Consider the following 71,476-nt stretch of genomic DNA (forward strand, 5'->3'; position numbering starts at 1 on the left):
CTTTTTGGCCGACTTCGCTATTGGAGATTTTTAATACTCCTGTGGTTGAATGGGAGGAAATCCCTGCTGAGTGGGTTGTTACAGCAGCATGTTATAATGAAATACTCAACAATAATAAGTGGTTTTAATATTTGGCTGTCCACATACTTTTGGCCAGACAACAATGTTTTCATTTCAGCTTCAACCGCTTATGTACTGCACGTGGAAACACTGTAATCACAATATTGACACCACCCATGATGTGGATCATTAATCATCCGGCCTCACACAGTCCCCCTCCCACACACACACACAGACACAGACACACATACACATACATACAAGTTGTAAGCCCATATCCCGCTGCAGCAGTGGGCTGAGCATCAACGACGCAAATCTTAATTAAGGTCCCCGCCTTTGAATCCCTCTCTATCTCATTGTCATTCCTCCTCTCCACTGGCTCGTGACATTCTCCGTTCATCCTCATCAATATGTTAGGGACAGAAATGTAACCGGCCGACATGTCGGTTATATAACACATCATAGCGGCGGTGGAATAAATATTCACGGCCTTACCTGAACACTGCAGAACACTTCATTACGAGTAAAAGTTCTGCATTCAACACTTCACCTCATGTAACAAAATGGGCTCACACAGGGTGACACGATTTAACAAGGGCTTTTGCTGCAACAACCTTATTTGTTCTGGTATCATGATGATGCCAGATGTTCCCTGATGTTACTGTTATTGATGTGTTACTAATATTACTAAGTGAGTTTGGCAGCTTTATCAGTCTTTTCTACTTGTGCTACAGTTGCACTATATAGGAGCATTTACCATTAACATATTGCTACTTCCTCACAGAGGAAACTGATTTGTGCAAGTTATAAAATCTCTTAGTAGCTGCTTAGGTCTATAGTATTCTTGACACTTTTTTAATTAAAAACTTTTTTAAGGGGCTTGGCTGAAATCCTGGCTATTTGCCCTTATGCATGTCAGTGATGTAATTATCAAAGGACATGCACATATATTATTTTTTATTATCCTGCAACACTGCTACTTATATGTGCTACTGAACAATGTATCAGCTGAATAAAAGGTCATGCTGTCCTTGTAGTCTGTGTGTCAGCATAAATAACAACACGCCTCTGCACTGTCACCTAAAGACGCCCGTGTTCGACCTCATTCAAAGGGGAATGCGTTCCTTTTTAACTGTGTGAACTCTGCAGGCTGGAGCCTGCGGGACAGACTGGGTGCTCGGCTCGCAGGGTTGGGCTCGTCTGCCTCTGCTCCAGCCTGGTTTCTACTGCAGTGCCATTTGAAAACACTCCAACCCTTCTGCAGTGCACTGGAGCCCAGAGCTGATGTTGAATGCCCCCCCCCCCACCACCCTGTACTTGCCCATCCCTCACACACCCCGGTTCTGCCGTGCGTGTACATCACGCCACCGTAGGGCATCCGAAAGCACCTGCGGGTTCTGAGTGAGCAGCACAACGGTGAAATATATTCGTCTGACGTCCGCGAGGGGCCTGAACAGAGAGAGAGAGACATGGGGCAGCGGTCAAGGACGCTGTAACGTCAGCAAGCGAGGAGATTGTGGGTGCGGCTCCTGGTGTATTATCATTGACAATACATAGGGTATTAGTGCTTAAAATAGACAGACACGCACACATAGGAGGAGAAAGTAATTGTGACCATCTCCCCCTCCCCTCTCTCTCTCTCTCCCCCTCTGTCTGCCTTTCTGTCTCTGGAGCAATCTAAAATTGGCCATGCTTGATGCATTAGCTCTGCTTGACTAAAGCTTGCAATGGAAAGCCAATGAGGGGGGGGACAGGGAAATGCAGACAGGTGATTTATGGCAAACGGCAAATTCAGTGCTGAAAAGTTGACTTAAGTTTTCTGGCCACAATCTATGTAGATCCGCGATGTGCAGACTTTTAAACAGGTCATCAGTTCAAAGATACTGTACATCTCTATTGATTCATAGTTTTAAGGAATTCAGCTCCAAGTGCAAGATGATCACAAGGAATCAGGTTGCAGGTCTTAACAATATGGCCTCCCCTATAGATAAGTGCACTGATGATTTTTATATATTTAAACACATTAAGTGATGGAGCCTTAGAAAGAACTGAAGCAGCTGTTTTTTTTTTTTGGTGCATTCTCTCAAATGATTGGTAATCGTTTCGCATTGACCGGAATGACCCAAGATTAGAGTGAAGCATCAAGATTGATAGGAGATCAATAGCTGGTGGGTGAGGGCCGAGCCACCACACCGCCGGGCTGACACTGACGCTTCACTGTCCAGGGGAAATGTCTCAGCAAAAGGATTGATAACTCACAAATCCCACATAGCTTTGCACCACCATATTGGAGATCCTATATAGGCTATAGCTGCAGAGATACTGTCCCAGAAGGAAAGTGTGTGTCTGTGTGTTATGCAAATGTTAAATCTAGGAAAGCGTGCACAATGTTATTAAATATGCATACCAAACTGCAAACCTGTCCCCCATACAGGAGAATATATTTGAAACTGTCCCAGCACTACAATGCTTTGCATTCAGATTTCACTGAGGTCAACTACCACAATCCAAGATCCACTTACCAGGATTTTCCAATGGTCCTCATATGGTTACTTTAGGTGGGTTTTTATGCTTTGCCGACGTTGACTACACCACTTCAACAGTCAAAACCCAACAGATGCCATACTGTGGCCTTCCTGATACCAACACAACACCACCACCAACAACAACACAGCACCAAAGCTCTCCTGCTATTCTCCATATAAAATCAATGACAACATCCAGAGATATACACTTGTAACAAATGAATTCACTTCTCCTGCAAATCATACCAAACACACTGTGCCCTTTACCTTAATACCTCATTGTCAAAGGTGCATCAACAAATGTACGGTTGTTAAACCCAGAGTGCAACTCAAATGGGAACAAATGTCAGCAAATAAATTGTTTATTGTAAAGAAAATAAACTGTGTGAGTCAGTAACATCAATGCTGTAAAATTCTGTAAAGTGAAGAAACACGCCAAAGGCCAAAATAAATAGAAAGCAGGGCTAAGCCTTTTATATCCTAGGCGCAGTGGGGCAACACACACACGCACACACACATGCAGCTTGGGCGGAGGCTGTCACATATTCACTCTCATATTCTATTTTTTCCATCATGAATATTAGTGCACAAATGAGGAAACATGCCTAACAGTCATATAATAGGCTATATATGCACAGAAACACACCAAGAAGCTATGCTCTCTTGATTTTAAAAAGTTAGAGTGACAAGACAAGCAGGAAAAACTCTTTGTGTTCATTAGTCTGTCTGCAATATTCAACATGTAGTAGACTCTGTCATAGTGTGACTGCATTCACAGCTCACTTCAATAAGCAGTGAATACAAACAAGACTCATTTTATCAGAGATTTCAACTGAGTTCTGTTTCACTGGTTGCTGTCCATGGTGCTGAAACTACAACATCTATCTATCTATCTATCTATCTATCTATCTATCTATCTATCTATCTATCTATCTATCTATCTATCTATCTATCTATCTATGGGACACCCACACAGCTCCTCCAGCCCACGTGGTTCGGAGTGAATGGGACCCTGGACCATTAGCAGACGGCCTGAGGGGGATGCGCCCTCCCCTCCCTTCCATCAATGGACGAGACACGAGTGCTTGGACTTGGCTTGTTCACGACACAGCCTCAGATATAAAAGGAGCAGACAGAGGAGCTGTTAGTCGCTGTGAGAGCCATACACCCCTCACCTGCACACACACACACACCCACACACACATACACCCACATACACTTGCTATACACGCCTCCTGCACAGTCCCACCACTTCATCCCTGCGCACATCCCCTACGGTTGGTCTAACCGGATGAGTTACCCGGTGGACACGGTAGGGAGCCCCTTCCGGAGAGTTATGGATACTAGGACGACCGGCTACGGCTACAGCCGCTCCAGCGGCACCCCCTCCAGCGGCTTTCGCTCCCAGTCTTGGTCCCGGGCTAGCCCTGGCTCCACCATGACCACATCCTACAAGAGGAGCGTGAACGTGCCGGTAACTCGCGGCTACAGCTCCACGGTGCTCAGCTCCGCCGACAGCGTTGATTATAATCAAACCTCCATCCTGAACGGAGACTACAAGCGATCTAACGAGAAAGAGCAACTTCAAGGGCTCAACGACCGGTTTGTTGTTTACATTGACAAGGTGCACTACCTGGAGCAGCAGAACAAGCAGATCGAGGCGGAGATCCAGGCACTGCGGGAGAAGCAGGTGTCTCGCTCCCAGCTGGGAGACCTCTATGACCAGGAGCTGCAGGAGCTGCGCTCGATGCTGGAGCAGATCCACCATGACAAGGCGCAAATTCAGCTCGACACCGACCACATCGATGAGGACATCCAGCGGGTCAGGGACCGCTTCGACGAAGAAGCTCGCATCCGGGAGGAGACGGAAGCCATCATCCGCGTCCTGAAGAAGGACATGGGAGACTCGGAGTTGGTGAAGTCAGAGTTGGAGAAGAAAGTTCAGTCGCTGCAGGACGAGATCGCCTTCATCCGCAACAACCACGAGGAAGAAGTGAGCGACCTCATCGCCCAGATCCAGGCTTCTCAGGTGACCGTGGAGCGGAAAGACCTCCAGAAGGCGGACATCACCGAGGCTCTCCGGGAGATCCGCTGCGAGCTGGAGGGTCACTCCAACCAGAACCTGCAGCAGGTGGAGAACTGGTTCATGTGCCGCTACGCCAAGCTCACCGAGGCAGCCGAGCAGAACAAGGACGCCATAAAGTCCGCCCGTGATGAGATCTCCGACTACCGCCGCCAGCTGCAGTCCAAGACGGTGGAGTTGGAGTCGGTGCGCGGGACAAGAGACTCACTGGAGAGGCAGCTGAATGACATCGAGGACCGCCACAACAGCGACCTGGCCAGCCTGCAGGTGAGGAGACAGCTCCGGGTAAAGAGCTGGAGATAGGCTTGAATAGTTTGAAGGGACTTGAATTGATGTTTTCGATCAAACAAATGTTTTTTTATGTGTTTTTAAAACTTTATAACCGGTGTGGCGTGTTGGCTTAATTATAATGGAAAAGATCATACAGAAGTTATTATACGTAAAATTTCACATTTTTTATCACAGTGACGCAGTTTTTATTTGAGGCACTGAAAAAAAAAATCCAAGTTCCTTGATAACAGCATGATAGGCTATAATAGTATTTTCTGGATGGTAAAACAATCTCTGATCCTGCATTTCTCTTAAAAGCAGTGAGCTCACTTTCTTTTCAAGCTTGAGTGTAAGGAAATAGTTAAAGGGAGACACTGCAGCAGACTCTCTCTCTCCCTCCCCCTCTCTATGTCTCTCTCCCTCTGTCTTGCTGAGTCAGAGGCATGGGTCGATGCCTTTCATTGGCTCTGCATCACATCACTGAGACTTTGGGGTAAGGGTGGGGGTGTATTGGACAAGTGTGGAGGCTGCCCTTGAAAAAAACAAACAAGGCATTCAATCATCTCTAGAGTACTGTATTGCGTCAGAATATATTACAACAATAGCTCTCAGTGAATAGACTACACAGTTTACAATAAAAGAGGGATGGATTTCAAAAAGCCACGAGTTTAACTAAGGCAAGGTCAATTACAGAGAGAGGTTTTTAAAGTGGGGAATTGTTGCCATGAGTCTCCACGCAGTGACTTTGCAAACTGCAAAGCAAATATAGCTTTGTCCCGTGTGTTGTTTTGTTGTATTTAATCAACCTTGTGTTGTCTTTGCTTTGTGTTTCCTCAGGAGACGATTCACCAGCTGGATAATGAGCTCAAGAGCACCAAATGGGAGATGGCACGTCACCTGCGCGAGTACCAGGACCTCCTCAATGTCAAGATGGCCTTGGACATTGAGATTGCTGCATACAGGTACATAATAAGTAGTTTAGAATGGATATTTACACAAATTATACAGAATTACTTCACTTCTGTATATCAAATGCAAGTTTTAAAAGTGTCATGTATACATTTATCGTCCTGCCAGGAAACTCTTGGAGGGTGAGGAGACCCACTTTAGCACTTTCCCTTACCGCCAGACGGTCACAACCAAAATCTCTAAGCCTAAATCAGAAACTCACAAACTGAAGGTGCAGCACAAGTTTGTGGAGGAGATCATCGAGGAGACAAGGGTGGAGGATGAGAAGACTGACCTTGATGAGGCCTTGGCAGAGATAGCACAAGAGCTGTCCGCCACACTCGGAGAGGGAGGAGACGAGGAGGAGAAAGAGGGGGGAGAGGACGAGGAAGCAGAGGGTGAGGCTGACGAGGGAGAAGAAGAGGGAGGAGAGGGGGAGGAAGTTGTGAGCGCCGCTGAAGCCAAAGTGACCTCTAGTGCTAAGGAGGAAGAGGAGGGAGAAGAGGAGGAGGAAGAGGGAAAGGGAGGTGATGAGGAAGAAGAAGGAGAGGGAGAAGCTGGTGAGGAGGGAGAGAAAGAAGATGAAGGTGAGGCCGAGGGAGAAGATGAAGGAGAAAAGGGGGATGACGCAGAGGCAGCTGATGAAGGAGAAGAAGAGGGAGCAGAGGAAGAGGAGGAGGAGGAAGTAGTTGAGGAGACAGTACTTTGCTCCAAAGCTCCAGAATCTAAAGCCTCTCCTGACAAAGAGAAGGCTGGAGACAAAGAGGGCAGTGGAGGAGAGGAAGAGGCAGCAGAGGAAGCTGAGGCCGAGGAGGAGGGTGGCGATCAGGATGAGGATGCAGGCAGTGATAAAGCCTCCAAAACTGAAGATGAGAAAGAGGAGAAAGATGATGCAGACAAAGGCAAAAAGGAAGATGAGAAGGTAAAAGATGACAAATCAGAAGAGGTAGTCAAGGCAGAGGCTCCCAAAACAGAAGCTGCAAAGCCTGAGGCCAAGAAGGAAGAGCCTGCAAAAACAGAGGTAACAAAACCTGAAACCCTCAAGCCTGCCTCCCCTAAGTCTGAATCACCTAAACCTGGATCTCCTAAATCTGAATCTCCCAAGCCTGCATCCCCTAAATCTGAATCTCCCAAACCATCATCCCCTAAATCTGAATCTCCTAAACCATCATCCCCTAAATCTGAATCTCCTAAACCATCATCCCCTAAATCTGAATCCCCCAGGCCTGCATCTCCTAAATCTGAATCCCCCAGGCCTGCATCTCCTAAATCTGAATCTCCCAAGCCTGCATCTCCTAAGTCTGAATCACCCAGGCCTGCATCTCCTAAATCAGAATCACCCAGGCCTGCATCTCCTAAGTCTGAGACTCCCAAGGAAGACTCAAAGGCTGGATCTCCCAGGCCTAGCTCCCCAAAAGCAGAGTCCCCCAAGTCTGAATCCCCAAAACCCGAATCTCCAAAAGCCGAGTCCCCCAAGTCTGAATCCCCAAAACCTGAATCTCCAAAAGCTGAATCCCCAAAAGCTGAAGCCCCGAAAGCTGAAGCCCCAAAGGTTGAGGCCGCAAAGCCTGATGCTCCTAAAGCTGCTGAAGAGAAACCGGAGAAGAAGAGCGACTCAACAGAGGACAAGCCAGTGGAAAAGAAGGATGTTGCCATGAATGGCGATATAGACAAGAGCAGCCCAGAAGAGCCAGAGAAGAAGGATGAAGTCGACGTGCTCGCCAACGGCGTGGACGAGAGCCCCGTGAAGGAAGATGGCAGCCAGAAAGTTGTGATCACCAAGACCGTGGAGACGATCACCACCGGAGAGGACGGATCCAAGCACGTCACCAAATCTGTCACTGTGACCGAGACAGTGAAGGAGGTTGAGGAGACGATGCAGGAGAAGATGGTCTCCACCAAGAAGACCGAGAAGCACTCCACCCAGTCCATCAAGCAGGTGTCAGAGGGCGACTGAGCAGACTCCTTGACGGCTGATCCGACGGGCGAGTAGGAGACGGAGGCGGGGCCCAGTGGAGGGGACACGAAGACAAGCAATCACCCCAGAACTAACATAACAAAGAAAATCATACAGCTAGAGCGATGTAATAAAGATAACCACTCTCAAACATACAAAACAAATCATAGAGAGAAGCCAAATCTTAAATGCTACAAATTTCAAAAATGCATGTTGAGTGAAAGCTTTAAATGGGCTTCGCTGCAGCCGCGGTCAGGAGCAAGTGACTGAGACATTTTATTCTCTTAGTTTTTTTCTTTCTGCCGTTCATGGTTGAGCTCATGGGTGGGAGGGAGGGGGGTCTCTGCATGCTAGCTCAGGGGAGGGGAGTACTTTCCCCTCTTATCTGTATGTATGGTAGAAATACACTGTAAAAAGAGTAAATATATAAAAGGAATAAATGCGTTGTGGGTGGGAGAGTGAGAGAAATATTATTCAAGTTAAGAGGATTTTTGAGTTTAAGTAAAAGAGGGGGGACAGACAGGCGGGAGGGTCCTCGATGTAGACACGATGCTCTACTGAAGAAGCCTTACTTGACAAATGAAGATATCAACTGAGCCAAAAAAGAAATAAATACACAACATATAGCGAAGAAAGACACAGGCAGCGATATGATAAACACATGACCATATACAATACATCCAGTAACTGAAGCAAACTAAAGCTTAACAAACTGAAGAAACTCTTAGCCTTAAACATGCTTTTTATCAGTGTCTGTTATGTTTACCTGAGTGCAACTGAAAAAAAAACTGTAAATGCGCAGATACATGCATTCTTGTATGCATAGGATGGACTTGAATTTAAATACAGAAATAAATGAGGTGCTACTGTTTGCAATCCCATGACTTTACTCATCATGAACAATTTCCCAGCAGCATTTGCTCAATAAATGTCAATGAATTAAAAAAAAAGAAATCTTGTGTCTTCTTTTTATATTATTCTGCCAAATGATGACTGACAATTGTATCATGGACATGTATCTACATATGTTATACACACAAAGATGTTTACAACAAATCAGAAATGTACATAGTCACCTACTCAATTAAATAAGTCACTAAACATTACTAATACAATTCTGGAGACAGCAGCTAATTACTGAGCAGCAATACATAATACATATGACAATTTGGAGCTTTCCTGGCCTATCCCAAAGATGACCTTTATATCTGACTTTTGATTTCATAGTCAAAATGGAGGATGTTTTAGACGTTAGTAAATGTCTCCTCAGAGTTACCATTAATAGGCAGTCATTGCTGGTGACATCTCCCATCCCTCACACTGCCTCCTCAGCCTCCTGCCTTCAGGGAAAAGTTACCAGAGCCCCCCGGCCTGCTCCACAAGACTGTCAAACAGCTTCTTCCACCAGGCTGCTGAACTCTACCCACTACCTCCCTGCCCCTGGACTCTAACATTAGCTAGCATAGCACTTGTATAGGCTATTGATATATATCGGTGATATTATATATAATATATTACATTTTATTTTCTACAGCATTTAATTTATATCTATAATATTTATCTTAGGTGAGAGAGAAACAAATGCTGTATCTTATACATACAGAGAATTGACAATACAAATCTTGAATAGCCAGAAAATAATAGTATTAGTGTAAAATACTTTGACTGGTCCAAGTAAAATCTGACCAATAATCCAAAATCTTACTTGTGAATTTACCAACCAAGGTATCTAATACTGTCTAAACTACTTAAGAAAGTTTTTTTTTTTCATTTCCTTTAATTAAATGCCATCGATCACTTTTAATGAAATTGTTAGTGGATTTGTAATATTAGAAACCCCTAGTGATAGGATTTAACTTGTCATGCTGAAAGGATGGAAAAGATCTATTTCTTTTCTAATCTGATCATATCTTGCTTCAGCTTTATCTGTGTTTGATGTGTTCACTACTGAGTTTGACAAAGGCTTTAAAATATGTGGCTTTGTTTTTGTCACCATGCAGCAACATAAAGCTGTGAAATGATAAAGGTTGAGAGACAGGCTGTCAAGAAATACCACTACCACCACTTTGTATAAAGGTTTATAATATCAGGTTTTCAAAGCAATCACCAGGGCCGCATGATCCCTACTATAATAGCGACTCAAGAGAATAAACCATTAGAGCTGCAGCTGGGCGATACCAGGTGTCTGCGGATAATGTTTGTGAGAGGATGGCTTTTATCACATTAGGGAGGATTATAGATGTTGTACTGTTGCAACAGCAGGTAAAAGCACAGTTGAGGCAAGTGCAAAAACACAGGAAAATTAAATTTTGTAATCAAGATAACTAATTTCAGAGAGATCCAATCTTTACTTGAAATGAAATAATAAGCTATGATTAATGGGCTAATAATGAAAGGAACACACTTTCATATGTGATCATAATATTGATAAAATAATATTAATAGTCTAATAAAAATGCAAGTGAACTAAGGGTATACATTACTCGTACTCAAGCATGCATTTAAGAATGTGTGACAGTAGCCTTAACTTGATTGTCAGCTTTGCCGAGGGTTATGTAGTCTGTGACACAGTGGAGTGCGGTCAGGGCAAGGAAGGCAAGCAGTGCCTGACTAGTTAAAAAAATTAAAGAGAAAACAAATACTAAGTGATATCCCTCCTTACATCTGATTTAAACTGCAATCTCATACGGGATCTCATATTGCCACTTGTAAGTGCTGCCGGGCGCATGACGTCTGTCCGACTACCCATTTCTCCGACCATACATTTCTTTATTTTTGCGTCCATTAGTCTGACCTCCGATTTCTCCGACTTAAAGGTGATAGCTACAATTCCTCCTGGCCAGTAGGTGTAGAACTCACACTGCCTGCTCTCGCTCCAACCTTCCGTTTTACTGGTTGCCAGTTACAGCAGTTGCACATGACATCAACATTCTAATGCTGTTGCCACAGAGATCATTCCATGCCGACGTTGCCAACGTAACCAGATGTAAATATTTACATATTTCGGACCCGCCAAAATTTATTAAACAATTATTTATATACTATTTTTTTTAAATTCAGTAAAATTAATACTTTTATTCTGTACCCCTCTAGACATTCTGTGGATGCATTATTTTTGAAAAATGTATCCTTTTGATGAAAAAGTTGTAGCTATAACCTTTAAGTAACCCTAACCCTACACCTAACCTTAACACTTAGAATGGGTAGTTGGAGAAATGAGCTGTCTGACTTTTGGATGGTCGGACTGATGTATGCTCCCCAGTGCTGCCACCTGTGCGCTAATGTCTTCGGAAGCTAGCTTAGTACCAGCCCATGCTACTCATAGCTTTTGTCAATACGCATCTCATTAAAAAGACGAGGGAAAGGCAATCAGATTGAAGGACAGCTTATTTTAGAGCTTTGCGCATGCGCATTACGTACAGTCCTGGGATTTCAGACAGGTGACTAGATGGATATCACGTTCTTGTTGTGAGCGCCATCTTCTACCAACTGGGGGCACAGTTATGATCATTAGACTGCATGGGCTTTGATGAAGGATGTCTCCATAACAACAGACTAACTCTACATTATCCCACTTATTACATGGCTTATGAGTGAAAATTATTCATTTCAGATGTAATGTTGATCAAAATACAACTTTTTTTTTAAAGTATATTTTTTTTGGCTTTTTGCCTTTATTCGATAGTAGGACAGTAGAGATAGACAGGGAAGAGGGAGGCAGAGAAAGGGGGAATGACATGCAGGAAAGGGCCGCCCGATGCAGGATTCGAACCGAGGGGGCCACTTTACACTGCTCCACGCACCGCCCCCAAAATATAACTTTTATCGATTTATAAATTGCATCATTCAGTGAATCTGCAAGTCCGGTCACTTCTCTGCTGGTTTCCTCACCCTCCTCGGTCGTATAGCCTACATTTGTTTTCAATGAAGCCTTTAATAATCAATCATTGGATCGATGGATTATCATACACATCTTAGTGTGTGTATTTGTGTATCGTATCTCGGAGAGCTGTGTTTTCAGACACATCATAATTCATATTCTTATTATTTATTTATTGGTATTTGTTTTTTTGAACAACAAAACAAAACAAAACAAATAGATAGATAGATAGATAGATAGATAGATAGATAGATAGATAGATAGATAGATAGATAGATAGATAGATAGATAGATAGATAGATAGATAGATAGATAGATAGAAAAGAAATTGCATAGGCAAAAATTGTCGGAATGACGGGACATTTGATAGAAAATTAAGTATTGCCATTTAGACAATTAGAGGCCTATGATAGATAGATAGATAGATAGATAGATAGATAGATAGATAGATAGATAGATAGATAGATAGATAGATAGATAGAAGTTCAAGAAGTGCTGTGTGAATGTGTGTGAGTGGGTGAATTAAGTTCACTCACAATTTACCACATTTCACATTAACAGCAGAATAATTTCCTCACTCTGCCGAAGAAACGGCCAATTCTGTGCAGTACGGTCTTTCTGCGGACTTTAGCAGGGCGAGTCTGAATGTTTTCAAGAACTCCAATAGTAGCGTGGTTGCTAGTGTATGATTGACCACAACCACATTTCACTGGAGCACATTGTTCTTCATTGTTCTTCACATTTTTAAGTGCACTGGAGCTCTCAGTGTCTGTACTGGAACAGTCCGTTATTTGAATTTCTCCCAGCGAGAGTGAAAGGCTGGAAAGGTCGGTCAGGCTGGAAAGGTAGGACTCTTTACAACTGCGGCCATCTTTTGAATTATCTGCATGCTCTGGATCACGTTCTTCTTCATCCTCTGGCCTAGTGTAAGACTGACCACAACCGCCTTTTACTGGAGCACATTCTGTCTTTTCTGTCAGTTTGCCATCTTCATCAAGGGTAGCTCTAATTCCACTGGAGCTCTCAGTGTCTGTACTGGAACAGTCCATTATTGGAATTTCTCCAGATGAGAGTGAAAGGCTGGAAAGGTCAGACAGGCTGGAAAGGTAGGACTCCTTACAACTGCGGCCATCTTTTGAATTATCTGAATGCTCTGGATGATGCTTTTCTTCATCCCGTGGCCTAGTGTCTGTTTGACCACAACTGCGTTTTACTGGAGCACATTCTTTTTTCCCCAGCCCTTTGACATCTTCTTTAGAGATAGCAGCAATTCCACTGGAGCTGTCAGTGTCTGTACTGGAACAGCCAATTATTGGAATTTCTCTAGCTGAGAGTGAAAGATTGGACTCTTCACAACACCCCACATCATCTGATTCATCTGAATCCTGTGGCGAATCGAAGAACGTGTGTTCCATGGCTTCTTTGGGTGTAATTCTGTCATAATAATTTGGCTGTAGGCAAGACATCATGAGGTCGGCAAATGCCATCCTGTCTTTGGAGTCAAAGATATTCATTTCACTTGGATATGACCTGAGTATATCATCTAAAGTCTGGTTGCCTTTAAAATACCACTCATCAGTACTTGCTTTCACACCAGTTATTTCTTCATACTCCTCTGGTGTTTTTAGGGTCCATCTTGAGTTTTGAGCCTTGGTGAAATAATATTTGCTGTATAGTCCAATATCCAGCAAGTGATCAGCTGGCTCACCAAGTAGCTGCAACATAAGTCTCATACGGCGATATGCACAGTCTGCAGGGAAGAGGTTGAGACCAAAGTACAGGAATACCATGATACAGCCAACTCCCCACATATCAACTGACTCAGACAAAGGCAGCCCCAGTGATACCTCTGGAGCCCTGTAGGCACAGGCCTGCATTGTCATCCCAACCTCTGCTTTGTCCACTGGGACAGCCAGACCAAAATCAATCAGCTTGATCTTAAATGGCTGATTCTGGTGGTTGACAAGCATTACATTGTCTGGTTTTAAGTCAGTGTGCATAATTCCTTTCAGTTTCAGGGCTTGAAAGGCTACCAGTAACTGGTGGGTCACAAGCCGGATTTCGTTGAGACTAAACGCCTTCCACCGATTCTCCTTCATTAGGTCCCAAAGGCTTTTGTCAAGAATCTCAAAGGTCAGACAAGAGAGGTTGTTGAATCTGAAATGCTCCATGAATTTGACGATGTTATTTTTGTCAGGGTCAAGATTCTTGATTGTCTCTAGCATTTTCACTTCCTTTCGAATGTCGCGAGATCTGCTCTTCTTGTGAATTTTGACCGCAACTATTTTGTCCTCACAAAAGTCAAAACATCTAGCGACTTTACCAAAGTATCCCTCTCCAATAAAATTCATGATCAGATAGCGGGAGGTATTACTGTGAAGTGTATCCCCTTCTGTCACTTCATACAGATCTGATGATTTTTTGGAAGTCATTTTTCAGAGAAATGATTCCAGTTACTTTGCAAACGTAGTCACTTGTCTTACTGTGAAAACAATCAAATGCAACTGAGAGGAATTTACACAAAACACTCACACTTGATATAACATGATGTCACATGTTCCTTTGATCCTGCCATCTATGCTATGATGTCATGCCAGACGGAACACGCACATGTACTGTGAAGATTTATGTTGCTATGGCAATGTCATCAGTGATGTCATAACAGTTCCACTTCAGTCAAAAGCATTGTTCTAAATGAATTAATTAATCTATTATCTATCTATCTGTCAATTAGTACCGAAATTTGAGTACGATACAATACGTATTACTTTATTAATCCCCAACAATTCATTTGTCTGTCAGCTCATCTACCATTTGCATAAGAATTAAAAAGTTGGAAGTAGGTAGGCTACAAATACGAATACAAATAACTTTATTAAAGCAGAAGTAAGCGGAATATTTGTGTTAATATAAGTCTTAAATAGTTATATCTTCCGACAGCAATCACTTACATAGAGTGTTTGGTCTGAAACACGGGTCTCTCAGTCCCTCTGCTCTGCTCTGAGCCGAAGAGAAAACATTTATCGTATCCTACAGTTTTTATCCAATGAGGAGAGAGAACGGCATGCAGGGCTGTGTGTGCAGCCAAGGAACGCCGTGAATGTGGCGACGTAGGGACGAGGACTGTTATGGTGCGTTCAAGGAAACTCGTATTTTTCCGACCGTGAAGTGGTACCAGTTCGATCTGGTACGAGTTCACCGGTCGGAAGTTACGAGTGGCCGTTATAGTGACTTTCACCGGTAAAACAGGTCGGAAAAACACGAGTGGGTGCCTGAAACGCTACAAAGTCGTAAGTTGTGACTTGAAGCTGTAATTTACGATTTCAAAAGCCTGCCTGGAACGCAGCATTAGCGAAAACGACCGGACCACTTACTTCTGCTTTAAAGCAGAAGTAAGCGGAATATTTGTGTTAATATAAGTCTTAAATAGTTCTATCTTCCGACAGCAATCACTTATATAGAGTGTTTGGTCTGAAACACGGGTCAGTCAGTCACTCTGCTCTGCTGTAAGCCGAGGAGAAAACTTTCCTTGTATCCTACAACCTTTATCCAATGAGGAGAGAGAACGGCATGAAGGGGCGGTCCTCTCTGTGTGTGCAGCCAAGGGATGCGCCTGAATGTGGTGACGTAGGGACGAGGGTGGGGACTGCTAACTCCATCGGTAAGCCAAAACGACCAGATCGCTTACTTCTGCTTTACTCCCCAAAGGGAAATTCATTTGTCTGTCAGCTCATCGACCATTTGCAGAAGAAAGAAAAAAAACCTAATGGCTGTAGGTACAAAGGATCTTCTCAGGAACTTATAGGTAGGAACTGAATCAAAAATGGCAGGTACTGGGTACCCATGAAAATAAATAAATAAATAAATTAATTAATTACACTTGCCCACACGGAAAGAACCTATAGGTTTTAATATAGGTTTGAATATATGTGACAAACATAAAATTGGCCGTTTTCATATACGCATATATGCTAATATATATGGTGCATATATATGCTGCATATATGCACAGATAAACTGCATATAGGTTTCATATATGCGCATATATATCCTATATATCATCATGAGGAAATATGCACATATATGAAACCTATATGCAGTTTATCTGTGCTATATGGTGCATATATGCAGCATATATGCACCATATACTATATTAGCTATATACATACATGCGTATATATGAAAACGGCCAATTTTATGTATGTCATATTCAAACCTATATTAAAACCTATAGGTTCTTTCCGTGTGGGTGCCCACTATCTGGAAGGAGGCGCGACAAACAGGACAAACGGCCATTTCTTTTTACTGTAGGAATGGCTTACCTAACAAGGTTTGATCAGACTTATTCTTCAATATTAAAAAACAACCTTAATGGTGTCTGCATGTAATTTAACAATAGCACAGCTAGATAAGTGTCTTTCCTACATAACAATAGGCCTATCTAGAGTTTGCTTTGGCATTGGTTTGCATCTTAATCTATTAGCAAGACAATTAATGCTGCCGTACAACAGCGCTCTATTATATTTTATTGCTCCTGAATTGAATTGTTCCATTTTAGGTGGGATATTCTATTAGTCTTCTTTTTCAAAGATGCACACAGTCTCATAAAATGTTCAATCAAATCTTGAATGAATTTTGTAATAAGTAGTGGTATAGCAGTATATCTGGTTATGTTGGCCATAAAAACTGTGACCCCTCACATCAAAACTTTTCTACGCCTCACCACCATACTTGAAATTAAAAGGACACATGGCTTTAAGACGTGTTTATTCAACCATCAGAAACTCACACACTCACTTGTGCCTTCAGCAGTTGCACACAATAAATTACACACTCACATTAGGAAGTATGCAAGCAGACCTTTATGGACTACTTGGGATATTGGCAAGCAGTTAACCTTGATTTGTTGCTGTAAATGGCTATTAGACTGTTTTTGTTGAGCACCATGTTAACAAGCAGATTTGAGAGGATAGCGCTGATGCCTCTACTGGATATCGAGCTGTGGTCTGTGTGCGGACGGTTGCCGGGGGCTGCAGGTTCACTTCTTGTCCTTTGTGCTCTTTTGCTCTGCAGCTTCGGGTTTGGCCACTTTCTCCTCGTCCTTCTCCTTTTTGGTGTCGGCTTTGTCGTCTGGCTTTGGAGCAGCCTTGTCGTCTTTGTCGTCAGCTTTGTCCTCTTTCTTGGCATCAGCTTTGTCTTCTTTCTCTTCGCTCTTTTTTGCTTCTTCCTTATCCTCTTTTGCCTCCTCTTCTTTGTCGGCAGCTCCCTCTGTCTTTTCCTCCTCTTGTGCTTCTTGTTTGACTTCAGTCTCCTCTTTCTCCCCTTTGTCCTCTTCCTCCTCCTTCTCCTCAGCAGCCTCTGTCACCTCCTCCTTTTGCTCCTCCTCATCACCACCTGTATCAATAGATAAGTTTTATTAATTGTTATCAAAACCTTACCAATTCATATTTATTTATTTATTCTTATAGCAAATTATTTAAAAAATGCACCAACCCTCTTCCTCGGTCTTAGCCTCTTCCTCTCCCTCCTTTGCCTCCTCTTCGTCTTCTTTCTCTTTATCAACTTCCTCCTCTCCTCCTTCTTCCTCCTCCTTCTCCTCCTCCTTCTCCTCTTCCTCCTCTTTTTCCTCTGTCTCCTCTCCTCCCTCCTCTTCCTTCTCTGCCTCCTCCTCCTCCTTCACCTCTTCTGCCTCCTCCTCTCCTGCCTGCTCCTCCTCCTCCTCCTCTGGTGGGCTGGCCTCTGCCGGCTGGGCGTGACTGGCGGAGATGAGTCCCTCGGTGGTGCTGACGCTGGAGCTGAGCAGGCGCGATGTCATCAGGTAGGAGGTGCCAGAGCTCAGGCTGGAGAAGACGGGTCGGGCGAAGGAGGGCGCTGACAAACTGTGGCCGTACAAAGAGGACACTCCCCCGGCCACTCCCACGCTGAAGCGAGACTCCTCCCCTTCCAGCAGCTTTCTGTACAGGTTGGTGGAAAGACAGGTGAGGAGCGGTACAGCAGAAAAGATGTTAAGTTTTGGTGGCCATCTATGGATACTTAACACCGAATAGGGTTTTATCTTAGAATATTCACTAAAATAAAAGTGACATCAACATCAGACCATTATACATTTAAATTACCCAACCATCAGTTCTCATTAAAAGGTCAGCAAATACTAGTTACATTTGAATTTTAAAGCACCCCTTGACTTCACCTTAAATAACATCATGAATAACTTCAAACTCCTGTTTTATGATCAGGGGTTTATGCAACATTTCAACATGCGATTGAAACAAATATTACGTCTTTGATGCCTCTGATTCTTTGATTTTTTTTAGAAAGTGATCTTCTTTTTTACTGTTATATATTTATCTTTTGTCTTTTAATTAACAAACATTTCCTCCACACAGTGGAGTATTGAAAAAAAGGAAAAAATAAAACAAACAAACAAAAACAAACTGTATCTGATTTCTTTCTTTTTTTACTGTTATATATTTATTTTTTATTTTTCAATTAACAAACATAAAAATTTCCTCCACACTCAGCGGAGTATCAAAAAAAAGGGGGAAAAATAATACAAACAAACAAAAAGAAACTATATCTGATTTCTGATCAGATGGTTGTTTCTCACCTGTATGCAGCTATTTCAATGTCCAGCGCCATCTTGACGTTCAGGAGGTCCTGATACTCCTTCAGGTAACGGGCCATTTCCTGTTTGGTTCCCCTCAGCTCGCCCTCCAGCTCTCCAATGGTGTCCTGAAATAAAAGATGAAGTATAGAGTTTTCTAAGACACAGACATATAAATTCATATCACACACACATCATAGTATTATGCACTTTCAACAGCACTGCTGACCTGCATGGCTGCTATCTCAGCACTCTGTTTCTCCTCCATCTCATGCAGCTGTTTCTCCAGGGACTCGTTGAGGCCTCTGCACGCATCGATCTCCAGCAGACGGGTCTGGAGCTGACGTCGGTACTCTCCCGCCTCATCCTTGGAGCTTCTCACGGCGTCGCTGTGCTGGGCCACGGTTTCGGTCAGGGAGCCCACCTTCCCCCTGAACCACTCCTCAGCTGCCTGCATGTTCCTCGCCGCCAGCCTCTCATACTGGGACCGGATATCCCTGAGAGCCCCAGAGAGATCCGGAGTGGCGGCCTCAGACTCCACAGCCATCTGGACGCCTAGCTGGACTTGGGCCTGAAGCTCGGCCACCTCGCTTTCATGAATCCTCTTGAGGAAGGCCAGCTCCTCCAGCAGAGTTTCAACGCTCTTCTCCAGTTCAGCCTTAGCTAAGGCAGCCTGGTCGGCCTCACCACGGGTCTCCATCAGCCTGCCTTCAGCCTCCTCACGGGCCAGCACCTCCTCCTCGTATCGAGCCTGCAAGGCACTCAGGGTTTGCTCCAGTCGTTCTCTCTGGCCCAGGACAGCCTGTTGCTCTGCCCTGGCCTCCTCCATAGCTGCTCTCAGGGAGCGGGCCTCTTGCTCGTACAGCGCTCTCAGACGGGATGGCTCAGCGTGCCTCTGCCTCAGCAGCAGCAGCTCTGCTTCCAAAGCACGGTTCTGCTGTTCCAGCTCGCGCACTCTCTCAATGAAGCCAGCAAAGCGGTCGTTGAGCTCTTGCAGTTGGGAGCGCTCTTGGGTGCGTACGGCACGGAATTCAGAGCTGATCTGGGCCGCCTGGCTGAGCTCCAGTTCCAGGGAAGAGGCTGGTGAGGAGGAGGAGAGCAGCACTCGGCCGGGAGAAGAGTACTGCAGACGAGAGGAGGACATTGGGGAGGCATGGGAAGAGTAGACGGAGTGGGTTCTCCCTCTGGTAACCACACGAGGGGGAGCTTCGACATACCAGCGTCTATACGACGAGGTGGAATAGTAGGGGTCATATCCGATGCTACTCATGGCTGAGTTGTGGGAGGACTGGCTGCTCTCCCTCTCCTCAGTGTGTGTGTATGTGTGTGTGTGTGTGTGTGTGCGGAGGTGTATGGAGGGCTCAGGTTTAAGCCTCGACTGCTTGCTGCTGCAGCAGCCGGAGCTTTTATAGTAGGACAGGGAGCTCTGACGCAAGCGCTTTCCCCAAACTCTGACAATGCAGGCTCGATAGGCTTATACTGCAACAGCAAGAATTGAAACGGAGAAGAACCATGGGAATGAGTGTTGGAGGGAAATAAATGAGGATTAAAGATGGAAACAAGACAAATGACAGGAGGGAAGAGGAGACAAAATTACATGCATATTAAGTTATAACTCTATATGATCCTGTTTATGTTGTCCTGTCTTTGGCATTGACAAATAATACAGATTTATCACAGTTTGCTGAACAGGGCAACAGAAACATTGATGCATCTAAAACCATAGAAACAGCACATTGCCAGTTTTAACATCAAACCTGAACCCTGACCTTGATCTGACCTCAATCACTGCAGCACTACAAACAGATTCTGATGCATTTCTTTAGGAGTTCTAGTTTACATATTATGAAGAGTGAAAAACATGATTAAAACATACTTGTTGTGCTATTCTCACTGCAGGAGAGGGAGAGAGCAGAAAGAGAGGGAGAGAAAGGGGCTGTCCTGATTTTTTACAAGTGTGACACAGCATCTCTCCCTCTGGCGGAGAGCAGAACTACATTCATGACCTCAAAAGACCTGCAATGATAAAATCCCACCCAAACAGAAGGTGACATGCTATAGTGAACAGCAGGCAAACCAGTGTAACTGACACTGAACTCATTTTACAATAAGAAAGAGATCACAAATACATTGGATCAGTGTTGACCGTGTAGAAACTTAAAGGTATATTTATCTGAATTCATCAGTATATAAAAAGTCTCTTCACGCCTCTGTGCCAGTGTCATAAGACATTAATGAAAAGTATATATATAATGGAGTACTGATGATATGACATGGTGGAGATCCAACATTATAGTTACTTTTTCCAAAGCATAAACTGTTCATATTATAATTTTTTTCTTCATAAAAGAGATTATTTTTAGAAGAAGATATAGAAGAAGTTTCCACTTCATCTTTTTGTCAGGTTGTTCCTAGACGCAAACAGTCCCTCTCATCTGCAGCAGTTACCCCAGCAGGTCAGTTATACAGTTGCTGACATATTTTACTTTCTTGGGTGTGTGTGTGTGTGTGTGTGTGTGTGTGCGTGTGTGCGTGTATCTGTGCAGGTACAGTATGCAGAGACTCGGTGTAAGGCAAGTTTATGTTGGCATATTCATCTCACTTTTGAGCTCCATGCATAAATGAAGTGTATTGCAGTGCTTTGCAGCAATTTCTGTGTGTTATGTGTGTTATGTGTGTATGTGCGTGTGTGTGTGTGTGTACGTATGATCCGATCAAGTAATTTGCCTATGCAGCAAAGGCCCCCACTATATGTACAGATGATGCTGTGCCCGTACAGTATAGGAGTGAGGCAGGCAGTGGGAGGTGGGGATCTTCTGTAGGAGCTGCATGGACTCTGCTGCAGGCTGAGTCATCGTAACAGCGGTGATCACACAATCTCCCCTGTGTACACTTTTTCCCACCCTAACAGCAGTCTGACAATCTGCACCAGGGCAATTTTTGGCAGACAAGAAGCTTACAGGACCGGGGGAAATGCAGAAAGCAGACTATTAAGTTCTCCTGCCAAACAAATTAACTCACTTTTAAGTGCTAATTTCCATGTTGTTGCTTGTTCTCTGAAGTTAACAAAAAAAAGTATCACATTATTTTAACATTTCCAATAACTTCCACTAACAAGGCTAAACTGCAGACAGCGCCACAGACCCAAGAAAAACAGCAACTCTGTAATGTAAGACAATCATAGTCCAACCTCAAGAGGCAATTAACTATTTTCCTCTTGGTGGTGATAGTGGTGACATTTAATATGGAGCTTTTTTAATATGAATTATTAATGCATTATTTAAAGATGCATTGATTTATTTTTGGTCCTAGGAGGTAGAAAAAACACCTTGAGAGTTGCAGATACAACCACTAGCAGACATAGAGGAAAATTAGCACTTACTATAACTTATAGTGATTGCAAGTTTAAAGCAGAAGTAAGTGGTCCGGTCGTTTTCGCTAATGCTGCGTTCCAGGCAGGCTTTTGAAATCGTAAATTACAGCTTCAAGTCACAACTTACGACTTCTGTAGCGTTCCAGGCAACCCACTCGTGTTTTTCCGACCTGTTTTACCGGTGAAAGTCACTATAACGGCCACTCGTAACTTCCGACCGGTGAACTCGTACCAGATCGAACTGGTACGACTTCACGGTCGGAAAAATACGAGTTTCCTTGAACGCACCATAACAGTCCTTGTCGCTACGTCACCACATTCACGGCGTCCCTTGGCTGCACACACAGCCCTGCATGCCGTTCTCTCTCCTCATTGGATAAAAACTGTAGGATACGATAAATGTTTTCTCCTCGACTCAGAGCAGAGCAGAGTGACTGACAGACCCGTGTTTCAGACCAAACACTCTATGTAAGTGATTGCTGTCGGAAGATATAACTATTTAAGACTTATATTAACACAAATATATCACTTACTTCTGCTTTAATATTCATTTATCTAAACTTTGTTATGACCTCCACTGAGCCACGGCTCTAAAGCTGCCAGATGTCTAGTTGTATGTTCCCCTGCCACTGTATAAGCTTGGCTGTCTGTATGATGCTGCATGGGCATGTAGTACAAAGTGAAGTATAATAAAGCAAATGGCCACAATACCAAAACAATGATCTCAAACAGGCTAAATGGCTATATAAAGTGGAGGAGCTCAGAATTAATGTCACAAAATGTCAACATTAATACTGTTTATATTCATTTTATTAAGATCAACCCCAAAACCACAATGGGCCTGTCACATATAGGAAGCACTGTTGGTTCCTACTTTGCACAATACAATGGCATATCCCCTTTTTGTGATCATATGATGCAGGCTCACCTCCGGCCTGTAGTTTAGTAATTTCCTATTTGTGGGCTATATTGTATTTATTTCTATGAACCATAATTTGATTCAGAAGAGGCAATGTGTGTTGACTTTACTTGACAGCTCAGCTCAGCTTTGGCTCGTGGCTTACAGTTTCCAAGCTTTGTCAGCACTTTATCTCTGCCCTTTAAGTTTCAGTGCACTTCTGCATCCCCACATCACGTTTCATGAATGATATACTGCAGAATATTTGGCTTAAATGTCTTGTTGGGATATAATATTCCCAGCAGGATGGAACAGTGGACAGTTCTCAGAACAAGACTCAACAGAAACAATAACTTGAATAATGCTGTATGATAATCTAATAATATGATGTAGGGCCACTGAGACAGGACATTTTGATCCCTTGGGTTTGCAGTCTGCCATTTGCCTGTACCTTGTATAAAACTACTGAAACAAATACCATACTGTATGTGCTCTGCATTTAATATTTACTGACTAAAACCTCAGTCTTTATGTCATAAAATGACATGGCTTAATCAATATGACTGACAAGTATGGTGCATGAGAGAAAGTACTGTATTTGTGTAACTGGTACTAGAGCAACTCCTAGAGGTGATGGGCAGAAATAACACTTTAAAAATTCCTTTATGTCCCATTTCAAAGATTTCAATGGCTTTTTCTTAATGATTAAGAAATGATATTATTTTTTACTCCAGCACTTAATTTTTAATATGAATAATAATTATTTGTATTGGTAATAGCAGTAACAGAATAAGTAGCCTAGTGTAGAAGCAGCTGTGGTTTCAGTTGTTGGCAGTGGCAGCTCCATGTACAGTAAGAAAAGCACTTAGATAAGTGCGTACAATATGCAGCTGTTAAATCAGTTGTGCTTTGGCAACATGTTGCTCGTTGATTTTCTCCTCCCACAGTTGTGAAACTGAGTTGACCTATAGGAACAATGCCTTGTTATCGCACATAACAACTACCCTCTGAACAAGGGTAATATTTACTAAAAATATGACATCTTAACACTGTAGTGACCTGCAGCGTCTCTCTCAAGTACTGAAACTGCCTATGTGAGAGTGAGGTGCCTTTTTGCAGCCAACTCTGATCTTTACACTTTTGTTCCACAGATCTCAGTTTAAAAGTCATGTTGCTATTTTGGCTTAATATCTGACCTCTGGCCTTCCAAGCCACCACATGTCCCTGCAGCCCACCAGAGGTCCGGCTGTATTGGCTGTGTCTGTGTGTCCATCAGTGTATCAGTGCCTCTCAGAGGTGGAGAGTAAAGGAGGCCTGTCTGCTATGCACCGCCACTATCCAGGCTGCTATAAAAAGAGTGTGGTATGCCGGCCCCGGCCTCACTGTTGTCAGCCAGTGTGTGTGCACAGCTTAGAAGGGCTGAGGGTCCTGTGTTTGGTTTAAGGTAAAACCACAGAGAAACACTGTAAGCATGTCCAAGTATCGTTTGGTTATCGTGCGCCACGGCGAGAGCTCCTGGAACCAGGAGAACCGTTTCTGCGGCTGGTTCGATGCTGACCTCAGTGAGAAGGGTCTGGAGGAGGCTAAGCGTGGAGCCGTGGCCATCAAGGAGGCTGGCATGAAGTTCGACGTGTGCTACACCTCCGTGCTGAAGCGTGCCATCAAGACCCTGTGGACCATCATGGAGGGCACAGACCAGATGTGGGTGCCCGTGATCCGTACCTGGCGCCTGAATGAGCGCCACTACGGAGGCCTCACCGGTCTCAACAAGGCCGAGACAGCTGAAAAGCACGGTGAGGAGCAGGTGAAGATCTGGCGTCGTTCATTTGACATCCCACCCCCAGTCATGGACAAGGACCATGCTTACCACAAAATCATCAGTGAGGTGAGAGAACTCAAAATAAAGGAAAATAACATCTCTAAGAACTAAGATATAATGGGATTTTTTTCTTTATTATAATTTCCTAAAGAGCAGTTTCAACCAATTAAATGAATACCATGCAGCAACCAGTAGCACAAATTCATTTTGTTGAGCAAACTTTACTCAACTGTCTCATCCCTCAGTTGTGTAACTCCTGTGTTGTGGGTGTAAACTAACTTCTGCTATTCTTTCTACCTCCAGTCCCGGCGCTACAAGGGCCTGAAGGCCGGCGAGCTGCCCACATGTGAGTCACTGAAGGACACCATCGCCCGTGCCCTGCCTTTCTGGAACGATGTCATTGCTCCTGAAATCAAAGCCGGGAAGAACGTTATCATCGCTGCCCACGGCAACAGCCTCCGTGGCATCGTCAAGCACTTGGAGGGTGAGCTTTGCAATCAGCAGGCGGACGATTACAAACACAGTGGAGAAAGTGCTGCAGTGTTAGATTGACGTAAATACTGTCTGAAGCCAGAAAATTGCACTGAATTAACCAAAATGGTTTTGAATGCAGCTTTAATCACATTTGCATACTAGACCAAGACTTAGATAATCAGCCAGACACACACACACACAGTTGTGGATTACAGTGTGTAAAAATAGCTTGCTGGGACTCTCACCGCAGCTCAGGGACAGGGGAGAGGGTCATGAGCCTGGTTCCCATTACAGTCACGACCTTTATGTAGAAAGGTTGTACTTTTTCAAGGAGCGTTCAGACATGGATAAGGTAGTCATACAGCCAGAGTGCTTCAAGGTCAAAAGTAAATGTCAGACAGGAATGGTATACTGTAGGTGTCAGGGCGAAGGATGAGAGAGAGACAAGAAGTAGATCAAGTTTCTTATACTGTATGTTACAAATTGCTGTAACCGAAATAACTTAAAATACAATCAGACAGAAAGAGAACCTGCTGAAAGCTTTTATTATGCAAGACCAGTGTCCTTCCTGTATGCCGAGCTAGGCTCCAGACACTTTTATAATGTATCAATTACATTCCATCTGTTCTGTGTGCTGATCTGCATGTCTGCCCGTCTGCTTCATCCACCTGTCTCTGTACTGTAGGTATGTCTGATGCAGCCATCATGGAGCTGAACCTGCCCACAGGAATCCCAATTGTGTACGAGCTGGACGAGCACCTGAAGCCCACTAAGCCCATGGCTTTCCTCGGCGACGCAGAAACCGTGAAGAAGGCCATGGAGGCTGTTGCTGCCCAGGGCAAAGCCAAGAAGTAAACCCACTTTGGAGGTTCCACGAGGAGGCAAAATAAAAACAGACTGTTCCCCCAACTTCAGTGTCCTTCAACCTTTCGTCCTACCCATTTATCCATCCTTGTTGTCCATTCCAACCGGGGAAAACTTTAATGGTTCTTTTGGAGTCGGGCCATTGTCAGCACATTAACCTTGTTTGTTTAAATGACAGACAGAGGAATGACCTGTCAATTCAAACAGACAGCTCCGGCCTCACATTTTGAGGCAGCCACACATCACTCAGCCCTTTTAAATTGTGATCAAGCCCTATTTTGAGGGCTTCACCACCCTGGCACAACCAATAAAGAAACCATGTTTTTATGTGGGCCTCTGTGTAATTCTTCTCCTTATCTTCTCATCTCGCGTCTCCCCCTTTCCCCCTTTTCTTTGCTAAAATTACATTGTCATCCTTGTTTCTTATTCCTATTCTTCTTCTGCTTCCCGTTTGGAAATCAGTAGTTTCAGCAAAGCGCAAAGGTGCTGTGAAATCTTATCCAGGAGGTAGAGAGAGAGAGATACAGCAGGAAGAGGAGGGGAAAGTAGGGGAGGGAGAGACACATGCAGTCTGAGAGATAAGTCATTGGGTTCATCTGGCAGCATTCCCATGATGCAGGGGAAAGGCTTGTCTGAGTTTTAGCCTTTAGATGAGATAGAGAAACCGTTGTGCAAGATACAAAGCAAACAAACATTAATGTCCTTATATGACCCACAGACAGATGACAGATGAGAGGATAAACCTTACATAAGGGAGGGCAGGATAATAAAAACCACACCGTATTGTATGCTTCACTACAAATAGTATTGTCCCTAGCAGTGTTTGGCTCCATTTGTCCCCTTTGAGTAAGCATCACTGCAAATCAATACCAATTATTCTAAGCCATTAACTTTTTCTATGAAGAAGCACGTCTGTCCTGTCAGGAGTGAGGTCTATGCCCCTTTTGCAGGACATTAGGGGTCACTGAGTGGGTTGATGAGCAGCATTCAAATTCAATATTCAATACATTTCCAGGCTTTAAAAATCTGTCATTGAGAACAGAAGTTGTTCTGGTGGCTTAGTGATGTAACACCATATTTTTTGAGACATTTTGCACAGTTTTTTCCTTTAATTTGTCATTTGTATGTTAATGCAGTTAGCACTTCATTCCAATTACTTTAGGGAGGACGCATAAACGTTTCTTGAAGACATTTAGATAATTATTTTTAGCTATTAGCTATTAGACACACATTGAGACTGAACTCTGAAGCTGTACTTTGGCAAAGCAGTGCATTGAGTTGTATGCTAACAACTTAACAATGACAATATTGCAATGTATATTGTTTACAAATAATAATATCCATGTATCTTACAGACTTCTAAAGTCTTTGAGGACCAACTTTGTAGCATGCAGCCGTCACATCCTACCTTCCTTTGACTTGAAATGAAACACTAACAAATGGACAAATTCACATACAGCAGGTTTAATTCAGGATTGTTGTAGTGTTAGTTATTACCACATTATTGTTCTAAATATTTAACATGTTACATTACATTTAGTAACGTACACACAGTATCAAAAACAAGCAGGGCTGCAGAGAAAAACTCAAGGATAAAAACTGAGATTTGCATCTGATATTGTCATGCCATCTAATGGCCACTAAAAACAACACCAGCTAAGTGTGAGTCATTGTGTTAGGGTAGTTTTAAACCAGTTTCATTATTGAAATTGAAATGTCTGAGGGCACGGGTCTAAGGTTTTGGAGTGTAAACATTGACAAAATACAGTAATCACTACTGTATTGGAATTGTTTCACATTTGCATCATCTGCTGCAATAATTGTCCACTCAAGCAGTCCACAGGTAGAGATCCCGAACTGTCATGTGAGGCATTTTCCACAGCCTCAGTGCTTCCATTTGACAGGTCATTATTACAGCAGTTCAAATTTAAAGTCACGATTAAAGTTAAAAATAACAGCCTCCTCATTATCCCTTAAAAAGAAAGGCGTCTGAGGTGGCAAACTGGCACTGTACTGTAATCAGATGAAGTGTCTTCCGTCGTGTGCAAGCTTTGATGTTGAGCTGGATGCTTGTTGCAGTCAACGTTCAAACAGGTTTAGGAGCTCAGTTGTGGCTTCAGTCAGAGGTGTTTTGATCAGCAGCACTTTTAGCAGCAGTCTGCCTCTTGAAGTGTTTGAAGAAGCTCGGCATAGATGCTATCTTGTATGGATTTTTCTTGTACGTGACTGCTTTCTTGGTTTCTGCGTTTGACACAAAAACGTACTCTGCAGCGCTTGTCACATTCTTTTCTATGTTGTTGATCAGATCCCCCTGATAGAAGAAAAAAAACATCACAGATAAGCTCTTATTCATCCCTCGATGTTGATATCAGTTCTTTACATCCACAAATTAAGTATATTCCTTAATGTCCTTTGAGGCAGCATTTTTACCTGAATCTCTATCATCGTGGCAGTGTCAGAAATTATTTCATGCATCTCTTTGATGCTGGACTCGAGGCAGAGGATATCCAGATAACGAGATTCGATCTCACTCAGTGCATTACTTGAAATTTGAGCGTTACAGTTGATCTGTGAATGAAAAAAAATCCAAGATTCACATGTCATTATTATAATAATGATGGTAATAAGATCACATCATTACGTATAACACACAAGCAATGAATACAATAATATGTACGTGATTAACAACAAAAACAAAACAGTAGGTTTCATTTGTGGCCCAGAGTTTTATGGAATTTTACTGACATCAGATCTGAAGATGGCAGGATTGTCACTGTGCAGCATCACCTCCAACTCTTCATCAGTTATCACTTTACCCACTGAAATAGATTAAAAACATGGCATATGCATCTTAAAAGAAAAACATATCTGGTGATTCCATCAGTGACATTTCACGTACAAGTCAAGAGTACATAATGACTTGCACTTTCAAATATTGACCACATGATGGCGGAATTACTCCTCTACTCTTCTTTGTGGTTCTGCCAATTTCTGCAAAGCAAAATCGGTTAAGAATATTGTTGTAATATTGTTACTGGAGTAAACCAAAAACCTGTGTGTAATCAGAGGGTGAGATGTTGATCTTTATCTGTTTATGTGAATCAAATGACTGAAGAAAAACAGAGCTCGGCGAGATTATGCACAACATCTGAACCTGAAGTTCACTTACTGAAAAGACGGGGGGGTTAGACTACGTTCATGGATACTAGGGCTCAAACAAGGATCAAACTTTGCTATTCGAACAGAATTCAAATTATTTTCAAAATGAGAACATCGAAGGTGAAAACTGACGTTTGAATGTCGATGCAAATTAGCGTAGTGCATCATGACGTTCGGGGTAGTCAACATGTTGATAAAACTAACAATTTTGTTGTTGTTGTGCGCGATGTGGAGCTGCAGCTACAAATTTACAAGCAAGTTTTTTTAATAGCCTGTTTATTTGGCTGTAGCGGGTGCGCCCGATACGTGTTCCCACAAGTACACATTCTTTTTTTCTTTTTATCGATCGATCCGCGGACCACTTATGTGCCGATCACAGTTCAATTGTGATCCGCACCACTACTTATAATATTTCTATTTCCCTGCTTGAAGTTTTATATTGAGTTGGTAAAAATTAAGTGTGCTGCAAATGTTACATAACAGATTTGGTTGGAATGCCCTTTAGTGGACGCGGTACGTACTGTAATAATAAGCTAGGTGTATAATGAGCTAAAAAAAAAAAACATAAAAAATTTGAATATAATTTGAATAATTAACATAAGAAGCATTAGAAATTCAATTCTGATTTTGGGGGAAGATTGACAGCCCAAATGGATACAGACCCGTGCAAAATAGAGATGTTACACTCGAAGCAGACGGTTCAACACAGTAACAGTAACGATCTTTCAAAACAGGAGTATCGCGGCAAGATGTTTCAATGCCTCGCTTCACCATGCCAAAAATCACGTGACTCCCCAAATGAGGCTCCATTATGTCACACACATATCAATGCTGCGTTGTGGCGGATTAGAATTCAGGGCAGAGTTTTCAAACTCCGATAATGTGGGCACAATCTGAGTTTTTGCATGCGTTATTGCATTTTCACAAAGTGAGGTATAGGTAGGATTATTACATGATACTCCAAGACAATGTCAGAGGAATGTAGTCTAAATGGGTTTCAGAGCAGTACGCAGGACATCAGGCAATTTGAAGGTGGTGCCCGGGTTCATTGGTGTATATTAACTGGTTTTGATTATACACTCGCAATTTGCTTTGAGACTTATGTGGGAACCATCATAGTTAAACTCCTCCACTCTCTGAATTTTTTGTATTTCTATCAATGTTGCAAAAGCACATTTATTACATACAGCATATCATGATGGCACAATCAGAGATGCACGTAGAACCTTAATTATTAAACATAGACAACAGTGCTGAGTGTTGCATGACACCTGGCCCTATATTATTCTGTGCAATGTTGTAGGCTGACCAGCAGATGTTGCTATATTAAATTGTATCAAATGCTTCGAAACACTGAACCATTTCAACACAATTGCTTCATATTGATTCAGTGGTTGAGAAAGCTTCAGTTTCTCCATCGCTACCGTGCAACCGCTCTTTATCTTTTCTGAATTTGATTGATTGTTTTAAAATGACCTGAATTGTTTTAAATGGAGCAGGCTGAGACTATAGAATAAATATAAACACAAATTATAAACATAACCATTTTTTATACATTATAAATTAGCTTTAATTTCAAATTTGACAAGTGGGTGTAGTAACAGGCTATGAAAAACAAACTGATCCCTCTAAAAACTAGAAAAAGTGTTGACGTTGTAGTTATACTTTGTTTTTGGTAACTCACCGATCTTCAGTTGTCTTTGAAGTTGTGATTTGCTTTTCTCTCTGAATGACATCTGTGCTTCATGGTAACCCCGCATGACGTCAGCAAACCACTGAGACAGGTGTGAGTGCTGGTGAAAAAAAAGTCACATTACTGAGCCAGAGATGAAAAGAAACTAACTGAAATATCTTAGAGAAACCACTAGGATTTTATATTTCTGAAGGATGTGAATACATAAAATTAAGAGATAACCATCACTGTGCACCTGGCTCATTGCGCTTAACAGTCACAAACAAACCTGATTCTTCACTATACGCTTGATCACTGAGCGACTTTCACCATCTTTATCCGCAGGCAAATCTTTCTGCATTGCTGAAAAACAGAGCACGAGACAGAGCCATGATACATTCTCAATTAAAACTCAGACCCTCATCACCATGTAATGGCAAAAAAACATCTTGGCAAATCAGTTTGCTAATGAAATCCATTCACAGTATCAGGTGAAGTGTTTTGCTGCTCTGCAACACTGACGGCCAGCAGCAGAGTGGAGTGCAGCAGCCCTCTGTTTCTACCCATTTGCAAGTGAAATGTTGCGTTAAGAGCTACACCGACCCAGAAACAGAGTGTGCGGTTTAGTCCCTCTTCATTGTCACAAAACACTGATGGTCCAAAGCCACGTGCCTTTCAAAATAAAAGACCTACATGAAAAACTGTTGCATTCTCACTAATTGTGTTAGCCAGATATCCGAAAAACAAAAACAAACTCAAAGCAATGACTCAAAGAAAAAAAAGAAATATTTATCTCCACTTACAGTTTAACTTTGCTTGGACCAAGCTGGTGTTCCTCTTGATCTCATCGTTCAGCAGCTCCAGCTTGTCTTTATCTTCTATGACACAATAAGTTCACTTCAAACTGGAATAATTAAAATTATAGATGATACGATCTAAAGACTAGTTTTTGCATGAATTGTGCTTTTGTCTAATACGTAGATGGATTGAGTTCGGTAAAACACCACTGTAGGTTCTCGTTTTCTATACAGAACACATAAATAACCGTTTCCTATTAGCGTACAGAATACACAGTGCAGTCTACAAACAGACATAAGTTGTGTTTTATTTGTCAAAGGCTGCTGAGCCTACATGTTTCTGTTGTTCTGTTTGTTTTCTCAGTGTTATGTGCCCTGAAGGAGACAGATCTCTGATAGAAACATGGAGCAGTAGTTCAAGTATCAATTCTATTACTTTGAAAACTTTATTTATCATCATGCAGGTAACACTAATATCATCCATTGCTAGTCTGAATTAGTATTTCTGAGCTCTGTACTTACTCTTGTCATGGACTGGAGAGGAGAGGATGGCGACATGTTTACTCTGCACCTCTTTTGCTTGACAGGAGATGTTTTCAATAAGGCTTTTCACCTCCCCCACCTACACACACAAATACACTATCATTCACTATTTGGAAACAGGACCAGACCATAAAAAAGGACACACATGCAAGCTTTGAGAAGTTTACCGTTTTGAAAAAATCCTCCATGTTGATTTTGCTCTGTGATGTATTTGTCATATTATCCCGGTGCTGGAAAAAAAGAAGTTTATTACCTATAAACTCCAACAGTTGCTCCACAGAAACAGTCCTTTTTTAAAATTCCCTATAGTTATCTTTTAAAGCTAAAAATCGATACAAAGGCGCATATTTAATACGCAGATAGGGTAAGAAACATTAGCTGGATGTTATGGCCATTTTCCTCGTTCAGGTGACCGAGGGGAAGTCTGTAAACCAAACACCTGCTGCTGTTTAAACACTCTATAACAGTCACCTTCCACGTTTACTCATAACAACAAGTAGGCTAAAGATAAAAACAACCTCTAACGGACATTTCTGCTGCTTTCGATATCAGCGATAAGACTCGACCTCTACCTGCCGTGTTTCCTCTGATGGTTTGGCCTCAGCGCACCTCTATGATAAAGAGCGCGCACACGCAGGCGCGTTACCGAGATAGAAAAAAGAGGAAGAAAAAAAACACTCCAGCAAACAAAGAGCCTGCTCAACCACCTGTGTGTTGAAACGTTGAAACTACAGACAGGACAGGCTACAACCTACAACACGGAGCAAGGTGAGACGGTGACACCTGTTCATTGTGTCAGACATGCAGCCGGGGGGAGGTTTTCCTCGCGAGACAAACGTTTTTTTTTGTTTTTTTTTTACGAGACAAACGGTCGTCTGCGTTTACCGTGCTTCAAAACTTTATGTGACGTAGCCTACATGTGGTGTTACAGCGTACCAGAGGGCGGCGCTGTAAACAACAAATCACCGATTCTCCATGCACTATATACCCAAATGCATACATGTCTTAATTTTTTTTTTAAATTTACATTTATTTATAAAGGCAATCTCGCCGAGACAGGTCGTCTTATTCTCCAGAGAGACTTGTTAGGCTACTTTGTGTGTCTAAACAGCAATTAGTTACAGATAGACATTATGGCCTTGAAAGCACCAAGTGGAGTCAGATCACTATGAGAAACTAAAAACAAGAACACATTTTCAAAGATTATTATTTTTCCATTGTTCTTTGAATAAGTTTAGTTTAGTTTTAGTTTTTTTTTTCAGATGTTATAGTGCAAACCACTGAGATAACTGTGGCCTAATAATATATAATAATAACCAGACATAATAACGAAAGACAATTTATTCCTTAAGAGGAACCTAGTTTTAAGATTTCATCAATCGACATGCCCTATGGTGTTGATAATAGGCCACAGACTCAATGGGGGGTTAACTTGTGTGGATGTACTGTAATAAAGGGGAGGACTGCTGGCACCTTGTTTTTACTTCAGAAATATAATGCAGTACCACCATGTTTAATATCCACCCAAGTGAAACAGGTTTTTAACCTTGCAGGCAGGACACATTTGATCAGCTAGCCTTAAAGGTTGCTTTCACTTATCAGTACATCCTGTGAGGATTAACCTGGATCAACATGTGGGTAATAAAAGGAAAGATGGCCACCTTCCTTTGAGCTGTGCTGGTTTCAGGGCTTTTATGAATGCCGCCTTGCTAAGACACTTGAATAATCATCATTAGTGTTATCAGTGGCACTGGTGCTTCTTCTAATGTGTATGATTGGACAAAAAGGGCTTTTATTTTTGTGAGTAAAATCAGCCGTAATTCTGGACTATTCAGTGTTTGTTAGTCAGTGGGCAATGTCCCTGAAAAAGCAAACTAATTCAAAAACCTCATTAACCTCATTGTTGTGTTCTGTATTTCACAAGCTCCCTTGTGTATAGGATATGTTTTACAACTATATTCATTAGCACATTGAATTAAAAATATTTTTCTTGCTATAAACAGTTCTTGTTTGTCCTTTTTTTGTCCCGGCCCCCAAGATCACTAGTACTAAACAAAGCTGCAGGACCTGCAGGAACTACAAGTCCTCCATTTATTTCCACTTACAACTCTGCTGAAAACGTGAGGGTTACTGTAGTTCAGCATGGACTGTTGCAGTTTTATAGCACCACTGTATATATGCCTGTGCGTTTTGACTCATGATGTGTGGCCTATGAATTGATCGGCGTTTGTTCAGATTTTCTTATAAAGCACATACAGCTATATGCATTGCAAAGCATCTGAAATATCACAGTCTGTATTCTAATCTCCAATGTTGTACCACAGTTCTATGTATTTCCATGGACTTTCAAGATGAGCTCTGATGAAAAGCTCCAAATATATAATTATAAATGGTTACAGTCTCAAATGGATCCAAAGTGTATTTAAAAAATAAATTGTTCACAGAATGAGACATTTTCCAGGACCAATTCTAAGTCATTACTTTGCACTAAAAGCCCACCTGCATGTAAAATCAATTACTGTAAAAATGAAAGGAAGCAGCTTAATTTTCTATGCTAAAGCTAATGTCTCTATACTTCTGAGTCACAGCATATTTGACACACCCTTAATCACAGTAGGGTGGACACATCTGCATCAGGTAACATGAATAGCCTATTGAACAATAATAACAATATAAACAATAATAATACCATACCAACTTTATTTATAAAGCACTATAAAAACCCAATGGACCAAAGTGTTGTACAAAATTACACATGGAATTTACAATATATAATGATAATTATGATACCTACATACTGTATGCATCAGCTCTATGTGTTTTGGAATGAACAGATGTGAATGGATCTGTTTCCGTAACAGTATCCAATCAACTTGTATTGTGTCACAGGACATGGTGAGCTTTCCTCTGCCACTCCACAAATATGTAAATGAATCTGTGCGTGGAGACCTGCACCTGCCACCGCAGACAAAATCAATAACAGATCCTTCAGAGTCCTACGGCGTGGTCTTTTCACATGAGTGACATGCACAGCGAAAAGCACCCATGTCCAATCAGAGGTGCTGGTTTTCATAAATAATTCAGTGAGTCCTTGTGGTGGGCTAAAGGCCTTCTCTGTTTCTTGGCGCTCATAATGTTTTCCATTATTTTACCAAGGGCCACGAGTAAATTAGGATTACTTCTCTTACTTTTTATTTTGAATTTGGTATCATTTTTTGAAAATGCCACTGTCTCATTTTAACTAAATGACTACTGCACATTCTGGCTGTAATATCTCTGGCCGGTTATCAGGGTGGGGCAGGATGTTTGCTCAGACAGGCTGGCAGACAATAATCTTCCCCTCAAACACCTATTCATGCACTCTCTTTCTTTGTCTCTGTATCATTCCCAAAATACAAAATTGATGTAATTGACATATTTTGAATAAATGGTTATTTGTCTCAAAACTTGTAAATTCAAAACTTGTAGTTTTCAACTATATACATTACAACCATGCAAAATGTTTGGAATTCCTACATTAAAGCAGAAGTAAGCGATCCGGTCGTTTTGGCTAACTTTCTGTCAGCCGATGGAGTTAGCAGTCCCCGCCCGCATCCCTACGTCACCATATTCACGCGCATCCCTTGGCTGCACACACCCTATATGCTGTTCTCTCTCCTCATTGGATAAAGGTTGTAGGATACAAGGAAAGTTTTCTCCTCGGCTTACAGCAGAGCAGAGTGACTGACAGGCCCGTGTTTCAGACCAAACACACTGATTGTTGTCGGAAGATATAACTATTTAAGACTTATATTAACACAAATATTCCGCTTACTTATGCTTTAAAAGAAAATTTCATGTTCCAGCAAAATTTAGGCTGCTGCAGCATATGTGCAAAGTTAATATCTACTGTAGAAAATATAACAATTCTGACCATTAATTTTAATTCAGCTTTTGACTCACACCTGAGGACTCACATCTTTCTAAGAGGAGGTCAGAGCACAAATGGATTGTCTCTTTTGGAAACTTAACTGAGGTCAAGACTTGCCTTTACAGAGGCATGGACACAGGATTCAACATTAAAAGCAACCTTGAACTAACTGCACCTCTGTGCTTTCCTTCAGACTTTTTGATTTTACACATGCATTATTTATTAGGGAGAGACCCACAAACATGCCTCATGAGGCAATCTAACCTCTCTGGTATATATTTCTAGGCTTCAATGTACTTTGATATGAATTGCATTTCATCTTATTTGATTTTGATGTCATTTGATGTATCTCTGTCTTCCCACCACTAGAGGTAGCTTCAACATTAGAGTCTGATGTTGGAGAGGGAATTTTACCCTTTCTGTATGGCCTTTAAGTATGATAATCCATACCTGAATCAGCACTTCAGTGTAATTCAGGTGACTCACAGCCAAGTTTCCTGAGAGATTCACATTTAATAATGAATAAGCAATATCTACCTGATGATACATATATCTTCTGCACTTTCAGAAGATAAGAGGAAATAGGATTCACTGCATCCACAGGTAAAAAATCAGGAGGTGGTTTACTTCATGCTGTCTGACCATGCAGGAATCTTGTGGAGTAACATATTGCTATAATAATGTGATGGTCATGCTGTGGAACACAGAGTTCACAACAAACTTTGAGGACGGAAGAATATTACATAAACAAAGGAGTCTCAAATGGGTCTTGTATGTCTGACCACTATACACATTCTCCACGTCTCTTGTCAGGCTACACCTGCATTGCTTCGCATAGGTAATTCTGTTGTTCTTGGCCAGTGTCCTGTCCAGACAATAATGAGCTGCTAATTACTAATTAGCAGTCTGTCCAGTGCGCGCTAAAGCTAAAACAGATGTACCAGCCAGCTCCCTCTGCCAGCATTCTTGTCCCAGCCTCTACATCCAAGACAATATGGCTCTGTGGGATAACAGGGATGGAGCTTATGGATGTGGATGGAGTTGTAACATGCCATTGTATTGCAGCTGTTGGTGGGACTCCTTCGTATCGTAGAGACGATCCCCTGTAGCATTATCCAGAATTATCTCAGTCAGCGGGGAGATCGTCTACCATCTGAGCAAGCGGAGGAGGAAAGAAGGGTCAGACGAAGTTAAAAAATCAAAAGGTACCATACTTTTATTAACCGCTGCCAGCAGTGAGTCCAGAGGGAATTTAACACCTAAACCTTGTAGTGTTGATGCCATGATCTACCAATGGAGCAGTGCCGGCCCACACTTTTTCATGTTAACAGTTTTCAATGAAAATCAATAATGAATGCTTGCTGGCAGGCTCAGCAGTGCTTAGCAGTGATTTCGCGGACGGGTACACCCCAGAGTGGGCAGGCAGGCAGCTGGGAAGCAATTTCACTACATCGCTGATGATGAGTCCCCCAGCGAAGCAGCAGTAGGACACCAGCGGGGGAAAGTCCATCTGTAGCACTTGTCGCATGCATCTCTGTGTAATCTTGTCAGAGCAGAAATGACTAGAATCAAAATATATGGATAAGGTATTACTGACAGATGGCGTTAGAACATTATAAGTGTAATTGTGAATTATTCATGGGATCATACATACAGTACAGTACATACGCCAAGACGGTTGTGATGTATAGAATATTTCATGTAAAGGTGTTAGGGTTATCTTAACTTTGTCCTTCAAACAGGTCTCCAGAGGAGTTTGAATCACATGCACAGAGCCACACATTCTTATTTTGCTACATGTGGGGACCAATCATTGGTAATGGATTCCCTAACCCAAACTTTAACCATTGCAGTCAACCTTTAAACAGTCATTTAAACTTGTGGGGTCCAGGATTTTGGTCCCCATAAATCTGGTGGACCCACAGATGATGTGCGACCCTAAAATGTAGTACAACAAACACGTAACCACACACACACATTCTCATTTGTGGGACCCTATCATTGGTTTGATGTATTCCATTACCCAAACTTAAACCAACACATCTGGATGTCAACTCCAAACCCTCTTATCTGATAACTAAGTATGAATGAATGAATGAATGAATGTAATAAAAAATAAAAATAAAAATAGAGCCAAGGCCTAACAAAACACAGCACATTGTTCGAAAAAGGAGTAGGAAGAAGAAAAAAACTATTTAATTTCCCACCCCTTTTTAACTATTCTTCAGTTTGTAACTACTACATAATACATATAAATATATACCATATATACACACACATAATAATTATCTCAATCATAAATAATAGGCCTATAATGCACCTATATAAATATATACCCTAAATACACATCATAAATATCTGTATAAATATATAATTCCAAATATAAAAATATACTACATACATATCCTTATAAATATAAATATTAATATAAATATATATAGCGATGTAAACCCCATGAAGCTGTTTTTGGACCCTATCAATGCAGAAAGCCCACACACACTCACAAACACACATACGTGAGCAGCATATTTAATTAAATACATCCAAAACTCTGCTGCTCCTTCTCCTCTGTCATCAAAAGCCATACTGCATGTGGAGACTTTGTTCAAGGCAGGAGTTAACTGTGAGCTGAGTGTAAGCCCCTACGCATGAACCACCTAATTAACCAGGCAGGCAGGGGTAGAGGTTTACACACAGTGCAGTCCAGCTTAATTGTCTTTTCATTTTCATGATTAAAAGCTGAATCTAATGTAATCATGTAAGCAAGGCTCTGTGGATGGAGTAGCTAACAGTGCAAACACGACCAGGGTGATCTGCAGAGAACCAGTCAAACAGCACCACCTCCAGGAGGGTTTTACAGTAAATAGAAAAGACCAGCCATGTCTTCTACTGGTAAATATCATAAATCAGGGATGCCAAGGGTATTCAAGAGTTGTTTGTGATAATATGGTGTAATATGCTCATGTTTTATCCACTTTATCTTCTGTCTACTTCTGCCTCAGTTATTGACTTCCCATATTTCTCTTAATGACCTCTCGCATCTATCAAAGAAGTTGTCCTGTCAAGGGAGCAGTTCTCAGCCCTGATAAAGCACATCATGCACCTATAGACAAAACACAAGGTTTTACAGTTGCAATGGATTAAGGATGGAGAAATGGATATCTGCTTCTTTTATGAGAGAGTTCTCTCTATGTTATGTAGCTATGGGACAACATATCGGAAAAAAACATTTGGTTTGTAAATTGGTTTGATCTTCTTCACAGTAAATAATTTGCACAAATTGAAAGTGAAGGAAAATCAGGTAATTCTTTTCAGTTACGTTTAATAATAAATTAACAAATCTGGTATTCCTTAATTACAGGATAATTGCTGAGCAGCATCATGTTAATGAACTTTTCATGTCTGTTGTTCTGAGTCACTTATGTTAGTGTTATCTGTCACAAAATATGATCTTGTTAATTGACTATTAATATGGTTTGAAAACATGAATTAACGGTAATCAGTAATTAATCAGTACTAATGAATTACTTTAGGAATCATTACACAGTTTCATCTTGGCCTTGCCTACGAAGAAAATTTAGGAATTTAGGGTGAATGTGGGAGGGAAGGATGAGGGAGATGTGACTCCTGAATAGATTTCTTTAATTGCTTTAACCTATCTACACTTACACACTTGTGCAGTAGATTCTCTAATTAGCGGGGTCATGTGGAGTAAAGTGTCTTGAGCCAAGATTCACTCAGTGTTTAGAACGTTTAAAGGATTTTATTTACTTTCAGAAGTACCACTGTGTAGTTACCTGAATCTTGTGATTAGTTATACTCATACTACTCAATAAAAGAATCAATATCACTATGGAGTGCCTTTGGTGTCCTCATCAGAATCACTCAGTCATCATGAAAATATAGCAAAATAATGAAACTCTGAGGTCTTATTATAAATGGCCAAACATTTACTCACATATTGGTATAATTATAATTCACTTAAAATATGTTCCCTTTATTTTATACCGTTTTCTTGCATTGGATGTACGTGATTTTGGCATGTCCCACACAGTGCTCTGCTAACTACAGCGTGTGTAATAAGTGCTTAAATGATACTAAATTAAAACTTTTTTTACATGGTTTTATTGTCCACAACAGCCTATTTGAGAAAAACAGTAAGTTTGATCATGTATATTCTATTTTCATAATTATATTGAACATTTTGTGTGTGTCCCTGAAATCGCTGTCCACCCTGTCATTTTGGGGTAACTGCCCCTTTAAGAAACCCTATGATGTTTTCAGTGACATTACTACCATCATTTTGTCTTTCTTCAATGGAGCCTGACACAGTGGCTAGTTGCAAAGTAAGTATTTACACATATATTTTGTATTTGTTCTCGTATTATGTGTGCAGTTGGATGTTGTCAAGCTTAACATGTCCACTCTGTCATAGTGAAATATCAATTAATATAAATACCTTTCAAAAATTTGAAACATATTTGTTAAAAAGTACACAGTCAGCTTGCTAACTGAATCATGTTGCTAACTGAAGGTCCACCATGTGCTCATTTAATGCTAAAATTATCTTAAAATGTCCACCCTGTCATTGTCCACCCTGTCAGTACAGTAATGTAAACCTCCCATGACATGCAATAAATAATGCATGTGTAAAATCAAAAAGTCTGAAGGAAAGCACAGAGGTGGACATGGTTCATGACAGGAAGGACATGTGCATCATTTTGGCCTTATGCTGATAATGTTACACACTACTATACATTTTATAACAGTACATGCTGTACTGTACATAGTAAGAGTGGACAATATGGACTTTTTTGGTGATATTATTACAAATTGTGTTTCAGGCAAAGGTGTCAAGGGGAAAGCATTCGAAGGAGTTTGAAGAGGAAACTGAAAAAACAGCTTGCAAAAGAGAAAACTAAAACTGAGAAATACAAGAAGATTCAATTGTTCAACTGGTTTCCCCCTATATGGGAAAAAGACCTCTGACATTTTTTTTAACATAATTTCTTTTAGATTTATTGCATTTATGAATGTCCACCCTGTCATTGTCCACCCCGTCATTTTCATGTTTTATTAAAATAAACAAATTATTTTCACAAGTTATTGAAACCTTTTGTGTGATTCTGTTATAAACAAAAGAGGGCCAAATAGAATTGTTTGAAAGTTTGACCAGATATCTTTGTTGTTAGATTTTATTTAGAAAAGAAAGTGCAATTCTCGCAGATTTTATAGAGAAACAAAGAGTTTGCCATCATTTCATTAATATCCAAATACTTTTCCCATTAACTAAAATATGGTGTTGAGAAATGGACTAAAAAGCTTTCTAAAAATGTATATTTTATAATCACTATGTAATTACAATGTATTTATTCTACTTTGAATGTGTCCATGACAGGGTGGACATATTTCGCTGTTTGCATATACTTTGTTTGCTTTCAGTTAATTTCTAAAAAGTGTGGGAGCTTGACCATCATGCATTTCTAATAGCATAACATCTACTTAATACAATAAATATGAAGTTACATGGTAAATCTCAGCTTTTTTTTTTGGAAATGGGGAAGTCTCAAAGGCACTTTATAGTGATATTGACTCAAAAACTACTCACTTGTCACATTATACTTTTGTTGAAAGATGATTATCTTTAACAACTACATGAAGTTACTTATATCTCATATGTAGATAAGATATTATATCATCCTATGTATATGCATCAAGTAGCCAGTCAGTATTTTGGAGGACTTTGGTGATGCTTACCAGCGCTAAATAGACATGGAAACACGACCAAACTAATAGAGCAGTCAGTCAAAACGATACTAATCATTAAAGTTCTTAACACAGCCAGCAAACAGAGTGTTACTCAAGTAAGAAAGTAATACTGGAACCCTAAATACTCGATTCAAACTACATTACTGAAAAGGTAATAACTTCACTGATCCATTACTGCCCAAAACTCAGTTACTTTAAAGCAGAAGTAAGTGATATATTTGTGTTAATATAAGTCTTAAATAGTTATATCTTCCGACAGCAATCACTTACATAGAGTGTTTGGTCTGAAACACGGGTCTGTCAGTCACTCTGCTCTGCTCTGAGCCGAAGAGAAAACATTTATCGTATCCTACAGTTTTTATCCAATGAGGAGAGAGAACGGCATGCAGGGCTGTGTGTGCAGCCAAGGAACGCCGTGAATGTGGCGACGTAGCGACGAGGACTGTTATGGTGCGTTCAAGGAAACTCGTATTTTTCCGACCGTGAAGTGGTACCAGTTCGATCTGGTACGAGTTCACCGGTCGGAAGTTACGAGTGGCCGTTATAGTGACTTTCACCAGTAAAACAGGTCGGAAAAACACGAGTGGGTTGCCTGGAACGCTACAAAGTCGTAAGTTGTGACTTGAAGCTGTAATTTACGATTTCAAAAGCCTGCCTGGAACGCAGCATTAGCGAAAACGACCGGACCACTTACTTCTGCTTTAATGATCAATATCTACTTTTGGACTCTCTTTTACCTCTGTTTTTGGTCTTTACCAAAAACAGACCACTACCCAATATATTTACCAACTACTACTACTACTTTTTTTTGCAGCCTTTTAGCTGAAACAGCTTCCCATTGTACAACACTATGAGTGCAGCGAGGGTTGTCCATGGACAACTAAACAATGAGCTGAAAATTACAACTGCACAAAGTGATGTTAAATGACCCATTTCACATATGTCATATCGTTATTAAAAATGTTGATTGCAGCCAGAGGGGAGACTTTGATGTTCACTTAACTGGACAAAAGGCAAATCTGCATGTGAATCTTCACTGTCATCGCCCTATGTCTCACTGTCCAGTCATCAAACAGGATATTGCCCTGAAGTGAGGTGTTATGAGTTTGATAGATGCATTGATTGAAACCACAATCTCCACTTTATGCAGTGTTGGGCAGTAATGAGCACGCTACATTTCACCACACATCCATTATCACTTGATGGCATACATTAAACAAAACTATTTGATTGCTGTTAATGCTTAACAGATCTCCCCTTGGGAGTCCTTCACAGAAGCACAACACTGTTCATTAACTTCTCTGTCACTCCTGTAATTGTGTGTTTTGTGGATTAAATTGCATGCACGGCGGTGCACAAAATCACTGACACGCAGGAAATTGAGGTTGTATAGACACACATACAAGCATGAAGTTCTTGTTCATGGGCACCTAAAATAAACAAACAAATAAATAAAGTTGAAATAACAGTGCCTCGAGAACAGCTCCTTCTTTCCATCAGGCCAACTCCATCACTCTACAGACAGATTGTGAGCAACAACTGTGACACTCCACTCTGTCTATTCTAACCCCCAAATGTGATAATGAAGTTATTCTTGAAGTTTGTCTCAACTCAAATGGAGAACTCTTCAAGCTGAAAATAAAAGACTGCTGCTCATTCAGCCAAGATCGATTTTAGGATCAGTTTTATCCACAGAGTTGCAAAGCCCACTTTGCCTCTATTCTACATTTAGTTCTTTATGTATGATAACTTCCTGGACTAACCAGCTGTCCCTTTAAAAATGCACAATGAGGTGTCAGGTCTTGTCCTTACTCACTTCCTTCATGTTGAAGGAGAAACATACACAGTCTAGTTTACAAAAGCAAGGCCACTTCACAAGGTCTCTGCATTCACTCTATCAGGATGTGATGTGAATGTCAAGATAGTCTGAGTTATAGAATCATGCTGTGTACAGAAAAATAAATCAGTATAAAGTGTTTCATTGGTCCAAGTCTTCCAGCCACGCTGGAGGGCAAAGGCAGATGACAACAACCTTGATGTTAACCTCTCGGACAAATAAGGTTCTTTGTTTGTCTATTCCACTGATTGTGAGGATTTTCTCAATTTCCTGTATTCTAATATACCAAAGGAAATAACAGTTAATTTAAATACATGAACAGATTAATTTGTAATTAAAAATAATCATCAATTTCAGCCCTGCGTTTATATAGTCGGGCTTGTTTCCTATGTGTAAAACCATCCTCTATATTGAGACATACGGCCCTACTACTCCTGCTACCACTAATTTAATAAGAATGGTGAAGTGTTTTTGGCTGCTACTGTAGAAGGTACACACGTCGCAAGAGAAAGGTGAGTTGGCTCGCGTCAGCTTTGTTACTGAAAGCCACTTTTACATTCAGTGTTTTCTCTCAGGCAATCTGGCTTCCACAGTTTCATTACCTTTTATAACAAGCTGCCAGCACCATTTATGTAAATGGCTCATGATTTCATCTTTAGCAAAAAAAAAAGAAGGAAAAACCGCAGACATTTTTTTGCTTTCATTTTCGTTTCAGAAGGAAATTGAAGGGACACTCCAGAATAGCTTTTCTTCCTTCTCAGCTCAACATGAATAGATCCCATAATTTATCAGAATGTATAGCAATTGAAGGCTTCAAATGACAAACAGCAACGGAACAAACCAAGGGCTGTATGATTATGAAGAGGAATGACTCAACGTGAGTTATTTTACATCACAAGGTTATGAATGTCATCATGCGCCTCTCTACTTTGTTTTCTTCACACACAAAAAATGTGTACTTAGATTTTCACAGCAGCTAAAGAACAAACAGGAACATTACAGTAAGTAGAGAGTCAGAAAAGGAAAACATCATGAGGGAAATAATGAAATGAGGGTTGCTTTTTTAAAACTGACCTACAAACTGAAAAGATGCAGACTCCAAATTGAAACCTCTTTCAATTTTTTGTTGGAATATTTTGCTTCTTCATCAAATGTGAAATGAAAGACAGCTAACTTCCACTTATGACTCCAAATGTGTTCATTACAAATTTATAAAGATAACCAGTTTACCGTCATGGGGCTCACCACTAACCCCAACCCCCTAAACCACTGATCCTAACCCAAGCCACATGGACTTGGTCCTGGCTGTGGCACTCTTTCCAGCTGCCCTGTTCTTTCAGAATAAAATAACTTAAAAAACAAAACAAAAAACTATTTACAATCAGACTATGAAAACCATCACATAATATACAAGAACTACAGCCGAGCTGGTCTGATGATAATCTACTTTCTGTAGAGTTTGAAATAAAATCTACTTTCTGTTGCTTGAGTAATTCACATAGCTTTTCACGAGCTTAGTTATAGTAAATAAACTGCCTTCAGACAGCAAAATGCCCAGTCTTGTTCATCGGAGAATGGACACACACATTTTAAGGGCTACAAAAAATGCAGATGAACAGCTGTTGTTAAGCTTCTTTTGCAGAAAAAAAAAAATCAAACATACACAAATCAATTACAGTCTGAAACGCAAGGGAGCTTTAAACCTTCAGCTGATGAAACCTGAAAGAACATGCTGTTCTCAAATCTCATTATTAAAAGCTACCGTCTCTGATTAAGAATCTTACTGTTTAACAGACGACCTGAATCAGGTGCAGTTTGATGTCTACTGGACAGCCTCCTGTCTCCGTCTGCTTAGTCACAGAGCAAGATTGATCCCTCTTTTTTTTTCTTGCTTCTGAAGAAACTGCCAGCTTTAAGCACCATTTCCCATTTTCATCTGAGGCAAATGATTACAGTAAGCCATGAACTGTGGCTCAAGGCTCCTCTGATATTCAAGACTGACTGACACTGACAGGCTGAGTTCCCAGCAGATGAACCTCATCGACTCCTGGAAGCATCAGCGATCACGGCCGTGACAGCACTGAAAAGGCAGCAGAAAGGACTGGAAATGAGAAACGGTGCAGGGGTGGATAGAAGCCTAAAAATATACACGGGTCACTTTTTTTTTTTTTTTTTTAAGTCAATGAACATAAACAAAGATTTATTATTCATCAAGCATGAATGTCCTTATTTGATACTGTCGAGCGGTTCACAGGAATGAAAAGATTTGCAGAGGCAGATTTCCAGTCAGCGGCGTGGGAGGACGTGAACTCTAGATGGCAGTCTTTGTGTGAAGAGTTTGAAACCCCTCTGACGTGAAACAGTTCTATTTTCAGGTAAGCGCTGCTAAACTGAAGTTTAACCAACACTAATTACTGTAATTGCAATTGTTTACTTTTGTTATGTGATGCTGATTGAAACTGAGTTCGCCTCCCTCGGAAACTGCATCAGGCTCCAATTGTCGTCAGCTTCCAAATCACTAACACTGCTTCCTGTGGAATGTAAAACACTCCGGATCGGCTCAGTCTCACTGCAGCCTTGTGAGGTGGCTGGCTGCGCCTCGGATCAGTCACAGGTAACCTTGGCACTAAAGAATGCCTGAAGTGACACTCTGATTACCTGTGAGGGATGAGGAGCTAATTTTGCTTTCCACCCCTCTCTCTGCTCTCACCTCTTGGCGAGGATTACCCCTTCCAATGTTGCTTCATGATTCTAATCCATATCTAGCTCTCCCACCTTCTTTGGTTTGGCACCTCTTAGAGGGAAATAACGTCCAGTCACAGCATGACCTCCAATCACACTTTGTGCGTAGCAGTGTGCCTGTGCCTGTGGCAGCTGTGAGCCAGTCTCTGCAAAAGGATTTCCCCCCTCTTGGATTGTTTTATTTGAATAATTTAGTTTCACAAGAAGAAAGGAGGTGTTACACAAAGTTTGTGCAGCAAAGCCACTTTGCTGTTATGTTAATTGTCCTGCACTCCTACTCTAAACCCACAATGTAGAGTCACTGCATGACTGCATCAGCTCCAAAAATGCAGGTTAAATTTAAGAATAAAGATGAACTGATTCAGATTTTTTCTCAGACTTCAATATTGGTACATCTACTTGACAGATGAAAAATTATTTTAAAGATAGACTAGAATATTCTCTTCAGACCACCACACATACTCTATTGAAGTACATTTACTTTGGCATTGCACTATTTTTCTTTTCTTATTTTCTATCTATCTGTATACAGTATATGACTTTTACTGCATTCCGCCTAAGAAAATATTGACTCCACAACATTTCTTTTACTTTGAAGCAGCTTTTTATTCTATAGGTCCAGATCATTCAGTCTGTCGTTTCACAGTCATTAGGTTCTGTAAATACACTGTGGAACAATCCAACACTGCATTGAAAAATTCATTTTGAGTACTTAAGTAATTTTAAGAGCCAGAACTCAAGTGAAAACAACTTTCACTTGTGGTGGTATAATATCTGACCAGAAGTATCGATATTTTGATACGTTAGAGATAATAGAGTTGGGTATTTGTCCACCTCTGGGCTCTGTGCAGAGTCAGAGATGCATCATTCCTTATGAAGTTTCAAACAGATCAAAACCTGCCAAATAAATGACTATACCTGCAGTCAGCTAAAATCTTCTCATTTTTATTAGCGTTGAAAATAACTGCATCTGCAGTTATGCCCACGGCTCTACGAGGTTGCTGTTATAATGCTCACTATCCAAACAACATGTTTACAATGCAAACACTCTGATGTCAAGAAGCAATATGTTTACCATCCTCACTGCATTACTTTAGTGTACTAACGTTTGAAGAATTAGCTCCAAACATGCAGCTAAGGCCAAAAAATGCAATTTGCATTCCAGGTATTGGTCATAAACCAACAGGACAAATTAAAATGTTCACTTGATGTTTCTTGATGAAAAAGCCTGGTTACAATTCATCCTGACGGTGTCGTTAATGTTTCCTCCAAATATAACGGTAATCTGTCTCAAAGTTGCTGAGACATTTTACTCAGAGCCGCAAAATGTCAGCTAAACCTCACGGTGGCACTGGAGAAAAAGTCAGGGTGGACTCAGCGACAGAAAGATTAACACTGCCATCAAAAATATCCATGTGCTGCTTTTTTTTCTTATGATATTACTATTAATGGTAATCTATATTTACATTTTAAAATTGATGTCACAAAGTGCTTGATAGTCAGCAGAAATGGAATCAATAGGTTACTGATGTAGTGTGTACTCTAATATGGATAATGTACAGTATATCAGAAATTAATATCCTGTTGATTACATCTGTTCACCTTTCATACCATCCTTCATTGCTGCACCATTATGACTTGTCTGTGTAATCATTTCTTCTCGTCCTTTGACCAGTCTCCCATCTTTTATTCATAGTGCCCACAGTTAATTGACAGACACAAAGTCAGACAGAAACTGAAACTGGACACAAAGAAATGAAAATTGAACGTACTTCGGCAAGAAAAGGACAGAGAGACAGGGGAATCATCTGCATTTCTCTCACAACTTCTCTCAGTGAAGTGTCTCGGCGTAGCCGAACCTACTTGTGGCGGCATGTCCACCTCTCAGGTCTTGAGCAGGTGTGGGCCCTGCGTTTGTCATTCATGTCCACACATGTCCCCATGATAAATGGTAAGGGCGGAAAGGAGGTTAGGTGAAGATAAAGCAGCATCACACTTATTTGTATTCTGTTCATACAAACATGCAGCCCTTATAGAAAACGACATCTAACAAAAAAAGGGGAAACAATATTACTGTTAGTATAGAAAGGAGTGTATATAGCCCTCACCCTCTTGAGAAAGGTTTGGCAAGTTTTAAGAATAATGCCATTTAAAAAAAAAAAAAAAAAGCCCAGAGGCGCATGGGAGCAAAAAAAAAGAAAGCTTAGGAGGCAAATGTAGGAATACAAATATTAGGCACTGCTGATCTGCTTTATTTATGAGAGCTTAAACTTAAGTTTCAATCCACTGGAAAAATCAATAACTGAAGACTACCCTGTATAGTCAATCTCACTTAACAGAAAGAGCCATAGTGTGGCCTATTCCTGATGGCCTGGGGCTGTTTACCAGACTAAGAGCAAAGGGAAGTGTATATACAAGATGGAAATTAAGCAAAGTACCATACTTAAAAATACAAAATGAAAACACGGAGTAAACAGTGTGAAAAGTGACTGATTGGCTGCTTCGTCCCTGCAGGCACGTAGCTGGTCGTCAGTGTCGTTAGATGTTGATATTTGGTTAAAAGTATGGTGATGTCAGGTGACCAAAATCCAATGTCATGATAATAAAAACATGTAGAGCCAGCGTCTATTGAATGTAGAATAAAGACAAAAGCTGACATTCATATCCTAAGTGACCGAAACACAACTTAATGTTTCATGCAACCAGGATGTTGACAAAAACACAGACATTAAAGTTCTGAGCTAAGCTCCACGTCTGCTAAATGTCCTCTAAATGTCACAGTGTCCATCAGACAACATTGGAGATTGACGTCAACACAGTCTTTATGTTATTAGAGTGCAACGTCTTGTTGTGTTTTATGGCTGTTTAACAGTTACCAAGGCAAAAACAATCATATGTAAAAGAGATGGATTTTTTTCATTTTAAAGATGTATGTTACTGTATGTTGGATTTTTTCCCTCACATTTACATCGTTTCATCATTATTTTACCCAGAAGAGTCTGTGAGACTGGATAGTGTAAAATAAACCTGCGTATGTGGACTGTCTAGACTGTGACAGGGATTAAAAACAACTCTCTGTGAGCCACAAATTGATACACAAAGCAACTGAAAGGCAATTCACGGGTGGAGCAACATCACATGTGGATAAAATCCTGAAGATTTAAAACTTGAAAACAGAACAACAAAGGCAAAACACATTTCAGTTTCTCGTGCAGGAATGATCCTTGTCAGGTGAAATCCGCTTTTAAACTGTTAAAGCACGGGTTAAATTTGAGGCAGCAGCCATTCTGGATTTGGTTAATTTCTTGAACGATAACACTTAAGTAAAAATGCAGCACAGAAATGAATGAATAAGATTTACCAAAGCTATGCATTTGTGACCAAAAACTGAAACAGAAGTGGGTTTAAGAGCAATGTTATCAGATGTATAGGGCAGAAAATGATGCAAAATGACTGAGAACAAGTGGAACATGTTCATTACCACCCATGTTACGAGTTCAGAGTTAGCTGATAACACAAGGTATCTGGTCAGAGCTATGGATTACAGGTTGAGAAATGCAGGAATAAGCAGCAGTTTTGAAGTAAGACAGGTCACACTTGGTGTTAAAGCCTGTTACTGTAACACTAAGCCATAGCCTGTATTGCTAAGGCTCTGCATTTGACCTCTGATTTGGAACTGGTGACCGCTGATAGAGGAGGCAGACTTGGTAGCATACGATACAATACGATACGATAAGATTCCATACAATACAAATGTATTAATCCCCAAAGGGAAATTCAATTGTCTTGCAGCTCATCTACCATTTGCAGAAGAATTAAAAAGCCTGATGTCTGTAGGTACAAAGGATCTTTTATATCTCTCCGTCCTACAGTGAAGAGAGAGGAGCTGTCCACCACCACTGTCTTTTTTTTGGTCCATCAATGTTCTATGAAGGCCTCTTGAACATCTTTAGTGTGCATCTCTCCACCACATCCTCCAGTGAATCCATCAGTAGTTGACAAAATATGACAAAAACATACAAAAACACAGCAAAAATAAAGCAAATGTTGAGTAAAAATTCAGAGCTACCAGACTTTGCTGTTACCAATTGAGTGGATGTTCTGGAATGTTTCTGTTTTATCACCTTGATCCAGATAGTATGGTTTGAAAAAAGAAAAGGGATGATGCTTAAACATTCACCTCTAAACAGTAATTTCACAGCTGCAGTCAGTACAAAATGAAGGACGTGTCAGCACACACACTAGAATAATCTTGTATTTTATTATCAGACAACACATTTCAGTGTGAGAGCGCCACCAGCATCAGAGATAGCAGTAACCCCGACACATCTGAGGCTGCCTCCTGATTGCTTGATTGTCTGATGAGTTGCAACTGTGAATGCGTTGCATTACGGGGAGGGCAAACCAGTGTTTTTGATTTGAAACGTCTATTTTCTTACTGTTTGTTGACTGTTGTTCTCATGACATGCAGCCACTCCTCCTCGTGTGGCTCATTCAACAGATGCACCTCATCAAACAATCAGCAATCAAAGCTGTGTACACAGGTGTCCGACTAACCACTATCTCTTATGCCGATGATGCCAACTTCCGTTATTCTGGCGTGAGTGCTGACATTTACTGCTCCTAATAATTTCACAGGTTTACAGGAGCGATCTAAATAGTGAGGTGCAAATATTTCAACTGTTAATTACATTGTCTACTTGATTTAGACAGAGGAAGCCTGTCTGTAAACCACAGACTGTAAGGGTAGAACTAAAAAATTGGAGCAAATGTTACATGTTCCTTTTAGTTAAAGCAGAAGTAAGCCGAATGTTTGTGTTAATATACAGTAAGTCTTAAATAGTTATATCTTCCGACAGCAATCACTTGTATAGAGTGTTTGGTCTGAAACACGGGTCTGTCAGTCACTCTGCTCTGCTGTAAGCCGAGGAGAAAACTTTCCTTGTATCCTACAACCTTTATCCAATGAGGAGAGAGAACGTCATAAAGGGGCGGTCCTCTCTGTGTGTGCAGCCAAGGGATGCGCGTGAATGTGGTGACGTAGGGACGAGGGCGGGGACTGCTAACTCCATCGGCTGACAAGAAGTTAGCCAAAACGACCGGATCGCTTACTTCTGCTTTAAAGCTGTTCAAAGATGCAACGTGAATTTCTATAAATAACATATATGTGCATATAAAATAAAAGCATATGTATGTAAAAACAAACAAATAAATGAAACCTAGAAATTGGAACAATTTCATATATTGAAATTTATATCTAGACAATATGCTTACAGTATATTGTAGATATGTTACATAATATATCCATCCAAAAGCCTGTGTACAATATACTATGTAGAGTCTGAGACCACTTTCCCAGAATGTGAAGATAGACAAATTTGAAATATATGCATATGCAGTTTAATACGGATTTAGAATGAAAGTGCTATGTTATATTCTCATATACCCAGATGTACATAATGTGATTTATTATGATACGTTACATTTATGGCACTGTCACTCTTCCAACAAAAGCATTGATATCATATATCACATTTTTGTACAAGCTAATCTAGGTTTATTATATTTTTTGACCTTCACACTTTACACTCACAGCAAACTGTGGTTCAACATTAGCAAGAGTAAATTTCATTTGAGTGCTTCAATGCAAATTGCAAAGCTTTGTTTGTGTTCATCTTGTATATGGTATTAGGGGCAGGCGCACTAAAGATGGATGAGAAAACTTTATTTTCAGTGGAGGGTCTAAACATCAAACCTGTAATATTCAGAGTGTGAGGTGGAGCTCGGGCAGAATTAAAGCCATTGAGACTCCTTGCTGAATTCAGAGCCATCCAGCTTTGCTGAGTGACAGGACTTTGAACATGTTTACAATCCAATTTGCCTGTAGTCTTTGAGTCGGAGGAAATGGCAGTGGAATTCAAATAAAAAAAGGTAAAGGAAGAAAGGGTAAACTGTCTTTCTTCAACTGAAGAAACTTTCAAGGAACTTGGCAAAGAGACAAGAAATTAGTCAAGTGTCCAAAATGCACAAATTAACATAAAAGAGTCAGTCTTTACCAGCGTTGAATGAAGAAGCCAAATGTGATGCTGCAGGATTTCTTTCCCTTGCAGGACAGTGGAAGAAGGGCACTTTTTTTTTCAAATGGTAGTTTGTGACCTATGTGGATGGTTGCAATGCTTCAGTCATGCTCGTGTGGTTCTGCCTGCCTGGATGCTGATGCATGTTTTCCCAGAGTAAATCAAAAAAGACACCAACATTGTTGCCCATCGTTTCTGACTCAAACAAACAGCTTCTAAACAGAGGGAGTCAGGCGAGGGGTCACACAAGGAGAGAAACATGGGCTATTATTGGAGCACTGGAGGGAGACGTCAGTAACACAAACATTTACTGAGGGGATTATACAGTATACCACCGTTGTACAGTCATAGCTGCCTGCACACACACACACACACACACACACACACACACACATGCATGCAAACACAGTCACAAACCGTATCACTCAGGAGGATAGATTCTGACAAGCATGTCTGAAGCCTCTTAACTCTTCAGAAATCTGCTAATAAGTGGAAATGAAGACTTGATTAAAAAATAACTAACCCAAACTTGTTTAAATTGCATGACATGCATGAAATCTCAGAAGGAAGAGTTGGACATTTCACAGAGCTTGGGATATTATTCCACATTATGTAACCAGATAGTTGCAAATACTACAGCTGCAGCTTCTCTCGCTTGCCAGCACCTCTCTGCTGAGTCAAGTGCAGGCTGTCCAATCCAGGCTCAGGAGGGGCCCCCCGTCTTCATCTTACCACTGCCCCCTTGGTGAGATGGAGCCGGTCCTTATCGTGGTGCTACCATGGCGAACATAACCACCTTCTGGCATCTGCTCCGTGCAGCTGCAACAGAGTTTTCCAACAACAACGAAAAAAAAAAAAAAATCTGTTCACACTCTGAAGCTTTTTCAGGATACAGGAAAATCCTGCTTAGAGGTGATAGTGTAAGTCAAAAAATGCCAAACATCCACTGGCTCCAGCTCCTCAAATGTGACAATTTGCTGCTTTTCTCTGTTGTATTTCATTGTAAATTGGATGTGTTTGGCTGTGGAATGGTCTCTTTTGACTGCTCAGAACAACAAAAGGCATTTATCTGACTTTTCATAGGGTAAACCATCACTGTAATGGCTTAATAAAGACAACAGTTGAAAATAACAAGGTATCATCTTCATTTGGACTGAAGATGTGACACTGTGTGTATTTCAGAATTGAAACATTTCCCCCTAGTTTGGGGACCTGAACACTTTTTCATACTTTCTTCTTATCTCATCTTCAACACAGTGACTCTCTTTACGTCACAGTTGGCTCTGACATTGCCTGCAGCAGGTGCCCCCCTAAAATTGAGCCACCATGATGAGAGACCCTATTTCCCCTGACCTCCCTCCTGCTGGACGAAGTGCAAACTCAAATAAACCATCTCATGTGGTAAAAAGAGAATGATTAATGGAACTGAACGTTAGAAATAGAGAGATCAGAGGATGGTGCTGTAAGCCGCTCATGTGAACAGATGTGAGAAAAACCAAAGCAGTGGTAGATGCTACGAAAACCATGGTGTTTGTGTGTGTTTGACGCCTCAATCAGCTGATTACAGAGTAGCAGGAAGCTCCGTCAGCAGGCAGCCTATTGCTTTCATCCTGGACACTTTCTATAAAGATGAGATACATGTATCACATGTATTTGAGTGTTATTCATAATGTGTATATAAGCTAATCACTTAAGTGACCAGTGTTATGATTTTAATAACCACATTTAGACCAGAAACTTTGACTTGAGAAACAGAATGTTCTTAAATGACAACATGTTGTCATGATATCATCATAATATGATTTCACTAAAAGTCAGTAAACAATGATATTACATTCTTGTCCAGCTGTACTTGTTGTAACTGGGGTATGCTTTTTTGGCAGTGTACTGTATCCCAGCACTCTCAGTACATCCACTCACACACAAATACTTCACACTGGTAGCAGATTGTAAATTATAGGATGTCTGTTGGCTGTTGAAAACTGCACAGATTGCAGAGTACTCCCAGTTACTGACTTAACTGACCCCCCCCCAATCCCAAATCCTAAACATTCAAAAGACTCAATCACTCCAGACGAAGCTGATGCTGGAGACAGATATGCACGCTATCTGCGTGACCGCATTTTACAGGTCAGACCACAATAACTGATAAACTCATCCCAATCCCATTGTGCGCCAAGTAAGTTTGTCCAAGTCAAGTCCCATTTCGGAGCTCTAATAACGCAACTCTCTGCTACTCTCCCATATGGAGGAAAAAAAATTAATCATAAGCTGATTTTCAGTTTCACAGCACTAGCAAATGGAAAAATATTTTCTCCTATAAAGCTTGCGATGTCACACTCATAGATCAACATGGCAGGTATTACAAACTTCCCCTCTTGCATGAAGATGAGCAATTACTCAGTGCATAATAAGAGACGTTATGTTGACTGTGTGTCTGTTTCCTGGCTGCTCTCAGTCTCATATTTTTTGGGATGCAAGTGCAAATGGAAGGATTGCATTGCAAAAAGCCGTCACATTCATCACCTTCACGCATTCTCGCAACCCCTGTCACCAAGCCACTCTGAGCACCCCAGTCCACATCAGAATACAAAAACACATAGTACAACACAGAGGTGGGAGGTTCTCCGTTGGCAGCTTCCTGCGCTGTGGTGGTTTGAGAGGTCAGATAACAGATTAAGTAGCAGGAGATAATGAAGCCACTCATTACCGTCTTATATCCGCCACATGTTTTAGGCTAAAGTTCAGTGTTCATAATTACAATTCCAAGATAATGAGTGATTTTGAAATGTGAGAGCACTGATGTGACCTCAAGATTATGTAGCCCCTTCCCTAGTTCCCTTCCCTTGCCTTCCTATCAAAAAAGGTTTTCACACAAGGTTTGAGCCCCAAAACATGCACCACTCACTCACAAGTTATTGAATTTCTGAATTTCCCTGAGGGGTCAAAATCAGATGTATGGGGAAGGAAAACAATTTCAAAAGTCTGAAGCACTCTAGAAAAACAAACACAGAAAATGGCTGGAACTCTTGACACAAAAGATGAAACCAAACTGGAAAGTAACACAGGGAGACGGGGAGAAGGTAAACACTGGGTAGACGATGAGACACAGGTGGAAGACATCAGGGCGGGACAGGTAATCACACAGGTGGGAAAGCAAACAAAGATCAGGAAGTGAAGGGATCGAAACAAGACAGTGGCTGTGTCCGAAATCACTCACTACTCGCTATGTAGTGCACTATGACCATGTCATTTTGTAGTGGTGTCCGAATGTACTGTTTACCATATAGTGCACTGATTGCATCCCACAATTCACAATGAAATGCAGTGGACATCCGAAGGTCACTAACCAAAGCAAGATATCCCATTATGCATTGCGGTCACAGATCACGGCTATGATCGCGGCCGGCATTGATCCGGAATGTTTTCAAGTTCACTATATAGAATTCCCTATATAGTGAGGGAGTAGTGAATGAGTGAGTGGACACAGCCAGTAAGTGACCAGAATAAAACAGGAAGTATATAGGCATATAAATGAACTGGGCCTAACAATAGTGTCTGATATTCTATTCTACCTGATTATACATTGACAGACAAGTGGATTATTTCTTTGGGGGTAGGTATTATCTCTGTGGCTGTCCAGCAGTATTTCATTTTGTACACACTCCAGTGGAAATTAGTAGTTTTTGTTTTTACTGTCTCAAGTGTTTTCCCTCAGAAGAGAAGGAGGTCAGACGCTGACCCACTTGCTAAATCCTGGCAAGTGTGTGTGCCTGATTTTTTTTTTTTTTCCAGGTAATGCAGGTCTCATAAAATAATCTGCTCACAGCTCATGACTGTTGAGGCAGAGTACACAGTTCTACCCGGCTGCTTCCTGTGTTGAGCACTGGCCTTTTGTCAAACCACACCGTAATTGAAAAGGAAAAGCTGCTCCAGAAAGGCAAAATTCAGATCCTTAGAATTTTTGAAGCTGGTCCTATGAAAGTTGGTGTTTTATCTTAGTTCTTCTTGATTGTTAAGCAGCAGCAAACAAAGATGAAGCATCAGTTCTCTGTCCTCATTCATTCTTTAGAAAAACAAAAATCCTACATCTTCTGCATAAGCATGGAACTTACTCAGTCCCAATTTGTGGTGAACTCATTTGAGTAATTATCAACAATGCACACTTGTCAGCTCAGCAGGTTTGAGTTCTGCCGTTGCAGCTAAATGAAATGTTACAGTACCTCTCCAAAAGTGGAGAACATCCTTTCTGAGCTTGTCCACTACATGACAGACAACATGACGTTAAACCCTTTGAATTACAGTCCCACCCTTTCAGCAAAGTGAAAAATCCATGGCTCAACGCCTCTCCGTGTGGCAGCTGACAAGAAAATATGTAATGACAGTCATGTCTCCTAAGCTGTGGTTGTGACATCCACAGTGCACTTGCCCTGAACAAGGCTTATGGGGTAGTGGGGTAGCAATACAAACAGCACCAACCTACACATGTGAACTGTTTAAAGCTGTATTTCCCCATTTGTGTCTTTCATGGAGCTGAGGTTAAGTAAAAATGTATTCAAACAGAATTGTTTGAGCACCTGTAACTCCTTTGACTGATGCGTCTAATTCAGTCTGAATGTACCTTTGGTTCTTTCCAGCAAACAAATATATCCAGCGGAAATTAGAAATGAGATGTTTGTATAATTTAAGTGTAGGGTTGTGCTGGTAGAGGGATTCGTGTTTTTTCTGCAATAAAGTGCTACAAGAGCATTTCACAGTTACAATTTCACAATTATCACTCACATGAAGTATTGCAGTAATAGCGGATGGATCAGAGATTGGACAAAACTCAAAGGCTGTTTCAATACTAAATTAGGCCAGATTCATTATGCTGGCTAGAAGAGGGTTTTTTGTTCCAGGTAATGGTACAGTTCCAGTTCAGCTGTGACGTGGCCCTCGTGTAGAGGTGTCTCTTTGTTTACGTGGAAGTTAATGTTTGGGTGTACCACCAGCGCGCATTTGTGTAGGGTGTTTTTTGTGTGATTAATGGATTAGCGACGGTTCGAGATGGTGCTGTCATATTAGATTATATGGAGTGACAAGCTTCACTGCTTCATCTCATAGATCATATCAGAACAAACCTCTCACACTGCTGCCAATTTTATGCATCAGTGCAAGTGCTCCTCAAAGCTGTAGGCATGTTAAGTTTGCGTGTGTGTGTGTGTGTGTGTGTGTGTGAACATGGTTGATATCACTTAGCCATGGTTCATGGGGCTACCATATCTACAGCTGTGTTGAAGTGCGGCCACTTAGAGATCATCAGAGCCATAATTAAGCCATGTTAAGCGTTTTTCTCAAGGTCGAATGGACATGGAGGAGAAACTGACTCAGACACTATGATATTTGTTGAAGAAGTACTTGATTATATCCACTTATGCTGATCACCGCTGATTCTGTGCGTCAATCACACGTCATCACTCATTTTTCCAATAAAGTCAAATTTGTATTGTTTGCCATAGAAAGAGCTCTGTTGTTCTAAACCCTCCAGCAGCCGATGAAATAAAACTCAACGTCCTATACAGTATGACATCATCAACAGAAACTCTGTGTGACTGTATCTTGAATCATCTGTGTAAACACAGGTCACTTTACAGTTTGCTTTGGACAACAAGACTCACTGAGGATAGACTTCCCTTTATATGAATTTTATTTTATTTTTTTAAAACATCATCCTCAAAGTGCAGAAGTTTTTTTTTTTTCTTTTGCTGACAGGCTCCCCTTACAGTTGTGTTATTCCCTTTTACAGGACTGTTGTAACAACACAAGTTGTGTAATCAGCCCCACTCACGGGAGCAGGACACTATTGACCAGCCTACTGTATGTAGCCAGCAAAGATAACAAGGTGTATGCGAACAGCAAAGACTTCATTCACTAGTCCAGCAACAAAATGGCATGCAAGTGTCAGTCTAGCATCCTGTCTTTTCTCTGAGCTTTCACCAAAGAGTAAAAGCCAATCCAAGATTATTCTCTCTTCCTGTCTTCTTCCGACACATCTACTTATGTCTATAGTCTCTCTTCGGCACCTCTGCCAGCAGAAACATACAGTACTGAGAACAGTGAACTAGCTTCTTAAGGCTAGGTAAGAGGTATTGATGTTGATGTGTGATGTGTTGCTGTGAAGTGATCTCAAGAGAGGGTGCCAAAGTTACAGAGTGCAATACCAGACCTGCAAGTAGTGCTGTGTCAATGGGCCATTCTCCCTTTTACAAGTCGACAAAACATCCAAATGATTTTGAAACTATAATTTTGTAATGTTGTATAGTGTTGCTTAAAAATGACTGAAGCCAGAGACTGGCCAAAAGATTAAGGGGCAGATGGAAGCTATGAAAACATAACATCCTTGCTGAAGGTTATGTTCAATTGTATATTCATCCATCAGACATCACAACCCTGGATTGAAAAGGCATTATTCACAGATATTTACAATGTGTTCATGCTGCATTGACTAAATAACTCTACAAGGGTGAATATATTTGCCTTATGTGTTTCTCTGCATCACATATTCTTTAGCAGCCACAAATCCACTGTAAATAAGTGGGCCTTGAGGTTTACACAGGCAAAACAGCATGTCATCTACTATTTGTAGATGTCAGTGTTGAAATAATGGCTGGCAAAGAGGCAGAGTGTGGATATTGTGCTGTATGATGCACCTATGGATCTCAGGTCTCTGCAATCGACCATGTCCATGTCACCAACGGGTTTATAAACTGTATTTGTACTCTAGCACTTGAATAGCCTCCCTAACACTCATACTTATTAATCAAATCAGCAGCTGACACAGATCACTGAGAAACAAAACTGTAAACATTGCAATTTTGTCCAGCTTTTTGGCTTTTGATTGAAGGTACCGTGTCCCCCTACTTGGCAACATCACGCCTGTCAACAGTCCTTTAAATTGAAGAACTTTCCTAAGGGCGCATTCACACTGTCCTCCTTTGGTCCGCTTTAAACGGACCAGAGTTCGTTTGCTCGGATAGTCCGGTTCGTTTGGGCAGGTGTGAAAGCTCATACGAACTCTGGTGCGGATCAAACAAACGAACTCTGGTCCGCTTGAAAACGGGGGTCTCGGTCCGTTTGCAAGTGAACCCTGGTTCGGTTCGTATGCAGTGTGAAAGCTCAGCGGACTAAACACCATAGGCGGCCTTACCTATGTTTCAACCGTTATCATACACACACACAGGCCTACATCCACCACACACACAAACAGCTCTGTCCACCGTGCGGTCACACACTCGACCCCTGATCCGCTCTACAACCACTGATGCGCGTGTCATGCCACACCGCGACTGTAGCCTACTAGTCGCTCCTAATTAACAATAACGGCAGGAAATATCAATAACAACGTAGGCTATTACCTTTGAAAACGGCCCGCAAACTATCAATAGACCCTCGTTTACCTTCTCCCAGTATTATTCCTTTTCTCTTAGCGTTTCTAATGTCCTTTTGTTTTTCCTGCTTTCCTCCTGACGTGCGCCCAGTTGCGTAACCTGATGATTGACGTCTGTCAATCACTTTCCTCCTCTTTTCTTTTTTTCCTCGGGTTAAAATGCCTCCAACGCGATCTATGAGTAGGCTACGTCCTAACTTAACAGAGAAATAAAACACAGCGAGAGCACAGCTAAAATGTGATATTATTCGCAGCTTATTTACAGATTTTAATAATGGAGGAGACAGCTGTCTGTTTGCTGCTCCAGCACCGCAGCACCGACAGGACCAGCACCTGTACGTCTGTCTGTCTGTCTGTCTGTCCGCATGTCTCGTCCTTTCCTTGTCCGTGGTGCTGAAATAACGCGGAGCACTTTGCTCTCATTACTTTTGTTGCCAATTTAAATTCAGAATATTGTTAAAGCCTGTAGTTTGTCTGAAAATGTACATGATTTTGCTTTTTGATGAAAGTCCTCGTTTTTTCTGCTAAGTCCTGGTTTCTTGCCCTGATAGTGATTTTAACACTCAATGTGTTGTGCGTACCTGGGATGCATGGATAGTGCGTTTACTGCGTCCTTTCAGGGTTTAAAGCATCAGCGACACATGGGCACATGGCTGGAAAATCATTTGATGTTTAACAGGGCAGGGCCTCATATGAAATATTGAAACGGGCCCCCAGCTGTCTAAGGCCGCCACTGCTAAACACATACGTAATGCATAGGTTATTTTATTGTTAGGTTACATATCTTGTCCGCCGTCTGTGTAGCAACAACGCCAACAACTCGACATCTCTCATCAGTCTCCGTCTTTTCCTCTGGTACCGTTTCTCCGTCCTCAGTGCAGTAGTAAGAGCGAAATGCGCTCTGCTTCGCTGCCTTACATGGTGGTCGTACAGCACGACTTGCTGAGCCAAGTGCAATTGGTACATAAAAAAAAGAAACAACATCCCCCAAACAGCCAACTTCACATGCTGCTCCATGTTTACTGTTACCCAGCAGGTCTGTCAGTCGCGAGCGGAGTGACGTCGACTTTTGACGCTCAGAAAGTTTGGTGCGCTTGGGGCGCAAGTTTGGTGCGGTTCAGAAGTTGCAGTGTGAACGCGGAACCGAACCAAGTGATAATGCAATAATGTTGCAACTTTCAGCCCCCCAAGCGAACTCGAGTCCACTTGGTTAGGTGTGAAAGCAACCTTACTGTAGGTCTCAGATGTTGTGATTTATCAAATGTGTCTTCTGTGAAATGTAATTTTGGATTCTCAAATGTGATTGTGTTTTCCCTAGAGTGTAGATGGAGTTTGATATACAAAATGCCTTTTTGGCAGTGTACTTGTCCTAAACACAAAACATTCCATTATGAAATGTTGTCTTGTTTTCTGTGATGTTGTGTTGTGTTCTCTGGGAACTCTTCTTGCTCATAGGACGCGTTGCACCGCAGGTCTTCTCCCACCCGCTGTCCATGGCGGTTTTGAAACAGCCGTCAGTTTGGATGCCAGGACAGCCGCAGAGTTTCCCTGTCTTTGTTTCTGACTGTGACAGTCAGGGCCCTATTCATTAGATTTTGACTGGCCATCATGCTACAGTACTGTTTGTGCTTTCATTCGTTGCCAGTGACATTGCATGTTTTGGCTCAGCGCAGCCTGTGTTTCTGTGGAAAAACCAGCGAGATAACTATGGTTTATTTTAGAAACATAGAACATGTCCCTTGTATCAAGTTACAGTTTGTATCTTGCTGTATGTCCACCAAGAGTACACAAGATTCATCTCAAATAAGTTTGGTACTCTATAGTTAAGACTAGGACTGTAACAATATCACATCAATGGAAGTATCCAAAACAACTTAAAATGGCACATGACAACATAATTTTGATGATATCTGATCATAATTTGAAAATAGTCATTGTCAAATGCTTTTTATTGTGTTTTGTCTCTGTTTTTTGGCAAATTAATTAGGCTCAAATTGTGTTTTATTAATACAATATCAATATTTTATGACTTTATAACATCATGATACTGTACCCTCAAATCAGGATATTATTATTGTCTTGTGTCTAACCCCCTAACCCTAACAAGCCAACCCTAACCCCAGATGAGAATCGCCACATGTATAGTAGACAGATTCAGGATGACAGATTTCACTGGCAGCTGTATTTAAGTTGTACCCCAGCTAATACTGATTAAGCAATTACTGAGAAATTATTTTGTTTTGGGGGATTAGATCTCTCAGCAGGAGTCTCATGGCTGTCTGGATTTGTTGACGACTCCTTCAATCAGCAGAGTATCCCCCCCCCTCCCCTCGATCAAATCTAACCATCTAACCATATAAACAGTCACACCCTTGATGTTGAGTGCATCTGGTTGAAATGAAGCGAGGTGTTAGCTCAGGCTGAACACTAAAGTTGGGTATGTATCGGCTATTTGGTGTGAGCTATTTCCAGTACAGAATGAGTGACTCATTTACAGCTGTGTGGCCAGTATCCTCCATCGTATTAATGCAACTGCGTGGGAACATGATGATGAGCCAACAGTCTTGTCACTGTTAGGCTGCTGATTGTGCTAATGCCAATGACATTTTCTCCATCTCCTCCTTCCACCACCACAGTTTCCCTTTTATGTGATATTTCATACAGTTGATTAAACCAAAATCTATCTACATGTACTGTACAGTATATATTCAGCACCAGGAACTAGCTCTTGCGGAGCAAATCTTGTCACTGCTCACATTCAATATGAACATCTTTTCCATCAGATCTAATTCAATTTGCGTCTCTGACTGATATTATTGTGAAATGATATGTTTTTCTTCTACAGCATGGATGTGTTTTCTTAAATGATGATTTTCCTGGAATTCTGTTGTGTTGTTCTGTGAAATACGTTTGTGTTTTCTGACATTTTATTTGTTTTGTAATATGCAGTAATGTTTTCCCGAAAGTTGCTGTCATTTTATTGTTTTCTGAGATGTTATATTATTTTCTAAAACAAAATGTGTTTATTTTTTCCTGCAATTATTTTCCAAAATGTGTTGTCTCGTGTCATCACACAAGTTGTGTAGTCTGCCATGTTATTTTGTTGTTATTGTGTTTTCTCTAATGCTTCCAAGTGTTTTGAATTGTTTTGTGACATGCTGTTGTGTTTTGTGAAAATGTTTTTTAGTTTGTCTTTTCTGAAATTTCACATATTTTTCCTCTAATGTCTGTTTTGGTCTCATTTTTTTTTCGATAATGTGGTTGTCTTTTGTAAAATACTGTGATTTGTGTAATGCCAGTTTATCTTGTCAAATGCTGTTGTCTTCCTGGTTTGGTTGATTGGTTTTGTAAAATGTTTTCCTTCCAGTTCCTTTTTTCCCCCTCAAGTGTCATTTCTTTTCTTTCATACTGTGTTTCGGGAAGGTAGATCATATATTCATGGTTCCCAAAGGATAAATTCCAGTGATATTGCTCCTTGGCATTTCTTCATCATTAGGTATTCATTATAATTTTCTATTTATTATCATTATTATTTTGTTTTGATCATTTAAAATGAGACAATATAATATAGATCAGAGGTCTTCAACAGGAGGTATGTGACCCCCTAGAGGGGGTTAGGATAATTTTTTGTTGGTTGACAATTTTTTCATTTCCTGGTTTACACTTGAAATAGAAACGTCAGTTTGAATAGCTTGTATGCATGATTATCATGCAACTGACAATGTTGATATTGGCATTGGTATCAGTTAACAAGGTATATTTAAAAATGGCAGTGGGACGGCCATCCTACTCAGTGTACCTTACACATGTTTAAAACATGAATACATGAACCTGTGTATTATTTGAATAACTTGCTGTACTGTATTGTACTGAATGAACAATAAGAAGGTATGTTTACAGTATACAGTACATGGCACTAGGCCCAATTTAATATAAACCACGATTTAGTAGGGAGTCCCTGCTCCATCTCTCCATCAGTCTGTGGGTTCTTGGCCCGGAAAAAATAGACCCCTGCTATAGACAATACATCTTTAAAACTTGCACACTATGAACAGTATGGTCTCACTGACTTTCCTGCCTTACACTGTTTAAGGCAAAACAGAAGCTCATCTGGGACTTAATACTGTACCACAGACCTGTGAAGAGCTGATCACAGTATGTGCAAAGATTTAGCAGTTGATGAAAAAGTAGGCTATCTACATGTAATGTAGCGAAATATTAATAAATGATAAAATATATTTTTGGTCAAGCACAAATTAATCTGTGGCCAAAAATTACACACTACTATTAGCAAAGGGTTAGTGCTGCAGCATTAGCAACAGCTGTTTACTTTGCTTTAAGTTTTGCTGAGAGCTTGAACCATTGTTGCATTAACAAGTCACGGTTATATGAACAACTACTGTAGTAAATGTATGACACATTCAATTTCATTTCACTTGTTTATTTGCATGGGACCCTGCATACATAACATACAATACATTTGCAATAAATATGCCATGATAGAAGATGAATGAGACAACTGCTTTTCTTCTCTTGAGACATGTTTAATGGAAAGCTTGTAATGTTTTTTAGGGTTAAGATTAGCTATGCTAACATTGGCTATGGAGCCAACTGCAGCAGAAATAGGTCCTCAAAAAGTCCTAAACAGTTTCTTTCATAAAGCAGTGGTGACATTCATGGCCTGTGTTCAGACTGTCATTGAAATACCTGTTGTCATTTTCACTTTTTAAAAAGAAAACTTAACTTTACTTTGCTTGCTTTAGTTTAATATGTTAAAATATGATTATGTGCAATATTCTTTAGAGAAATTAGTAATGTGTGATAGCGTGGAGGTTTTTAATTTTTGGAAAATAATTTATTTGGATGGGTGGATGATTTATGCATTCATGCTGATTTGGATGACATCAGAGCCAATCCATGCATCACTAATACAGACAAGTCGAAATAAAACAACTCCCCCCCCCCCCCCCCCCCCCCACCCATAAACAGAACTGCATCTCAGGATATGGAGTTCATACAGTTAGTATGTGTTATAAGTGTATTCAGGATTATGACATCCATCCATGCAAGCATGCATGACCACTGAGGTGAACTAGTGTCCGCACGACCCTGCAGTCGATGTGGTAATGTATGGTAATACCTTTGGAAAAACTCCCATTGCTGTCTGAAAGAGTGGAGAGAGAGTGTTTGTGTACACAACACATTTGGCCCAGACAAGAAATAATTTCCCCAGTTCCCTTGTGTTTGGTGAGCAAGGGAAGTCAGAGAGGTTATATTTGCAAATAGAAATTGATAGAAAAAAATTGCAATAAATAGACAGACAGAAGAAAAACACAGGGCTCCCCCCAGAGACAAAGAAATGTCTGCTGGTCTTCAAGTTGACAGGTGCATAAGGCCCATCTGTAGTTGCTTTTCACATATCACAAATCATTTATCATCTACTTCCTGTTCGTCTCTGTCCGGGTGGAGTAAGTAAGCTACAGCCAGATCTTAAGCATGCTGGTATGAATTTCCTCACCTGAATATGAAGGAGTGCGCGTGCAGAGGAGAGTTGACAGCGACAACGATAGCAGACACTAAACGTTCACCTCACGGGCCTGTCACAAACAGCGAACCACTGCTGACAACTGTTCCATTACTGCTGACTGGAAAAGTAACAGAGAAAACACACATACATTCAGTAGACAGAGAGTTAAAGTGAAGAAAGGCTGTAAACACAAAATGTTTGCCTTGTGTGAAAAGTAAAGCACAGAGCAGGTCCAACAGTTGCATTAGTGACCCGGGAGAGTCACTGTTGGCATCAGTAACACACACACACACACACACACACACACACACTGGATCGTGCTTTGATCAAACACACACTCCAACTTATGCCGGGTCAACCCCCCCCCCACTGTTGTTATTGAGCTATTACAGGAAAGACACAGCATGCTGCTCACTCAATCTCAGTCAATACAGCTTCTCTGTAGAAATGTCATTCACAGAGGATGTTTGTTGTCATGTCAATATATGGATATGGTGGCATTTTCCAGAGCTACACTGTTTACACCGTCTTTCTGAGTGTGTTTTAGATTTGTATTGGAGCCAGCATAGCAATGAACATAATCCCAAATGCTGAGTAGACAGGAAGAGGACGTTGACACAGTGTCCACGCCTGGCGCAGCATGTCTCATTATCTGCTCATTTTGTCAGGAGGGCTGCTGGTGGGGGTGTTGGTAAGAGTGAGACAGCGAGGGGAAGAAAAGAGTAAGGAGGGGTGGAGAGAGAGGAAGTGTGTCTGTGTGTGTGTTGGGGGGAGGAGGGGGGGGGGTAAGAGAGAGAGAGACTCATGGAGAATACAAAAAGGTACAGCCATTAAAATAATTGAGGAGGAAAGGGGAGTGGATGAGGAAATACAGCTGTGCAGGAGAAAAGGGAAGACGAAGGAGATAAACGGCACAGAAACATCACGTAAAGCACAGGGAGGGCAGGGGATGGGAAGAGATGAAAAAAAAAGACACATGAAGACAAATTGCAGCACAGCTCAGTTACCCATGGGAAAACAGTGTGAATATTGATGTGTCTCTTTCTTTCTGTCCTACAATGCCTGCAGTGCCGTGGGGGTCCAAAAGTCCAGTAGTGTGAAAAGTTTGTTTACGTAACCCTAATGGTCACCAAGAGAGAAAGGAAAGAAGAGTCAGCGTGGTGGATGGACAGCATTTGTCTTAAACATTGATGACAGGTTTCAAGTAACTGAAAACAGTCAGCTTGTTGGCTTGGCAACCAGTGAAATTGCATGGTAGCCTATAGTTTGGTCCAATTCAAATGCAGATGAGCTGGACAGACACATTCAAACAAGAGCAACTAAACCTTGGTCAGTGTCTGATATTAGTGTATTTAGGAAGACAGAGATATTGGCTCCCTGATATGACTGCTTCCAGCTGTGTTTCCTTATCCTTTCTCTGTTTTGTAGCTTGCTTGTTTGTTCATTAAAGGGATATTTTAACATTTTGGCAAATTTGCCTATTGTCATAATCCCTATAGTCTTAGGAGTCGGTTCATTACCTTTAATTGTCGGTGCGAGCTGTTTTTAGATCGGCGGGGGAAAGACATGAGCTGCACGGTATTTCCACGTTTCTCTCATCAAATACACAATCCAACAACTCCAAAACACTCTTGTGGACAAGTTGTGACCTGCACATTCACCACACTAGCAGGCAAGCTACTTCAGGGAACGGTCTTTACTTCACGGAGTCAGGAGGACAACTGCGTATATCCAGAATGCATGAGTTACATGGAGTGACACTGCCACCTACTGGCATGATATATGTATGCAGGCAAACACGTATATACCACATATCCCTCTTTTTTTACGAATAATTCCTCTCATGAAATTACAACAGATAGTGAACGTTTAGCTGCGTCAACACTTCAATAGTAACCAATCCTGCATAGTAAGTAATTACGAAATAAAAGAAACAAACCGGAATTAGCTTCTGAAGATCTCAGTATTCCCTAGAATCTGTAAAATACTTTTCAGCGAAACACTTATTTATCACCAACAGTGACACATTTGTACTTTAATAAATTTCCAACTTTCTGTAATCTTGTGCTGTTTGTAAAGAGCTTCACTTGGAAAAATATGTTAATTAGAATTGTCCATAACATCATAAATTGTGAACATGTAATAGTCCATACTTCAAATTGGACACATGTAACAGTCCATACTTAACATCACATTCTGCCCCCTTTTAAAAAGATAGAGGTCAGGTAGCAAAACCTTCCAGCCAAGCAGTCGGCTGAATCTGCCTGCGACTCCGCTGGAGCCTAGGAGGTGGTTGAGCAGGCGGGGGCGTCTGAGGAGGCACATAAACATCATCAGGCTGTACACAGGTACTGGTTGTGTGCACCTCAGGGGAGGGGAAACTTGCAGGGGACAGGTGTATGGCGTTCCATACTTTACCATCAGAAAGTTCGTAGGTTGCCGGGCCTTTCTGAGCAACAACACAGAGGGGCTGTGTGAACTTGGTGTGTCCTTTCTTTATGATTCCTGGCTTCCTGATCCGAACATAGGAACCACACTGAAACTTTGGAGACTGTGCACCACGACGTTCATCCACATAGCACTTTACCTTGGCTTGTTTCAGAGTCACAGTGTCTCTCACAGCTTCAGGCTGAACGGATGCACGAGGCGAAGCAATGCCTTTGATGTTCAACTTGGTGCGGAATGGGCGTCCATGTAGAAGTTCAGCAGGGGAGACTTGAGTCAGTGCATGGGGAGTTGCTCGATAAGTGAGGAGAAAGTCTGTGACAAAGGGCTTCCATGGCCGACCTTCAATGTCAGCTGTTTGTAGACAGTCCTTTAATACTCTGTTCCATCTCTCCACTTCTCCATTACTTTGCGGATAGTAAATGGAGCTGCGGCAGTGTGTAATGTCCTGAGCTGCTAAGAAGGCCTCAAACTCAGCAGACACAAATGACGGGCCGTTATCAGTTACAAGTTCAAGGGGGTTGCCTTCACGGCTGAAAACAGCAGACAAGAATGCAATGACAGCGGACGTAACATCTGATGTAAACGCCACTTCAGGCCATTTACTATAGTCCACTAATGTGATGGCAAAACGGCAGTCAGGTGGAGCAGAGTGGAATGGGCCCACAATATCCATGGCAAGTTTTTCCCAGGCTGCATTGGGAAAGGGCACCGGTTGCAGTGGGGCAGCTCTGGTTATGGCAGTTTTGTCATGTTGGGAGCAGGTGGTGCATGACTTAATGGCAGCTTCCACATCAGAGTCCATACCAGGCCACCAATAGAGCTCCCTAAGTCTTTGTTTTGTCCTCACCATGCCTTGGTGAGTGTCATGGGCAAGCTGTATGAGTTGCGGCTGAAGAGTCTGGGGAATCACAACTCGGTGAGTACCTCTAACCAAAATTTCATCAAGTTCAGCCAGCTCAGTCTGTACACGGTAGAAGGGCAGAAAGGCAGGATCAAGGCCTTTAGCTGTACGGGGCCAACCATTTCTTTGATGAGCCATAACCTGCTGCAGCACTGGGCAATCTTGGTAGGCAGTATGTAGCTGCTCTGTAGTAACAGCTGCAAGGTCCACAGACACCATGGCTATGATGTCCTCATCCTGCTCTTGTGGGTCAGAAGATGGCAGGGGCAAGCGAGACAAACAGTCTGCTATGACGTTGTCACGTCCTGGCTTGTATTCCACGGTGTAGTTAAAGCACATGAGGCGAGCAGACCATCTCGAAATCCTCATACCTGCCCTTCCGAAACCTTTGGTGGACAGCAGGGCAGTAAGTGGGCTATGGTCTGTACGCAGGGAGAAGTGTCTCCCCCAAAGGTAAGTGCGCCAACGCTCAGCTGACCACACACAAGCCAGAGCCTCTTTCTCTATGATAGAGTATTTTCTCTCACAGTCAGTAAGGGACCTGGATGCGAACGCAACAGTCTTTTCAGTGTCACCGTGTAGCTGGGTGAGCACTGCACCAATGCCGTAGTCACAGGCGTCTGTAGTGACAAGTGTAGGGAGAGCAGGATCGAACAGGGTAAGTGCTGGGCTTGTAGCAATCAGTTCTTTGAGGTGAGAAAAAGCCTTCTGAGCAGCATCAGTCCATTTAAATTCTGCATTTTTCCTCAGCAGAGCACGAAGAGGTTCCACAACAGAGGCGTAGCAGGGGATGAACTTTGAATACCACCCTGTGAGGCCCAGGAAGGACTGTAGGGCCGTGGCATCACGAGGGGGAGGAGTAACATGGTCTGGGTTGGGACGGATGCCTGAAGCAGAAACAACATGGCCCAAAAATGAAAGTTCATTTTTCCTGAACAGGCACCTCTCCACATTTAATTTCAGTCCACTGTTGTTCAGTCGGTGCAGTACCTCTTTGAGTCGTGTCTCATGCAGCATAGGAGTAAATGGTAAATGGTAAATGGTCTGTATTTTATATAGCGCTTTTCCATCGGAAACGATACCCAAAGCGCTTTACAGTATATCATACATCACATTCACCCATTCACACACACATTCACACACTGATGGCGGAAGCTGCCATGCAAGGTGCTAACCACGACCCATCAGGAGCAAGGTGGGTAAGGTGTCTTGCCCAAGGACACTACGGCAGCAACCGGGAGAGAGCAAGATTCGAACCGCCAACCCTCTGATCATTGGACGACCCGCTCTACCACCTGAGCCACTGCCGCCCCTAGTCTCAGCATACACAATAATATCGTCTAAATAACACTGTACACCATCCAAACCTGCCAGAATCTGCGACATCATCCTCTGGAATGCACTCGGGGCTGATGCGAGACCGAAGGGGACCCTAGTGAACCTAAAAAGTCCATCATGAGTGATAAAACCAGTAAGGTCTCGGCTCTCTGGGTGCAAAGGTACCTGATGATATGCGTTTTGCAGGTCAATAGATGAGAATATTTGTGCTCCTCGTAGCTCTTGAAACACCTCCTCGATATGTGGCAGTGGATGGCTGTCAACAACCACAGCCTTGTTGGGCTCACGTAGATCTGGACATATCCTGAGCCGACCCGACTTGCGGTGCACCACTACTATGGGTGAAACCCATGGTGAGGAGTCGATGCGTTCAATGACACCGTCGTTTTCTAGTCTCTGCAGCTCCTGGGACACTGCATCACGAACGGCAAAAGGCAGACGACGTAACTTTTGCTGCACAGGCTGTATTCCAGGTCGTACTGTGACTTTGTGAACAAATCCAGTAACTGTTCCAGTCTTTGAAGCATCAGTTTCAGCAGCTGTGTACTGTACAGGGACAGCAGGGGGTGTGTTAGTAGTGACATGACCGTCTCTGATCTCAAGTTGCAGGGCATTGAAGAGATCCATGCCTAATATGGGCGTACCTGCCGGGACAATATGAATGTACTGGGACGTGCATTTTGTCATGTATGTCACCGTCAGTTCCAGACAACCTAGCACAGGTATAGGTTTCTTTGTGTACGTGGTCAGTGTTTTTCTGGGCTTCAGGAGCGGGGTGTGGCTGAAGTGACTCTTGTACATGTGCTCTGGGAGAATAGAGACACCAGACCCAGTATCCACCATCAGATCTGCAGTAATTGTAGGGCCACCTGAAGCTTTCATGGAGACATTGCACATTAATTTACTGCTCAGTGTACTTGCATCATCTTCATCAACTAATAGCACTGTGACGGAATCACTGGAAACTTCTCCCACATTGCATGAAGCAGTCCTGCTCCTGCACACTCTGGCAAAATGTCCAGGCTTATTACAATGTCTGCATGTGACAGATTTGGCTGGGCACTTGGGGTAATTTGCAACATGTGTTGAAGAGCCACATCTGTAGCATGTCTTACCAGCAGCTGTTGAGCCGTTCAAGCCAGCAGTCTTTGGTGTTGGTCTGGCAAAGTTGAAGGGTTTTTGCTGCTTTTGCTTCCCGCCACGAAAAGTAGTCCCTCGAACCATGCCGACAACAGCCTCAGCTGCTCCTCTTGACGAAGCTATTGTTTTAGCTTCAGCAACTGCATTTTCAATCTGAGCAGCAATTATCAAAGTCTTTTCAAGTGTAAGTTTATCCTCAAGCAGCAAGCGCTCTCTGATCCGAGTGTTGGACGTTTTCTCCACAATTTGGTCCCTTATCAAGTCCTCAGATAATATTCCAAACTCACATGTAACAATTAGCTCCCGCAGGGCCGCTCCGTAATGAGCTGTGGACTCACCAGCTCGTTGCGCTCTCTGGCGAAACTTATTCCTCTCCGCCACGACATTCAATTTGGGTACAAAAAATGTCTTTAAAAAGACGACAGCCGTGCGCCT

General features: G+C 41.6%; 5 protein-coding genes across 9 annotated transcripts; 2 read left to right on the forward strand and 3 right to left on the reverse strand.

The window, feature by feature from the left end:
• Positions 1-3,699: 3,699 nt before the first annotated feature.
• nefma (neurofilament medium chain a) lies at positions 3,700-8,797 on the forward strand. Of its 5 annotated transcripts, XM_085793624.1 has the most exons (5): positions 3,700-4,935; positions 5,776-5,900; positions 6,016-7,076; positions 7,197-7,297; positions 7,343-8,797. In XM_085793624.1, exons 1-5 carry the CDS (start codon positions 3,877-3,879, stop codon positions 7,841-7,843), a joined length of 2,847 nt encoding a protein of 948 aa, XP_085649750.1. In that variant the 5' UTR covers positions 3,700-3,876; the 3' UTR covers positions 7,844-8,797. The 5 variants fall into 5 exon arrangements, with proteins under 5 accessions (XP_085649750.1, XP_085649747.1, XP_085649749.1 ...); XM_085793621.1 differs by having other exon boundaries at positions 6,016-7,297; XM_085793623.1 differs by having other exon boundaries at positions 7,197-8,797.
• Positions 8,798-12,277: 3,480 nt separating this feature from the next.
• On the reverse strand, positions 12,278-14,237 carry LOC146977389 (homeodomain-interacting protein kinase 2-like). The gene has a single exon (XM_085794319.1). It carries the CDS (start codon positions 14,153-14,155, stop codon positions 12,278-12,280), a length of 1,878 nt encoding a protein of 625 aa, XP_085650445.1. The 5' UTR covers positions 14,156-14,237.
• Positions 14,238-16,473: 2,236 nt separating this feature from the next.
• On the reverse strand, positions 16,474-19,816 carry nefla (neurofilament light chain a). Its single transcript, XM_085793625.1, has 4 exons — positions 18,557-19,816; positions 18,331-18,455; positions 17,217-17,677; positions 16,474-17,117 (listed from the first exon to the last, which is right to left on the reverse strand). The coding sequence occupies exons 1-4, from the start codon at positions 19,595-19,597 to the stop codon at positions 16,762-16,764; spliced, it is 1,983 nt and encodes a 660-aa protein (XP_085649751.1). The 5' UTR covers positions 19,598-19,816; the 3' UTR covers positions 16,474-16,761.
• Positions 19,817-23,979: 4,163 nt separating this feature from the next.
• Positions 23,980-26,082, forward strand: pgam2 (phosphoglycerate mutase 2 (muscle)). The gene is made up of 3 exons (XM_085793626.1): positions 23,980-24,483; positions 24,721-24,901; positions 25,577-26,082. The coding sequence occupies exons 1-3, from the start codon at positions 24,070-24,072 to the stop codon at positions 25,744-25,746; spliced, it is 765 nt and encodes a 254-aa protein (XP_085649752.1). The 5' UTR covers positions 23,980-24,069; the 3' UTR covers positions 25,747-26,082.
• Positions 26,083-27,666: 1,584 nt separating this feature from the next.
• On the reverse strand, positions 27,667-32,752 carry LOC146977392 (syntaxin-2-like). The gene is made up of 9 exons (XM_085792424.1): positions 32,499-32,752; positions 32,094-32,156; positions 31,906-32,005; positions 31,390-31,464; positions 30,876-30,949; positions 30,599-30,707; positions 28,501-28,574; positions 28,186-28,323; positions 27,667-28,066 (listed from the first exon to the last, which is right to left on the reverse strand). Exons 2-9 carry the CDS (start codon positions 32,142-32,144, stop codon positions 27,872-27,874), a joined length of 816 nt encoding a protein of 271 aa, XP_085648550.1. The 5' UTR covers positions 32,145-32,156; positions 32,499-32,752; the 3' UTR covers positions 27,667-27,871.
• Positions 32,753-71,476: the final 38,724 nt, after the last annotated feature.

The sequence above is a fragment of the Trachurus japonicus genome, chromosome 12 (assembly GCF_045865225.1).
Source record: "Trachurus japonicus isolate A0001 chromosome 12, Traja_1.0".
Lineage (NCBI taxonomy): Eukaryota > Metazoa > Chordata > Actinopteri > Carangiformes > Carangidae > Trachurus > Trachurus japonicus.

What these genes read in the sequence shown, in the direction of transcription:
- nefma (XM_085793620.1), top strand. Translation starts at nt 3,877, where the DNA reads ATGAGTTACCCGGTGGACACGGTAGGGAGCCCCTTCCGGAGAGTTATG. An exon ending in GCGACCTGGCCAGCCTGCAG is followed by an intron (nt 4,936 to 5,775) that starts GTGAGGAGACAG and finishes GTGTTTCCTCAG; the next exon opens with GAGACGATTCACCAGCTGGA. An exon ending in ATTGAGATTGCTGCATACAG is followed by an intron (nt 5,901 to 6,015) that starts GTACATAATAAG and finishes TCGTCCTGCCAG; the next exon opens with GAAACTCTTGGAGGGTGAGG.
- LOC146977389 (XM_085794319.1), bottom strand. Translation starts at nt 14,155, where the DNA reads ATGACTTCCAAAAAATCATCAGATCTGTATGAAGTGACAGAAGGGGAT.
- nefla (XM_085793625.1), bottom strand. Translation starts at nt 19,597, where the DNA reads ATGAGTAGCATCGGATATGACCCCTACTATTCCACCTCGTCGTATAGA. An exon ending in CTGAGATAGCAGCCATGCAG is followed by an intron (nt 18,456 to 18,556) that starts GTCAGCAGTGCT and finishes CTTTTATTTCAG; the next exon opens with GACACCATTGGAGAGCTGGA. An exon ending in ATTGAAATAGCTGCATACAG is followed by an intron (nt 17,678 to 18,330) that starts GTGAGAAACAAC and finishes CAACCTGTACAG; the next exon opens with AAAGCTGCTGGAAGGGGAGG.
- pgam2 (XM_085793626.1), top strand. Translation starts at nt 24,070, where the DNA reads ATGTCCAAGTATCGTTTGGTTATCGTGCGCCACGGCGAGAGCTCCTGG. An exon ending in ACCACAAAATCATCAGTGAG is followed by an intron (nt 24,484 to 24,720) that starts GTGAGAGAACTC and finishes TTCTACCTCCAG; the next exon opens with TCCCGGCGCTACAAGGGCCT. An exon ending in CATCGTCAAGCACTTGGAGG is followed by an intron (nt 24,902 to 25,576) that starts GTGAGCTTTGCA and finishes TCTGTACTGTAG; the next exon opens with GTATGTCTGATGCAGCCATC.
- LOC146977392 (XM_085792424.1), bottom strand. Translation starts at nt 32,144, where the DNA reads ATGACAAATACATCACAGAGCAAAATCAACATGGAGGATTTTTTCAAA. An exon ending in CTGCCATCTTCAGATCTGAT is followed by an intron (nt 28,324 to 28,500) that starts GTCAGTAAAATT and finishes TTTCATTCACAG; the next exon opens with ATCAACTGTAACGCTCAAAT. An exon ending in CCACGATGATAGAGATTCAG is followed by an intron (nt 28,067 to 28,185) that starts GTAAAAATGCTG and finishes TTCTTCTATCAG; the next exon opens with GGGGATCTGATCAACAACAT.